This window comes from Cebidichthys violaceus, unplaced genomic scaffold, assembly GCF_023349555.1.
Source record: "Cebidichthys violaceus isolate CVI_PGR_0920_01 unplaced genomic scaffold, fCebVio1.0.p SCAF_15, whole genome shotgun sequence".
In the NCBI taxonomy this organism is placed as follows: domain Eukaryota; kingdom Metazoa; phylum Chordata; class Actinopteri; order Perciformes; family Stichaeidae; genus Cebidichthys; species Cebidichthys violaceus.
The window spans coordinates 5417276-5489364 of NW_027176318.1; the positions used below are offsets into that span (position 1 = coordinate 5417276).

A 72089-nucleotide genomic window follows, 5' to 3' on the forward strand; every position below is an offset into this window, starting at 1 on the left:
TAAATAGGATGTTCTATAATGCCTTGCTGATGATTTGTTGATTTGGTGCTATTCCCCCCAGTTGCATGTCTTCCCCTCAGGTCCAGAGTTGTGATAGCTTGATGAAAAGGCTGTGATGAAAACTCTGGGATAATATAATTTTTGGTGGGGTGCCATACAGAGCTCTCAGGTTGGTTCACGATCCAGCAAGGGGAAACCTGGCCGGGCTTATGGTTCACAGCTGTGCAGCCGGGAGCGTGTGCCAACTCATCACTGTCTGCTGTGTGAGGAACTTGGCATTTTTGAGCATCTTTACTAGACAATATCCTTTGTCTGGAGATGACTATAACTGCCTGTTGGCTATCAGTGCGCTCTCCTTTCCAGTTTGATGTAACTGCAAGAAGGAAAGGTCCAGAAAGGCTGCAGGTCATACAAATCCTTCTGTGAACACAAAGCTGAAAAGTACTATGAACATCATCACATGTGACATTACAAAGAAGGTTGCAGAGTGAGAAAGACAGTAAATCAGCATACAAAAAATAAATGCAAACAAAAAAAAGATGCAGTTACGTTTTGAGGCCAATCAGTGTGATTTTATTAAAGCTAGAGTCATACCTTCCAAATTTCATCAAATCAGCAGTGGTGTCTAACATTTCACAATTCCCTCAATTTCAAGGTCAGGTACAGAACAAAAAGCTATGATCTGTTAATGTGGTTGACAGGCATATCCTAAACCCCCCCCACCTCCACCTCACACTGACTACAACGGACGGACATCAGATCCGGTGAGTAAAGACTGTTTCATTAGAAATGCTTAGATGTTGAGTGCCGTAACAGTTCAGGATGAGCCAGGATGACTAATCTAACAGAGGTCCTGCACGGAGCCTCCTCCAATCTGCTCAGCCTCTCGCATTAATGGGTGGAAAATGTCGGAGTTTTGATAAGAAAAAAAGTTGCTTTTAGATGTTTCTGAAAATCAAGGCTCACAGTGCTTCTGGCCGTGTCAAAGCAGAAAGAGGCACAGCAAAGTTTATCCTGGCGCCTTTGCAAAATAAGTGTCTCGTAGGGCTAGCTGGCAAACTACAGTAGCTGGTGAGCTAACCGCTAATACGCTAGCCTGCCTGGCTAGTTATAGTGAGTCACAGTGACACTCCAAGCTTTTTGGTCCCTGGATTGTACACCATTTCATTAAATAAAGAGTTACTGCAGGGTGGAAAACAAATTCTCTGAGGTTGCTAACTGAATTTTGCCCTAACGACTCCTGTCTCAGTACTGTTTTGTGTCCAATGTGCTTACGCATAGCAAAAGCAAACACACAAATTAGCACAGAAGGGATTGTTGTTGGCTCAAATCAAATTATTCTTAACATCTATAATACAATTATTGCGTGTGTAACACATTGAAAACATAAAATCAGAATGGAACTCAGAAAAGTAAGTTTATTACGAGCCTAATGCTTGAAGGACCAGAAGCCATTGTTCATATTTTGAGACCTTTTTGGACTCTAGCAGCCTTGAAATCCGACCCAGACCCTGTGGTATTTGCTTGCAGATTTCTCAGTTTATTTATTGTCATAACATCCTGTTATTTACACTTAATGGAAGGGAATGTCAGCATTAATTAGTGCAGTGAAAGTGTGAAATGCACGGGGGAGCTCAGGACATCACTTTAACCTCCTGATGAGTGCAAAATTGGGAGATCTGTGAGCAACTGCTAGAAGGAAACGGATGCAGAGAGGCAGCAAACTGAGGCTCACTGCAACAGAGCCGGTGGTGTGAGCATGCTGTAATGATATTAAAGCTGATTTACAGATTGAGAACAGAAACTGTTTTCACCCCCTCGTCCGCTACCAGAGAGCGCTGCTCTGTGTTTGGATGGAGCTCTGAGAGGCCGTTGTGTACGTGCATGTTTTTAATGGCAACATCGCCAGCTAACCCTGTGCTGCCGCCGCTGTGCAGCAGTTTGATTTTATATTAAAAACGGTCCTTAGACACTGACGGGGACGGAAAGTCACTTCTAATATTTGGAAAGAACTTTTACTGTTCATTAGTTTCTTTTATGAAATATTGCTGCAGGACGCCTGAGGAGATGTGGGATCTTTAAAAAAAAAACTTCAAAAGAGCTGTTCCATTTTAAAACAATTGAGCTAGTATCACAATACACAGCTCACTCTCTGAAGGACTGCCTGACTGTAAAAAATAAGAGATGTATATACTCTGTCCACCCAAACTGTGGAGAGACAGTTTTCACGACTGTAGAAAGGACATTTACGCACATAAATCGTGTGAAATGTTTAATAAAGTCCTTGAATGTGGTTGCATCCATCAACCTGGCCTATGGGAACCCTCTGTGGACAGGGTGACGGTCAGGTCAATGGTGAGACATACCAGCTGAGATACAGGGGTGTGGCAGATGCCAGGGCTCACACTTTCCCTCAAAACAGGAGCAACAACATCAGGGATGTCCTTTCACTATTTCCATCCCTTCTGTGAAGCGATGAGAAGCGTCAGATCTTGAATGGTGACCAGAAAGGCCAGAACCGGACGTAATTGCTGCCTGTGCCGAGGCGTGGAGGCATAACCTCTAATTTCTCGTGAATAATGTCCCCGTGTCAAACTGCCAGCCAAAAAAAAGTGGCAGTTTCTGTTCCTTAGAGGGTTTGTGGCTCGGCTAATACACTCAACTGTGGCTTTATGACCAATGGGCCGGACGGCCAGGTTTCTGAAACCAACTTGAGACTTCCTTTCAGCGTCTCCCCTGTGCTCTACGAGGTTTAACATCAGGTTCAGAGGGTATTCAAGCACTGTTCCTTTACAACAACAGTTGTAAATGTTGCAAATCAAGCCAAGTTTTGGAGACGTGATAGAATGCAAATGTGCAGAGTTCTTCACAAAAGTTTCTTGTGTACATTGCGTTTGCAAAATCTGGTTCTAACTCACACAGGCTGCACCCTCTACTGTACTCTTTGGGTAATCCTTCAATCACGAGTACGAATTCAGTGACTGAACATGGACATAAGCATAGCGGGCCAATCAGGGCGGGCCAGCCCAAATAGTACCCACAGTAACACGCACTGCTGCCACACTATCCTTTTTCTCTTTAGCGATTTGACCACTGACTGCCTACCTCTGCCGCTTCAAGAACATCGCCAGTGCCCGTTGTGTCCCGGCCCCATCACCGGGACAAATCTTCACGACATGTCCTCCCCCACTGATTCCCACACAGGAAAGAGGAGGAATTGAACGCAATACTGTAATGTCTGTTGCATCTTTTTCAAGCTGGCTAAGCAGTGATGCATTCAGGGACCTTATCTCCAGTCTCCCATGGGCCAGCCTTCTGTTAAGTGTTGGTGGTCTGGTGGTGGTGAGGTCCGAGACAGGATATCAAATCTTTTTCGCCGCCGCCCCCAAGGCTGCTGGCTCGTCCTCAAATGCAGTTGTGGCGACGCAACTTCGTGTTAACAGAATCAATGGACAGGACACCGAGATTTGGTTTACAGCGCTCCTCCTCAGATAATGGGCATCATGGACGTGAATGTGTCCTCCCAAAAGTAGATGGATTACCTCTCAGCAGAGATCTAGGACCTGTTACAGTAACAGGAGATTTCAGAACCATTTCGGATCTCTGCATCTCTGCAAACAGGTGCATTGCCCGCAAGACCATATGTTAGCCATCAAGTGGTTACTGGAACTTGTTCAGCCAGAGGTGGCTCCGAAACACAGGATATTCTTGTGTCTTGCCCAGTGGATAGCCTACTACTGGTTGTATAAGGGGAGCAGTATCTGGGGGTTATGCTGGGTGCTTGCCTTTCCAAGAAACATCTCCCGGACCCACAAGCAGGTGGGAACAGACCCTCCCACTGTGGTCCAAGCACTATCTACACTCTCTAGTGTTGGCAGCCTTGTTTGGTGGGGTGAGTGTCAAGAACATACAGCAATGTCGCGGTCAACACCTTGTCCATTCATACCGTTCTATCTCTTAGTCATATCAGGCTCCTTTTCAGGGTCTGGGCTCGCTGGAACGACACAGTACTGGTTAAAAGAGTGGGCTGTGGTACATCACACATTCATCGGGATCCTACCACTGTACCAATGGAGTCCAGTAGAGGGATCTCAGTACTGCTCTAGCATCTATGGACGTGTCAGGGAAAGCATGTTAATATACGCTTGTTTCATAGTGTCTTTTCAAAATAAATGTCACGTCTTCACAGGGAGTTTAGGTTTAGGCAACAAAACCACTTCCTTGACGTCCTTCACCACTGCATGATGTTAACTTCACTGACTAACTGATTCACATGACTAGCGATCTAGCGACTCATGCGAGTCACATGACTAACAACCCTAACAACTCACATGACCAACAACTCATGTGACTAACGACTGACTTCACAAAATGTCAACGTTTTCTTATAGTTTCTCATGGGACACAAACTAGCGGTCTCTTCGACAAAAGTCTTTGTGTGTGTTTGTTTGACCCATCCATCACCCCTCCAGTCGCTCTGTGTGGACTATCTCACACTTTATAGTACATCAGTTGCTTTGAGCAGGTAATAAGGTTGTGTTTACATTGGAGTTAGTTGCAGGCCCGGTGCGTCGCATACAGACGATAAAGAGTGCCTCTGTGCGTCGTTGCTGAGGAGCACTGAACAAGGTGCGGTATTTGACGCATTGGGAGTGATAACAAGTTGAAATTGCATGGTTTGTCAAATAGTTTATTTTTATTATAATACTTTACTACCAAGAGTAAGATGGGTGTTCAGTATGGGCTTTAAGTTACGTTCTGAAATGAATTCTTGGTAGACAACAGCCAGGTGCACAGAAGTACCGGGTGGATTCCAATACGTAACTCTAAAGCCACACAATGTTTTTGGTAGCTTCAGATAGCTAGGCGGATATTTTTACTTTGTTTCCCCTTGCTTTAAGCCTTAATGCTAAGCGAGCCTAACTACATCCACTCCAGCGCTGCACTTAAGGCATAGATGAAATTAATATCAATCTTCTCGTCTCACTTTTGGAAGGAGGTCAGATAAGCTATTCCTCGAAATGTTGAACTATTATGAAATTAGCGCTAAAAGAGAAAAGAAGCTCAAATTAAGAAAAATCACGGAGCTAAAAATAAAAGCATGAAAAAACACAGCGTGAGAAATGTAAACTTTAAGCAGCCACTCAAGAAAAAAACAATGTTGTCCTCCTTGTTTGTTGAAGTGACTAAAAGCTTTTCCATTAAACAGTATCAAATTTGACACTGAGCATGTCGCAGAGGTTATAAAGCTTGCTGCATGGAATTAAAGAGCCATTCATCATTGTGAGTTTATTTGCTCTGAGTGGTTTGCAGTCAGTGGCTTCCTTCAGCTCCTAGTTTCATTTTTTTGAAGGAAGTTGCTTCTTCAGAGTAATAAGCTCCCTCATCCACCATCCTCCTTCCTCGCTCTTCCACTGACCCCCGCTAACAGCTGGTAGTGTTTAAACTTCAAAGAGTGATGAAGATTTTCAACCACATATTTTCAATGTTTTGCTAATTTTCTATTTTAGCACGTGGCTGATATTAATGATGAAAGTCCCATGAGATTTTGTGGCAGCCTCTGTGGTTGAGTGCTGAGCATCTAAGCTAACTGGGACCAGGACAGTGGGATCAGAGAGACAGAGAGGCTGACAGACATGCGACGGGGGCAACAGTGGTGGAGGCCAACGGTCTTTTACCAAAACCTGCTGCGCAAAAGGCTGTCAAGCCTGACATGGCCTGTTTATAATAAACAAGAACAGAAGACCAAAGAATCAGACGAGACCGGATCAGCTGCAATGAGGTGCACACGCACACCATTACCGTAGTGTCTAAAAATGTACAGTACAGAAAAAGAAATGGCCTATAAAAAAGATATTCAGCAACAAAAAAAAACATGAAAAATAAGTACTTTTAGGAAAGAGCCGGGCAATTTGGTGCATTTTCCCAAATATCCTTCATTAGATCTTTTATAGCTGGTGCTCACCAGGTACTTTGGTTCCAGAGATGAATCCAACTAGCAAAACATTCTAGCTTTTACTGACAAAAATAATGAGCATGTCTGAAGAATATATTTTTATTATTTATAATAAATACTCCTACAAAATTGGAAATTACTATAAATAAATTCTGAGTAATGTGGAAAATCCTGCTTAAATTCATCATATCTGTGGTGGAGACATGGCACAATATTGTATTCCTGATGGTTATCGATATTTTTTTTTGTGTTGATATGTGTGATATTTATACATCACGTTTGTATTCCACGCTGGTGCTGCATAACCAACAGCAAGTTACTTTGTTTGTACTAAATGTCTCTTTTGCAAGCGCAGAAGTGTCCAGACTGTATAAAAGGATGTTGAGCAACCCGAGCAGATGTGGATCTTGTTTAGATATTGCGGTCTCCTGTGTATTACTTAAGGAATGTTACTGCAGAGGACGCCGAGTGTTTCACGCTGAACAACGTATGGGGTATTTGGCGTGAGATCAAACGTGAAGAAGAATCGTTTATTTTTATCATCGCAGTCAGAGAGCGAGAAGAGGGCTTCCTAAAAAAACTCCCGATGAGGTAGCTGATTGAAACGGGGGATAAAAGTTTGCGGCTAAGACGGAAGCAGCAGCTCAAATAAATACAGACTCATCAATAAGGTAAAACATTTTATTGAAACACATTCAAACCACTTATATTTCAAACACTTTTCTCATACATTTTATTTGAAGCTTTTTTTTTCCCAAACACATTTAAAAAGAAACTCTGAAGCTCAATAAAAGGGTCAATAAAATAACACTGCCTTCACATTCTCCAGGGCCAGCAGTCGGATGTTGCGCACACAGCCGGCAGCAGCTTCCTGGAGCGTCTCGTCATCGGAGCCCATGATGTGGATGAGGGGCTGTCGGAGTACAAAGGACGGAGGTCACAGTTTGCAGCAGGAACACATTCCCAAATACACTTTACATCCCTCATCAAGCGCCCAAACAGGTAGCTTGCTGCACACGTTGCCATGTCAGCAGCAGCCAATGCACACTACCCGGCCTGCAGAGATATACAGTGGCTGTGAGGCGACAGTCTCAAGCAGCATGTGTCCCTGTGTGTGTGTGTGTGTGTGTGTGTGTGTGTGTGTGTGTGTGCGTGTGTGCGTGTGCGTGTGCATGTGCGTGTGTCCCACTATACCCTTCCAAACCATGCCTCGGCAGCAAAGGGGTTGCAGCTGCGAGCACACATGCTGCTGTAAGTTCGTTCAGGGCGGGCTCGACATTAAAAACCTGAGCATGAACCACACCACTTGACAGCCCCTTCCGACGCTCCAAAGGTCAGATTATATCCAACTATTAGTGGCTTGTGTAAATGGATCCCGTTAGATCTCACTGCAGAACAAGATTTTTTTTGCGTTCTCCAGAAATCTGGAAGTTTATTTTTTGGGGTTACATAAAACCGAACATTTAAAAGATTTTCGTCCGCTCTAAGAGTTGCGTATTGTGCAGAAATGAGTGAAGAAGGGAACACACAGGACATATGGAATACCACCAAGTGGCATGTGTTGTGGAGGGGTGAGGGTTTTTTTTTTCCTCTATTTTATCTGCAGCGAAATCACTACATTATGCTTGTGGGCGGCTGTGGGGCTGAATCAAAATAAAAGTAAATGCAAGCATAAATACTCTGGTGCAAAGGACAAATCTAAATGTGTTCAATGTGTGCTCCTTGGTAGAATCACAATGGAGTGCCACTGAGGTTTCCTAAGCCACACTTGCAATTATTTCGGATGGTCTTGTTTACATCCATAATGAACCAACGGCAACATTACATCCCTCAAGTAAGCACTTAAGGACTCCCCGCTCCTAAACATAATGAAGCTTTGATGAATACAGTAACTGCTGAGACGTCTGAGGCACTTCTAAGCCTCGTACATCAGGGTCTCGCTCCCCACTGAATGAAAAGGGATTTCGAAAAAGATTTCTCTTTAACGAAGATCATGCTGCTGCAGGCTTACAAGTGGTGTTTGAACACCATCGGGATTGTTTCCCCTGGTTTCAGTGCAGCAATGCTACATCCCCGTTGATCCCGAGCAACACAGAGGACAATGTCGAATGACTGTCGCTGTAAAAAAGGGAAACGATCCAAGAACTAAGCCCCTTTAAAACCTACTAAAGAGCCACTGATTTAAATTTAGTTAAAGGCAGCAGTTCTTAAAGCTTCTGGCATATCTCCATTTTCTCCATTTCTCCCCCTCTTATTCAAAACCTTCCCATCCGGTTCAGCACTGGCTCGGCATATTAACATAGGAAGTGATGTGAAATGTCAACTTGTGTAAACATTATCAGTAAAAATGTGTGTGTAGACACTGACCTAGTCTCTATCCAGCTGATCTAAAACGGTCTCACTCACAACTCGTCAGATACGGAGGCTTGGGCGGGACCCCTTGGCGTCACTTTTGAACATACTGGGTTCCCCTTTAGCGTCTTCAGTTTAACATGCAGGCTAGTCCGATAGACTTCAATGTTGTGAATTAAAAAAAAACTACTTGATCATGGTTTGGCTTTAAAAAAAGTATGTTTATAACTTAAGTACAAAGGTACAGTAAAGTTAAGTACAATACGTAAGTTATGTATGTGACGTAAGTTAAGTGCCTTACCTAACTTAAAATAAGTCCCTGTTGACTCCACAGAGGACACCAACAGAGGTCTTCTGGGTGAAAGTCCTGTGTTTTCCACCTGACTCCTTTACTCTTGTCATAATTACTACGGCCACTAAAGGCAGCCCTGCACATGCAGAACTGACGCTAGAGGGGTACGTGGAGCGCCACAGTTTTGGGCCATTGACCGAGCCTCCGTATGTGACGACTTGGGAGTGGGAACGGGCCGGCTGATCAGGGCCTATCGGGCAAACCTGAGACTTATTTTCCTCCCAGTCACTACTGTGTTCATGATGCATGTCATAGAAGAGCCGAGGTCGACCCTGACCCCTCTCCATGTCACATTCAAACTTAAAAACGTTTGTGTGGTTAGCAAACAGCCGGAGAAGCAGAGAGAAGACATTCCTAGCGCAAAGATAAACAGTAAAAAGAAAAGCAGACGAAAGCTGATGTGAGCCAGCTTGTGTGTGTGTGTGTGTGTGTGTGTGTGTGTGTGTGTGTATACGTGCACATAAAAGGGCTGTGAAACTACAATACACGTCCAGTTTCAAAACTGAGAAAATAATATCCTTCCTCCTGATTATAATCACATTTTGTGGGGATAAAGAGGCTCACGGCCGTCCAAGACGTCGGCTCCTCCTCAATGCGCCAGTGTCGAGGAGTCGATGTGAAACATTTGCCCGTGGGTTTAATATGATTTTTTTTAAATAGCATCCAAAACACCTCCAAAAGCAAACATCCACCGGCTCCATAAAACATGCAGCTCGCTAAACAAGTCTCTTTTGTGAAAAGAGAGGATGCCTGAGAAGTGCCTGAGGCGGCGTTTTTGCCAACCTCCTAGCATGTTATTCAGACGACGCCAAATAAGGTCTCCCGAAAGCACACGGCTAGGCTAAGATAAGCGCGTCTCTCTTTGCTGCTTTTCCCCCTAGCTTGCTCTTTCCCTCCCAGCTGGGATCTCTAGGAACATAATACACCACTTGTTGGATATTGCCTGACCGTGGTAACATGAACACTTGCCCCACGTTTGAAAAACTGAATCGTGAGTTTTTGAGTTGGTTTTTTTTTTTTGCACTTCAGAGAGCTCCAGAAGAGTCCTGACCTCCAAGAAGGGAGCTTGGGAACACGCTCCCTTCTTGGACCAGGGGCGGGGGGTGGGGGGTGGGGGGGGGTTGCAGTCTGAGAGAGCTGCACATATTGTTGCATTTGCACACGCGCGCACCTTATCGCACACGGAGGTGTCACGGTGTTAAGTGCGCTCTGTCGGTCCGCGTCTGCCTGCAGGAGTTTTCAGGTTTAAATTCCCCGTGCCGGGTCTGACAGCCATTACGACTCCATCAACACCCCCCCCCCCCTCTCTACTCAAGCATCCCCATGTTTTAGACTCCGCTGTGGAGGGCAAACAGCACAAACAGACAGCAGTGTTTAGCTAGGGCTGAGGGGAAGCTGGTGAGGGAAGTCAAGGTAAACAACATTCCCTGCAGCCTCCAGTGAGCCAGAGACTGTTAAGCTGCTTTCTCTGTGTCTCTAAAGAGGAAGAGGAAAAAGGAGGGGAGGGCCGCTTTCAAATCAATGACTTTGAGGGGAAAAGTTTCAGCCTGAACTCCTCTGAGCCCCTGCAACCAGGAGAACATGGCGGGGAGAGAGGCTTAAGTCGAAAGGCTCCGAAACATCACGCTCCATGGACCTCAAAAACATGGTAGTCATAACAGAGCGGGCAGCACACGGCGCCTGTGTCATCTGCTCACCACACCCACAACCTGAAGTCGTGTTAAACCAACGAGGAAACTGTAGAAGTAAACCCTGTGATGCTCGGCTTGGTTTTTATTCCTTCACCTCACTTTTGGTGTAATTTCGTCCACCTCCACGACGGACATCCTGGCCGTGTAAGAGAGAGAGAAAGGTAAAACAAAGTGTGCTCATGGCGACAAAAGTTTATTTTTTCTAATTTGAATTAGCAAAAAGCTGAAAAATACATACAAGGATCTGGCAAAAGCTTGCACTCTAGAATAGATTCACTTGAAAATTGCCAATAATTACCATCCGCATTTTGTAATTTTCATCAATTTACTTCACAGAGCTTTTCTCATGAAAGAGCCTCTTTAGTACAAATAGCTGGCTGAAGCTGTCTACAAAGATTTATTATGGTCTCAGCAAACAATCCCCAGTCCTTTTGGAAGCGATGTAAAGCTTGTTGATTTTGTACCTGACACGAAATGAAGCACATCCGTATAAAACTGCGAGATACCAAGGGTGGATGTCAAATGGAACGGCGAGGGTGATTCACCTCTCAGGCTAGAAAGTCTCTTTTCTCCTGGTATGTATCTCCTGTGAGAGCGAGCACCTGAACAAGGTCCGATCTGAGGGGCCGGCAGGAAAATATGTTGCCGAAAGATTTACACAAGAACTTGTGAATGGCTGCAGGTTGTGTCCAAAACAAGTCCAAAGCGTTACATTTAAAGATGTTTGATACCATAGAATTGAATTGATTCCGGACCATATTTCAAGGCTTTGGAAGGGGTGAAATGAAAAGACTGAGACGGGTCGCTAATGTGTTTTCCAGTGTGAAATACTTTCTCTTCTGTGCTTGATTTCCCCTGTGAAGCTTAAGAGACTGGGCCATACACCATTAAGTGTGCTAGAGAGGAAAGTTACGTCTCTCAACGAACTGTGGAGTAAGAGAGACCTTTCGCTCGTTCGAAATCGTATACGACACGTGGGTGAACATGTTTTGAGAGCTTCTCAGTGGCACAGAAAAGCTCTTTGAAATACAGTTGCAATAACAAAAGATGTAGTTCCAGATTTTGACACAGGGCTGTAAATTAGACACAAGGCGCTGTATCAATCCTCGATAAACCCTCTCCAAACCCATTCAAGAACTTTTGGGGATATTGTTTTAACACATTCTCTCTCACAGAAGCCTGTATATCACGGAGCAGAACACTGCAGCGCACACCGAATCCAGGAGATTGACAAGCTCTCACACTGTAATGTTTCCTCCGGGGTCAGGCAGGTAAGTGTGGGCCTCCCTCCCCAGACCGGCTGAGACCGAGGCCAGACTGAACAATGAGGCTGCCTGTGTTGTGTTTCCATGTCTGAGATTAAGAACAACTGCAACGCTGGTGCAGTTACGTGGCCTTCGGTAATTAAGCTCTTTAAAAGTCCAAAAATACATTATGGAGCAGTGTTGCAACTCTCAACTGGTACATTAATAAGGGTAAACACAGAGACGGATTAAAAACGGTGGCATGTCACACACACTCACGCCCAAACACACACAGAATTTCAAATATAGACACACACACACACACACACACACACACACACACACACACACACACACACACACAAAGAGGGCATGTCCAGTTTCTGTCGTGGCTCGAACTACAAAAAGCATCCAGCTTAACGACTTTTGTAAATTGGACACAACTCTTTCGGAACACCCAATGTTCAGTCCAGCTACCAATTATGGCGAGTGTTGAACCACATACACTGTAACGGCAGATCAAGCTAAAGTACACCATTTAATGAACATGGGAAAAAAACGATCTGGCTGCAATGGCACAACCACTTCATAATTTATATCGCAGTTGTTATTTAGGAGGGGGAAAAAAGATTTAAACTGGCTGCGGCCACAAAAAGATTTCTCATGTGAAAGTCCTTCTACGTGAAACATGATTGAACTGCAGAGGGAGATAGCAGTGTTTTTACCCCAAAATGCTGAAATACGGGTACATGATCATCTGTGACAAGACATCAATTACGGCCTAATCTCCACATTACTGTCAGAGACAAACATAAACAGTCTCTGGAGCTGAGCATGGAAACAGCCCGACAGGCTCAAATGTTAGACAAAACAATGCTTGTTTCTTTTTGGAGGAGCGCTACACAACTGTAACGATGAAGAGAGCTGGCGGATATAGCTTTACAGAGTCGGGGGTTTGTGTTGGGGGGGGGGCATTGTTTCTTTTAGCCTTGAACAGCTCTGACCCTCTTTGGCGTGAACCATATCGCTGCTGCATTCTGCCCTGATGTCCAGGAACAGGCCTTAGCAACAGTTACCCCCAGCTACAGCCCTTTGACTTGTGCTGTAATGGCATCTAGGGTCTACCGGAGAAATGGCACTGAGCACACACTGAGCTGTTTGCTTTTCTGAATTCCCATGACGGCTAGAAAGTGGAGTCATGTTTCCGCCGACGAATAAAAACCCACTTTGTTTCTGCTCCATCGGTCAAAGGCTCTGAAAATAGTCACAGCTTTTCAAAGTTTATTACTCTGTGTTTTTCACACATGGCTAAAACAAGGGGGATGGAGGCCAAAAGGGCATTTTCCACAACGTAATTATGCCAAATGTAGTCTCAAAAGCACCAAATAAAGCAGATAAATAACTACTTTGTAAATTAGCTGCAAGAAAAGCAAAAGTAAGGAGCCATAAATCCAGCTTCAGCAGCTTACCTTGACCACCCCTCTGTCGTGCATGGTGATGCAATTGTTGGGGTCCCTGGACAGCTGGTACAGGGCCATAGCCGTGCTCTTGTGGACCGCCTTGTCCTTTGACTTGAGGTAACGCACCAGGGGGGCCACGGCCCCGGCATCACCGAAGGACGCCCTATTGCTGCCCCACATGCAGCAGTGGCCCACGGCCTCGGCCAGGTGGTAACGGAGCCTGTCATCGGTCTGTGGAGAGGAGAACAGGATGCTATTGGTCCCCAGTGTCTTTACAGTGCAGAGAATAACAAGCTCCGCTGCAGCTCTGCAAGAGACTCTTGGCAAAACCGTTCTATGGTCTTCTCATTAGCTGGTTTATGCAGCATTGAGAAGGAAAAGGCCAACTAAAATCCATTGTAAAGATAGTAATTTGTACATGGACAGTAACCACAATGTTTTTTAATAGTAAAATTGTTGTTTGTCTCCAGCAGTGTTCGTACCGTGTTCGTCAACTTGGCCAGCAACTGGACAACCCCGTGATCAGTGAGGACCGCCAGATTCTCCTTGTCTCTGGCTATGTTGGCGATGGCGGCGCAAATGCTTGCCAGCACTTCGTTGTTTGTTGACTTCAGCAAATTAACAATCAGTTCCAACCCACCGACGAGGGAGCGCACCATTTCCCCTGCATCCTACAGTCAAAGAGTCTGTTATTAGCCGGTGCTCTGTCAAAATGAACGAGAAGGATGATGAAGAGGGGAGGTTGCGTAATGACTGAGGATAGAAGAAGATGCCCCGCAGGGGCATCTTAAGCAAGGCAGACAAAACAAAGAACACTAAATAAGTACAAACAAAGTATTTTCATCAGGCAACAATCAAAGTCCCATCAGTGGAAACCGACCAGCAGAACTATCTTCATCTGTGTAAAGCAGATGCTTTCAGAAATAACAACACCCTCTCCTACAGTAGAACTGTGTTGTGAATCTGGGGCGGACAAAGCAATGAGTTTGACATCTCTGTCGACATCTCTCCTCCTGTCAGCCTAACTTGTCATAATGAAGACGCCAACATAGAATTTAGAGCTTAGGGGTGACGTTTAAAATGTTTGCCTCGGACTGAAACACAGTGTTGAGTCAAGGCTTCACAGTTTGAGTTCATGGCACCAGCTGGCACCACAGGCCTCTCAGCCACTTGCGGGGCGATGCCTACCAAACCAACGAGCTCGTAGGGAGCGCTGAGAGAACCACAGCGGAAGAGCTGGTGGAGACGCCGGCTTGGCACATCAAGCCGCTGTATTAAAGTCACGACTCCGACGTATCGCCAGCCACGGGAGAACACATCAAGGTGGCCCAAGTCTGTAATGTTCAGCGCTTTGAAAATAGAACAGGAAATTTCTCAAAAGCATACAATTACGGATGACTAGAACATTCATCTACATGTCAAGAACGGATGTATGGCACACACGCTCTGGGGTACAGTAGTGAGAGAATTTATTACGTGCACGCTGCGTTCTTCATACCATAAATTAGGGGATTTCATCAAATTCAGCACTGACAGAAAAGCAGTAGATGATTTACAGTTTTAGCGTACAGCTACTTTGGTAGCTGTTGTGTTCTCTCTAACAGAGAAATCCCAGCTGAGATCAGGCCAGGGTGCAGTGTGTGGGCCCTGTGATGCCGTGCCAGAGGATGAGCCATGTGTGCAGTGCAGGGTAGGGGGTGGGGGTGGGGGGGGGGGGTGCCGGGGCCAGGAGCTGACCCCCCTGACACACAGGAAGCCCTTCCTCAGGAATACTGATGACGGCTGGCCCGGGAGTCCCTGCGACAGAGGAAGCTCTCTCAAGCCACCAGCTGCGATAGACTAGCCAGAATCTCTTTCATGGCCTGGACGGGCCCCCAGATCTGAAAACCGCAACATTATGAGGCTGCACACGGAAAGGCCTTCCTCGCTATCCTCTCCCTCTCCCCTCCTCTTACCCGGGATGAAATTAAATAGAAAACACATTATCTGCTGTGCGTGATCTCAAGCTGAGGGGAGGCAAGCCAACGTTAGGAACTGACCCTGACCTCCTTCTCCGGAGCAATCAGACTTCTATAACATACATGGCTGTAAATGTAAAAGGAAAAATCAATCAAGCATCCAAATGTGCCTCCGTGCCCAGGCAAATTAATGATACACCCCATTACGTGCGACTGGGAAGGTTGTACTTCCCTGATTGGAGAAAAGAGATAATTGAATGATTCACTGGTAAGTCTGTACGGTACTTGTATGGTACTAAATGAGTTTAAGTTGTGGACCTGTGGGCACAGAGCAGCAGCAGCACTGTATGGAGCATCCAGCAGATGCATTGATACCGCGTCTCTCTCATAAATCCACTATGGAACTGCTAACACGAACCACATGTTTTTTTTATCTAAATAACGACTGTGCCGAAGCAGCTGTATCAGGTTCCTCAACTCCACGGGCCGAGTGCACTATTTAGCTCTTGTCATTGCCCCTGTCCCAGGAAAATCACCCGAAAAGCATGTTCATGAATTTCCCTCAAAATTGGCACACTGACGTCCAGACAAACATTGTCAAACTTTGTTAGCGCTCAACGGTGGGTCCGCAGTCCCCCCCCCCCCCCCGCCCTTCTCCCTCCATATGGTTGCCATGCATCATTTTCGCTACACTTCTGGGCCAGAGAAATTCCAGCCAGATAAAAAAAAAAGAAGAGAGCTTCACCCCAAAGACACCTGTCTGGGCCCAATATGTCTGTTTAAACTTAACCAGATTGTTCCACTGACAAGCTGTTTACCTTAATCACAGCGATAATCTAATAGAACAACATTACGTTTGTCGTTGGAAATGATACAAGCGCACAGCGGATCAAAGACCTGTTAATGTGTAACTGAAATGAGAGTTGACTGACAACACTGCCGAGTAAGACTATGCTGATACTATGCACGATATTTGCTGCAGTGCTAGGAACTGTTCGCAACGTTACAATCACTGAGAGCAGCCTCTCTACACATTTGGGTAAATCATTAAAGAAAACACTGATAGGTCAATACAATACATAACTACTCGTGAAACGTCCACGCAGGTCTCTAATTCAGAGAAAATAATTCATTCAGGAGGGTGGTGGGTGGATGATTTACATGTACACGCAGATTCAGATGACGTTAGAGCCGATCTGTACGTCATCAATATATATATTGTTTTTGTTCTTAACGCACTGGTATCGGATCGGTAATTGGTAACGGCCGATACGCAAGTTCAGGTATCCGAATCCGTATCGGAACATCTCTAGTCTGGGTGTGTCAGATAGATGAGGAGTGGACCACAGAGGCCTGGTAAGCTCACTTCTTTCTACCTTTAGAAAGATTGTTTTCATTTTCAAATGATCAGACTTCACACACAGCTCCCACTGGAGATACAAAAGACTTATATGATTTTACATTATGAAATAGTACTCACTAAGACTTACAAACAGGCACTGGTGTGTAAAAACAGTGAGGTTTTCTTTAAAGAAAATGCTTTGTGTTGATGTGTTGTATTCTACGCATGGTTATATCTAAAACTCTGTAAGTGGTATTCATGACCATGTTGTACGTCCAAAGCATTGGAGCAGTGTTTTCATGAGGGAAGTGGGTTCACAGAAACTATCTGGTACCCTGTGCTCTGTAACTAGTAGCATGTTGAGGGAAGATTTTCGGCGGGGAAATCAGAAGCCACGGCACAGGATATTACTCAAGTCTTTCTCCCTGCCCTGCTTCCCGATTGGCCAATGTGTGCCAAGGCGGCTTCTCTGCTTCGTATTAGCCCGGGGTTCATGTAAGCCCCCTCTGACACAGCCCTGCCCCTGCTAACCTCCCAGCAGCAGCAGGTTGGAGGGAGAGCTTAGGAGACAAGCATGGCGATATAAGCAGGCTTCTGTTTTGCGAGTGGGAGAACCCTTCATCCTGAAACGACACGAACCCAGCATACCTCTTTGATTTAGGGGCATTCTATGTGCCTTTGGTGTGCTTCGCTCGCACAGGACACAGGACGGAGGCAGAAGACAAATGTACCTTTGCATTCTTGATGCATGGACAAAGGGCCCATGCAGCACTGGACTGAACATCTGCACTGGGGTTTTTTAATAAGGACCACACCAGACGGACTCCATCAAGCTGGTCGATGATCCTGTAGTGAGAGAGGGACAGAAAGTAGTATGAGGTCAAATAGAGGAAAGAATAAACAGAAGTAGAAAAAAAGTTTTACACCATGATTTCATTCAGATAAAGCATAATTATCTGCTTGAAAGATTTAAGAGGAACTCATTTGATCATGTTTGTTTCCCAGAGCTCTGGCTGTATCCGTCTGGTCCAACGGCAGGATAAAAAGCGTTGATGGATTTCAGCATTTGTTTTTCATCACAACTTGCCTTCAGTCCTTCTCAGTTCCTCTCCAGACCTGAAACTCACCCACTGTCTGCTCACTCAAATCACTCTCCGTGGAAAAGCTCAGCAGTGCCAGGGCCAGAGGTTAACGCACATACATCTGCGTATAGTGCTTCATATACAGACTTATAAATAGAAACTGAGACAAACTTACACTTTATGTCGGTGGCTTGTTTTTCAACCATAGCCAAAAAGAGGACCTCTTTCCAAATCAAACAGAGCCAGAGACAGGTCGCTCTATATTTCATTGGGCTCTGTGAGTGAAGTTTACTTAGGCATGAACTGTATTTCATGTCGCATACATGACTGTAGTCAAAAGTGCAGTCAGGGTCTGGGAACCCAAAGAATTACGCCACAGTGCACCCGTTGTCTGGTATAAATAACATGTAACGTGTTCCCCATGTGTGCTTCCACCAACAAGGCCGACATTGAATGCTGTCATAATTACTTAAACACTCCCTAATCACAGTATCTCCGTGACTGGCAACGAGCGAACACTCATCAGGGACGTCCCCTGCGCCATCTGTCTTCCCTTTGCACATAAATCAGTCTACAGGGATCATAACATCAGATTCCAGTCCACAGGGCCTCCTAAATCCGGACCCGAAAACAAAAGTGAAGCGTCACATCATCCGCCAAAACAGCTCCGTCTTCCCGTGAAGCAGGTATGAAACAGATTAGCAATGAAGTTGCAGCTGACAGTGATGGATTAGAGGAGGAGGCCGCAAACCCGGGAGGCATTAAACAACGTGTGTTCACTCTTGTAGCTACACAGGATTCTTTGGGGGAAGCGCTATGTCATTAACCGCACACTGCCTACTGGTTAAGAATGAAAACAAACACGTGAGTATTTCATGGAAAACTTGAAAGCGATCAGCGTTTCTTTTCTTTTTTGTGGGACTTTCAGCAGTTATGGATGAGCTGCATCACAACGACGACGAGGGAATGATTGTGTCGATCAACAGAAGGCGGTATAAGAGGAAAAAAAGGTTTCTGTTTGTGAAATGAAGTCATGTTAACTGACAAGAATGCTGTAGCTGACTGTGTGGTGTACATCATCATCATATTTGTTGGCTCGCCAAATACCATCTAATTGCTGGGGTTCTGGAAAAACAGGGTTGGGTTGGAGCCGGAAACAGAGTTATGTTAATTGCGCAGCAAACTACTGTACACATACATGTCTCAAAATAAGCCATCGCCACAAAACGTACACAAGCGGCCGTTGAAACGAGAGCTTTCTGTTTACAACTAAGTGTGAAGGCTGAAAAATGACACGGTCTGGCCGTCATATACATAACGTGAGAAAACACGGGGAAAGCAATGAGCCGGCGTGAAACACTTCGCCTCTTGTGTGAAGTTTAGTGGCTTTATTTTGACATGCTTCGCTTTTTTTATTGAACCCCTTGGGTGTTTCCTCCAAACAAATGTAATAGGCTCGCACGGCAGCATTAACAGCTAAGTAACAATGCAAACTCAGACATTAAGTTGTGTTTGTGTCCAGTGCTAATTAAGAAGGATCTCGTAGTCCATAACAGCCTTGTAAAAGCAATGAGACACAGATGGAAGCTCCACAATGTTCTGCAATATCGAGGGTGAGGTTAAATGAACACAGAACAAAGACTGCTCTGGACTGTGGTTCACTGTGTTGTGTTGTTTTATTCCCAGCCGTGTAGTCTTGGACAGGGTAGGGCTCTAGGTATGCCTGTCTGTCCAGCTCAAGTCCTGACAGCGACCACAAAGCTATAGTAAAGCACTGGGAATTACACCACAACCATATTTAACACAGCAGGTACAATAAACAAAGCTTTTAAAATCTGTCATTAAGCCGGGGATGAAAGGGAAAAGTACCTGGATAATTACAATTTAAAAGAACGTAGATTTCTTTAAGCATCAGGCCATGACAGGTTAATGATACTGTGTTTAGATCCTGGAATTGGTGTCATTCCCTTGACAAAACATATGACACAAGAACATGTGTTTTTTGAGGTAATTCAGTAATGGCGGTGAGCAAGCCACTAATGACGTTTTAAGAGACACCTCACATGTTTGCCTTGTGTAAACTGTACTCTAAATGTCAAAGGCCGCGTTAGCTGGTTGGAGACTTACGCCATGTTGTCCATATCAGTAGCACAGGCACCCACCGCCTTGGTGACATTCACAAGCAGCGCCTGGTAAAATGACACAAATAAAAAGCACATGCATTCGATCAATATTTCCTATAGATGCGTGGTTTGAAGATGAGATGACCCTTTATGTAAAAATCAACATGCCTGGTTTGTTCCAGTCAGCAGGTTAACTAGCGACCTGATGCCTCCACACTTTCGGATGGTGGCCTTGTTGGCAGGTATCTGGGCAAATTCTCCCACGGCTCCCACTACATTTACCAGAACTTCTTCAGGCTGATCAGTCAGGAGGCCAACCAGGGTCTCCAGGGCTTTGTACTCCTGAAACCTGTGGAGGGTGGAGAAGAGGGTCAGGCGTCATATTGACTAATCGCTTCACGTTGTTTGGTTTTATTTATTACGTCAACTGATAGAACAAGAAAGAAGACTCTACAGCTGTGCTATAGGCCCAGCAGTGCTTTGAGCTAAATGCTAACATCAGCATGCTAACAGTGACAATGCTAACATGCTGCTGTGAAGCAGGTATAATGGTGATTATGTTCACCAACTTAGTTCAGCGTGTTAGCATGCTAGCATTTGCACAAAGTACAGCTGAGGCTGATGTCTTTCCTGGTGTTTGGTCACAAATTGAAGATTTGACCTCATGATGGAGCTACAGAGAAAAAGCTAAAGGTTAACGCAATTCATCCTGAGAGGGGAAATGAGTGCATGTACCAAATTTCATGTGAATCCAACCGGCAAGTTGTGGGGACATTATACTCAACACAACAAATGTCAACCTCATGGTGACGCTACGCGAGTGAAAAGTCAGAGGATCACGCAATTTTTGCCAAATTTAGTGAAACTTAGAACGCGGTGCCAGATGAAAAGTCAGGGCATCATCAAAGTCATTACGATTCATCCTCTGGCTACCACGGATGTCAGTAAAACTTCTATGGCAATCCATCCAATAATTGTTGAGATATTTCAGTCTAGACTCAAAGTGGTGGACAGACCAACAGACCGCCAATATAGCCGTCCTTAGAGCCACTAAAGATGCTATTAGCTGTAGCAGCTTCAGTGCCCTCAGCCACATGGGCATAGAGCTCTCACTGTGACCCAGCAGTACAGGCACTTTTCCCACGGCTGCTCACAGTTGTCCCCTGTACGGACTTTGCATAACCAAAGCTTTGCTGCGGCTTGGAAACTCTCCCTCCCTCTTTTATTGTGATTTTTCCTTGTTTGCCAGTGCTATAGAGTGGTAAACTACAGTAAACATTTAAAAGGGATATAATGCGGTTCCAAAAAACCTCAACAAACCTCTGATGTACAGTTAAGTTCTACGACTGTTTTTATTCACAGTTACGGTTGCTGGCAGCACGGTCCGTGAGCTATTGTAGATGGCCAAGGTCATTTGGTTTTTTGGTCAGTGTCCACCAACACGCAGCCTATTCTAGCGAGTGAAAACACTGCTAATGAAAAGAGGAGCTGCCAAAGATAACTTCAGTGATATTTCACCATAAAGGAAAACAATGGGTTTCTGATGCCATCACCGAAGTGTCATCCGCAGTCGACTACAGTAGAATTATCTTGTTATCGCAGTCGTAACTTTTGATAGATGAACGGTAAGTAGTGAGGATTTTTTTTATGTGAAAACCAATCCCAGCCGGAGTAATTACGTGATGGCAAGAGTAACATCACACAAGGCTGCCTGAAGCGGCTTCTACTGCAAACACTGAGCTCCACACAGCTTACTAAGGCCTGTCGGAGGACGAGGCAACCACAGCGGGGCTTCTGTGCCGCAGATTTGATGATTGATTGTCTGCCTTTTCCTTCTCCCATTCTTCAACGCTAGTCACACTCGACTAAGTGCAGAAAGCCAAAATGCTGCCTTTTGTACTAACTAGCGCTTTAAGGAAGGCCCAAGTGAAAGTAACACATTTTAGGGAGCCAGAGGTGCTAAGCAATGACAATGAAGAGAGAGATAGCTGCTCGTTCAACCTGAAATTGAACAGACAGATTGATCTCGTTCATTTGAAAGGAAACAGCGGAGCAGTGGATAACTTGGGATGAGCACAGAACTTTTGTGATGTAGGGAGAAGTATCATTTGGAGGGGCAATTATGGCGTACTCATCATAGGTCTGGAGCAGAGGTAAGATGGAGGGGTAGTCAGTAATTGGAAGCGAACCTCGCTATCTTGACCCCAAACATTACTGCGCTGGCAAATTCAGCTTCAGACTTGGCAGTCGTGACTTTCCATTGCGAAGTTATTCCCTCACTCTTTTGTTAATGTTTTTTTTTTTTTTTTTTTTTTTTTTTTTACAGCACCTTTGTCTGTCCATAGCACCTCGGTATACAGGCCCGAGGGACCGCATATCGATATGTCCATAAATCTGCACAAAATAATGTTTCAGCGTTTCCAAGCAGGACTTTTACAAAGACATTTTCATGGCCCACATAAGCTTGGCCCAGGTAAAAACCTCTCTGTTATATTCTATAAAAAATAAAAAAGCACCCGCTTATGTGGTCTTTAAACAAACACACTTTAGTTATAAATGTAATTATATTTCGGGGCATCAATCAGCTCTCATTTTGATGCATCATTAATCTGGAAAATGGCTAACACATGCTGCTACTTGTCTCGAGTGGAGGTCCCCGGACCTCTATACTGTCCAGACGGCGCAAATCATCAGTCACATGAAAGAAAAAATTATGTTGTTTGCAACTGGCCACGGGGCCTGTTTCATTTGACTGTGTACTTAATGAAAGAAAAAAAAAAAATCCACCCTCTCCTTCTCACTGTTGCAAAATATATTCCAAAATGATTTTCATTTCAGCGCAGCGCTCAGCTTATGATTGATTCTGAAATGAGCGCATGGCCCCCGAAACCCTGTTACCATTAGCCGCCTTTCCTTTTTGACAGTAATGACTCGGTCACTTCATTCCAAGCTTTTGCCTGACCTCGACATTTTAAGTGATTTAAATAAGCCTGAGAGAGCACGAAAAAAACAGATCCACTTACACATTCAAGTGTGCATTAAAAACATTTGCCGTGCATCATGCTGGTTTCCTCCCGAGGAGGTGGCCACCTTCACTCACACTCGGCTGCCCACATCGTCCCAAAAAAACTAAATGAAACATAACACACACACACACACACACACACACACACACGGGAAAGAAACCACAAAATGAGAACTCTGTTCACATTATGGCGCTCTCTTTGTGACATGTTAAATTTAGAGTGAGGGCAACCAAAAGTGTTTTGTAGTGTTTGTAAATGAAGTGTCACTAAATGTGGTTTACATGTGCCTAATGGCATCATTATAATTATTTCTATTATTATTATCATCAGTAGTAATAGAAGTATTTTACATAGCAACAGTGTGACAAGTCATTACGTATGGCAGAGAGCCTGTACTGGCAGCAAGTGTTTTAAACTGCCACATTAATCATGACAGTGGAGTTAACTTTTATCGCCACGCCAAGCTGCAGTCAATAGGGTTCCCTATCTGTGCCAATGCTGTTGTTTTTTTAAGAACATTTGATGTTAAATAATTATTACAAAGCTTGATTTTTGTACCGTCTTTAGAGTAAAAGACATGCCATTGGCTATACTCATTTAATGATAATAATTTAAACGCACAATATGTCTTTGGGGTAGCGAGGGATCATGGGAGTTGTTGTCTTCACCGCCATTGTCAGCGTCTCCCGGTCAGGATTTTTTACCGGGAGACAAGTTATCCACATGGGGTACTCCTTCTCTCCCAAACAACGGAGCCGGTGATTAAAACCTGATAAAAAAAAACACTGAATAAAACAGTTTCACCTTAAAATTCAGCATTTTTTAGACGCTGTTTGACAGACAAAGGACGCCCCGGAGGGGCTGCAAGCCGAGCCGCCGCCAACGTTTGCTCAGCTTGTTTCCCTGATAACTTAAGATCCAGATGTTTGATGACTAAAATCCTTCATCCGGTTAATATAAATCGTTGAAAACAAGCAAGATCAAAAAAGTAAACGGTCAAAATGTTAGTTAAAACTGGATACAAAATCAATTAATGACAGCTTCTGGAGGACAACCACGCATTTCTCTGGGTTTGAAAATTGTTGGACACATTCGGGATAATGTGAGCACACAACTCGGTGAAATACATACAACTGGTCTAGTCGTTTTCAGATATTCTAATGCTGAAAATATACCTTTAAATAAATTAAATTCCCCTAATGATTTTCTCTGATGACGTGAGTTAAATAGACAGTGATCTGATCGGATCCATCTTGCCTTAAAGGAATGTTATTATCATGCTTCTGCTCCTGTAAAGGAATCCTCTCTTAACTCGATGTGGCAGCAGACTCTCAGTTCCAGTTGGGAGGACTTAACTTTAAATGTGGGATATCATTCTGTCAGTTAAGATATATGAAGTGAAGACAGATCCTCGTGAGTGCTACTGCTCCTTCTTCTTGTTATTTTTAGGATTCCATCACATTTTGAACTAAGCGGCATTTGTGAGTCAGAAGAAAATCATTTTCACATAATCTCACCTCAGCGAAAATACTCAAAAATGATTCAAAGACAATGTATTATCAGTTTCTTGGCTACAACGGGGAGAATAGGTTTTGAATTGATTAATATGTTACCAAGGTATTACATTACTGCATGTGGGTTATATATTATGTCCCCCGGCCTCACACTAAATAAGAAAATAAATACACCTAAATCATTCCTTCAAGGAGCACTAGTGGAAATGTGCGGGGCTGCCAGGGCACGGTCCCCCAGCATTATTTATTTTAGAGGGAAAATTACTGACTTAAAAATCATCTGACACTAAAGTACTAGTCAAAAAACATTCCAGAAGTGTCACTGCTGAATGAACCAAGCCAAATGACACTTAAATAAACCTCTGCCTTACATGACAAATGATTAAAGGCTCCGTCAGCGTCTGACATTAGAAAATCACCATCTCAGGGCTGATTATTTCGGCATGCCTTTGTTTGGTTCGATGCTAACAGGCCCCCGACTAACGCGTCACTGAAGTCTGTAAAATCAGCGCGTTGACTTGAGCCTTCGCTAACGGGGGAAAAGACTGAATTCGAGCAGAAAACGCTCACATAAAAGATCAAAGCAAAAAGAATCCGTACAAAAACTTTACATTTCACGCAAGTAATCACTCTGACCAGAAACAATGGTAAAGAAAAGGGAGATATGACAGCAGCATACAGTGCGAGTGGAAAAAGCGACAGAGCCAGTCGTGAAGGAATAAGAGCCCCCCATAAAAGTAACATATGTGCTGATGGCATGACGACCATAATGCACGCAAGTCGGTGGAATCCTTTATTGGTGTTCTGTTTTCACATACTGTAAGACTGCTGTTAACCACATCATCTCAGGAAACATATTTTCCACAAGTTCAATTGGTAGCATCCCCGAGCTTCTATGACCAAGGGAAGGGGTTTATGACTATTTCCAAATGGATTATGGTTAGATAACTTTTCTTTGGAAGGTCGTAGGCACTTGGCCCTTTCAGGATAAATAAATGGGAGCCTCACACGTTCCCACACCTAATTTCAGACACATTAGAAATTCGTAACATTTTCTGGGACGGTCGTACCTTTCAGAACATTTGGAGCAAGCAGCGCGGAGTTATTGACAGTTATTGACTAAAATCGAGGTAATTAATATTCACAAAACCCATGAGTGAAAGGAGTATGAGAAGTGATGACATCAGTGCAAAATCTCCGCCTCTCCAGCCTACGTCATTTGGTTTCTGGAGAGAGAATTATCAGCTTGTGATCCTTGAATTGTTTTCCACTTTCGTGTAATGTGAGTTTGTGCTTGCGAGAATGCCCTCTTTTATGGAAGTCGCGGAGGAGAATGCAGATATTTTGGCAGAAAACTTAGCTTCCCATCCAAACGTGGAGAGGATGTGCACGTTCTCGTGCACGCAACAACAGTGTCAGAGTCTGACAAGCTGCTTAATTTTACCTTTAGAATGAGGGTGCACTATCTGCCCGTCTTCCAGCAGAAGCACCTCCACCTTGCAATATAATAATTTGAAAAAGCATGTTCCGCTAACGGGGCTTAGCGCACGGTCCATGAGCATCCCTCGTGCCATCGTAGACGGAGGCTACTTCCTAGACCTTACAGCATTTCCAAAGAACCTGAAAGACCCTGACTCCCGCCTAGGCATTCATGGCTTTGTGCGGGATCTGACTTTGGACACTTTGAATGGAATGGTGGAATCTTTCGTGGCCAGAATAAAGGCTCTCCCCATCAAAGACAAACAGAGGCCAACAATTCAGAAAACCAGCATGTCCAGCCTGGCAAATATGAATGTCTTGGAGCAGGACCAGCACTCCATACTGTCTCCGTTTGGATCGCTGCATTTATGAGACATCTGACAACCACCACATTAAGATCGTCAGGACTCTCCAAAAGTTCAGGATGAAAAGTGAGAATGACCTGAAGCTGCCCCTGAGATTGCAGATCCTGTGTGTATTAGATCCACAAGCCTGCACCTTGGCTGCAACATAGAGGCAAAGGACCCCAATGTCCTGATGATGTGGTCGAGATCAGGATTGGAGGACCTGGTGGGGTTACAAGGGGAAGCCTGTATCCAGCCCTGGTTGTCCATGAGGAAGTCAATTTTCAGACTATTTTGGACACTCAGCGAATGGATCTCTCAATTTCCTGCAAATGTATGTTGACTCCCCCCACATCCATCCATTGTTACTGCTGGCCTCTCGCACCCGCAGTTCACTAAGGCAATGGATAATCGGGCAGAGACTTACCTGCAACTCATGGAGGATCTGGTGGGATATGGTTCCGTCACAAACGAGAGCTTTTTGCACAGGACTTGGCCTAAAACGCCTAAATGCTATTAACCCCCTTTTACACTGAGGCTCATTCGATTGCTGTGGTTAATGATTGATTTATCTTGGCACACTAATCTGTTCTAACTAATTACAAACACATCCCAAAAAATATGGCAACAAGATGTTTTCTGCATCTCTGGCATGTTAAGTGTGTGCGTTAATGTGTGTGTGTGTGTGTGTGCGTGGGTTGATGAGACGTAATAAGGTGAGACCCTGAGTCTCGGCATACTTAGCCACGTTCTCCATACTGATGGAACACTTCCAGATGGCTCCGGTGGCGGACGCCAGGAGCTGCTTGTTGTCTGCCTTGCTCAACAGCGAAACCAGCGGCTGCAGACCTGTGTACGTGCGCACCAGGTCACGAGTTTGTTTGTCCTCAGCACACTGCAAGGCAAAAGAGAGGGTCAGGACCTACATTAAGTCCTCTAGAGACATAGTGTATGAAAAATCATTTTCCCACGGAAGCCCTTCAGAGGAAAGTGAGAAAACAAAATTTGTGGTGATCCATTTTCTAAGTGTGATCTAAATTGCTTTCTCTCCTGCGTTTATGACTTAGGAACAGGCGAAAAAATGGTTTTGCCAGGATAATCATTACTTTTTTTTTTTTCTCCATGAAACAGTTGGGAAAAAGAGGCTGAAGTGCAACACTACCCCATGTTCTAAAAGCATTAACCGATTATTATCATTAGAAAAATGATCATCGCGACAGCTTTCTTTAGCTCCTGTTTCACAGAGATGAAATTTCTTTTAAGAAACTTAGAAAGATTGTCCAGGCAAAACCTTTTCACATGTTCTTAAGGATCACCAGAAAACAGATCACCCAAATTAGTTTTTCAGGGTTTCCATACTTTTCTCTAATTTCTGTTATAGACTTTAGGTCTAGGAAAAAAATGTCTACAAGCACAGAAGTGTGGAAAACAGTTACCTTGAAGATTGCGCTGGCACAATGCATTTGTAACTCATCGTTGTCACTCCTTAGGTTTTGGACCAAGTCCTTGATCATGCCCTCAGTCTGAATGGCAATCCTGTAGCTTTCCTATGGTGACACAACAATTAGCAGACCGCATGAACAACATGGACTTCTTGTATAGACTGAGTATAGACTTCATCTATACTCATGTCACATATATACTGGCGCTGTTTTTTATGATTCCAATGTTTTCCTAATTAGATTCATAGGGTAAATATCATACTTTTCCCACCCTTAAATATTTCATAATTTCATATATTATCTTTAATAATAAACATATTTTTACATCTCTTTTTATATGCACCATTGTTGGGATTCTGCACACCCGGCTGCAATCACACTATGATAGTTTAAAGGATAAGGCTGGCACTATAGTATGTGCCCGCTCTCACCTCAGACGCACACTCCTGCAGGGTGCCCACCACAGGAATAAGCATGTTCTCATGTCGGGACTTGAGCAGGCGTCCCAGCAGAAAGATGCCCCCGGCCTTACGGATGGCCTCCTTGTTCTTGGTGCTCTTGCTGCAGCTCCACAGCGCCAGAGCCCCACAGCGAGCCACTTCCACGTCCTTCTCTTGGTTTGCAGTCAGGGTGGCTAAGTTGGGGACACAGTCCAGCAGCTTTACCTGAGCAGAGAGAGACAAGGGACCTGGACTAACATGTGTGCAAAGAAGCAGACAGACCGCACATGTTTTAGCAAAGAAAAACACGTCCATACAAGCAGCTACACAAACTCAGTGAACTTGAAATAAATTCAAGGACTCTGAAAAGTCGATTGGAGTAATAATGGAGGGCTCCAGATGAGAATCGCAAGTTGTTGGCTGTGATTAAGGGCGTAATTAAAATTCTATTACCACCGAGTCTGCGAGGATGAAACAGCCAGGGATGCTAGGAGTGGAAAACTGTCAGGATAGATGTTGATGTTAAGCCTGAAAAGCCCAGTGTGATGGTTTATGGCCATCATTCAGAGTTCTAATCCATAGTTCCTGGCCAGTGAGACAGAGCAGGCAAAGCTATTACACACTACAGCGCAGTTCAAAGGTGGTCTCATAGCGTGAAATTAATCTGCCTCCGTGAGTGACTTGCACATGAGAACATCCGATTTGGGGCCGGGGAAAATATACAAGGCATGGAGGCTTTAATCACAGGTCCCTCTGTCAACAAACATGGATGCAGGTCAGAGGATGTAGGGGACATTCTATCTGTTTTACCGCGGCACCCACTCTGCTCTGTTCAAAGACCGGGCGAAAAAGGATGGATGGGCCACTGTCTGGAAAGTTGCGAGTGAGAAAAGGGAATGAATTTAAATTGCTGTGCACCAAAATGTAGTTCAGCAATCTGGATATGTGTTTTACACTTTAAATAAATAAGCAATGGTAATATGTGGATCAAATCGTAATAAGGCTGCATCCTGTTTTCCCAAAGGTTCCAACGTGTTTGTGGTTTAGCACAAAACGTTTTCAGAAGTGTTGTAACGGAAAATCTGCAACCGTAGGACATAACGTTTTTATAACATCAATACAGAAAGATCAGGTTCTGGTCTGCAGTTTTCTCTCCTGCAGCTCTTCATATTAGGATTACAGAGACTTTTGAGTACATTTTTTTAGAATAACCGTAGTTTATGGTGGCGTTTGCTTATGCTCACCAGTTTTTTGATACCGCCATAGCGCCTGACGGTTCTCCTTGCTCTGTGGAACCTGGCCACGTTAGCAATGGTCTCAGCAGCTAAAGCCTTGAGGTCCTTGACTGGCGAGTCCAGGATCTTCATAATGCTCTGCAGGCCTCCCATGTCTACAATGGCTCGACGGATTTGCACGTTGTGACTTATCTTCCTCAGGATTTTCAATGATCCAATCTAAAAAAAACACACACTCACACACACACACACACACACACAATAAACTTTAACACTCAGTAAGATATTTGAAAAAATGATTTATGGTGAAGAAACTGTTGTGTCTATGCCAACATGAGGCCTCCATCTGTGCGAAGGGTACATACAGTGATATCTAGTAGCCAAACATTCACCCACATTACTACTAAAAATAGACAAAAAACGCAATAAAAGCAGGTTTAAAAGCACCCACAAATAGGCGCACTGGAGAATAATTGCTACCCTGTGTCTTTAAAGGCATCCTCTCAACACAGCACTAGTGTTTCTGTAACTAAAACACAGGCTGGCACACACGGCCGGCTCTGTTCATGCCCGCAGGCCATCCAGGTCCAGCTTTGGCACAGCTACTTACTTTGCATTTGACTTCATCTGTATCCAGCAAGTTAATGAGGACTTCAAGGCCACCTACGTCCCGGATGGCCAGTTGGCACGTCTCCTGCATCAAATTAAAGTCCATCACGGCGCACAGAGTGAGCCCAGTGGCCGTCTGGTCGCCTACCTGAAATAGTAATTGCCAAACATGAATGAATGAAAAAGGGAGACAAAGGGGAAGAGAGGAGGACAACATTAAACAGTAAGCATTTAGAAAAGGGAGGAGGATCCCAAGCCTCCCTGTCCCTCTGTTGTTTCCCCCCCGTAATACCACTCCTGCTGGGGTTCTTTTGTTTATACCACATCCTGGTAAGTGTTTCGGTAAACACTGATGGAAAGAAACAACTTGCTAACAGAGCACCGAGCTCTGACAACAGCGCCGAGACATTCCCCCGAAGATGAAAACGGTATTAACACTATTAGCGCTGGAACCCTGTAACTAAGGATGAATTAGCATTTCAAAAAGCAGAATTATGTTTTGACAGTAGCTATATACACACATATCATGTTAGGCCGGCACCCCAGCAATTAGAAACTTAGTAGCTACAACACTACTAAGTCAACAAGTTCTTTGAGGGGGGGAAATCTGATCGTTGATTTAAAGTCAAGCCCCTCAACACACACGGAGCAGAAAACGGATTCCTTTTTCTTATTTTTACTGCCACTTAATTACAATATGTTCACTAAAAAAAGATAAACCCAAAGATTTAAAATTGCACATGTGGGCAAATCCTGAATCTGACTTTATCTCAGTGTTTTCTCCTAAATTTAGTGTTCAAATACATGTTATCCTTTTTCAGACTCCCTTCACAATTCATAAATCCACATAATGTCCCAGCTGTGGATGGATGTTGACAGCATTACGGCACTTAAAATACCAGTTTTAGGGTTGGTGCTTTGAGATGGTTCAAATACCTTCCAGGGAGGCAGCAATGGTGTTTTTATATCACCATATTTAGTCTGTATCATGCGCAGTTGCATAACAAACTTTGCTGACATTCAATGGTTTTGATCATGAGAAGGGGAGAAAAAATAATAATCGGTAGTCAGATAAAACAGAAGCTTGTGGCACGCAAATGTAACAGTTAGCTGCTGTAACTCTAGGCCTGCTTACATGGCTTTGATATGTGACACTGAAACGTCCAGTCCAAAATCTCCTGGCAAGTAAACAATCAAATATTTTCCCTTTCCTGCAGTGGTTTGAATGTGCCACAGTTAGAGTACTCATCCAGTGGATTCAAGGCCGCCTATACCGTTCCCAGCTTCAGAAGCCTTTATTAGTTGCACACTTTTGCAAACAATTTGAGACGTCAGGACCGCCCTAAATGGATTATTTCAAGCGAACATAAGAATGCAACACGTCCTGCTATCAGCTACCCATATGAGTAGAAAATAGCCCGTCACTATGTAGAAGGCTGGGGCAGTAATCTGTTTCATGCAGCTGTTGGAGGGGCCAGATCATCAGTGTAGACCTATACCAGAGTCTCAAGTGGTGTTTGATCATATCTCCCTCACAAAGCAACGCTCTGACACAGCAGGATAACGGCCACATGTGTTCTCCATATCACAACGCTCTTGCCTAAATGTGAACCATTTGCCTATTAACAGCAGTGGATCTACGGCTTCCTTTGTCTCCTCCATTCTCACTCTTCAAAGGACTCGGCAGGCGAGGTTCGTACCTTGTAAAAACAACCGAGAAAAAAAAAATAAATCTATGTTTCGGAGTGATTGCTGGGAGAACAGAAAACAGATCATGTGCTTTCATTTTTGTTAGCTTTGGTCTTGAAGTATTGTCGACATTCTTTAAAACATTGACAACATCTGACAATGTTTTATGGTGAAAGATCTTTCACTCTCTGAGCATGATGGGGCAGACAGATCGTCAAAGTGGAACCAATTCAACCACTATTCGACCTCTGAAAAGAGAAATTCAAAAAGTAGTTCAATATCTGTTCGAGGTCATCGACACTGTATGTTATGACCTACTGGCTTGGCATTTCAATAATCGATATGTTATAGCAATACTAAGTTCATATTCTTTTAATGTGCGGGATATTAGGAAACACAACCTGTGATGTGATTCATTTGGTCCTTTTAAAACAAATTAAATCTTTACAGGTTTGCTTCAAAAGCACATGTTAGCTTTCACCGTTTAGGACACTTGGCTACGGCTAACAGCGGTGATGAATGTCTTGGTAAGTTCTACACAATGGAAAACAAGACTAAGAGTCTACAGCTATGCTAACGCTCTGCGAGGCTATACTGTACGATGCTAACCTGTGGATGCTTAGCAGGTAACATTAACTCGGTTCACCACTGTGCATTCCATTACCCATACTACCATACTATTTAGTATGCCGGTCGCATTTTGCAGTATGTAAGCCAGCATGTTTTTCTGGCTATTCTGACCCACAATCCTTAGCGCAGCAGAAACATGAGCAAGAGGGTCAAAGTTCAAGTTACTATGCTATGAGAAATGTCTCAATTGAATGCATACTGCATGCAACAGTACATACTTTAAAACTAAAAGTAAAAAGAAAAAGTATGTGATTTGCAGCTTTAGCTTAACCTGTTGGCATGCTAACATTTGCTAATCAGCACTGAGTACATCAGCTGAGGGTTGCACAAATGTCCACATTTGTAACAAATTTTAGAGCAAATTATCCAAGAGTTGTCGAGACATTTCACTCTGAGCCAAAAACACCAACCTCATATGGTGATTCTAAAGTAAAAGACAGGGGATCACAAAAGTGTGAAGGGCTCATCCTCTGGAAATCATGAATCACTGTACAAATTGTGTGCAAATCCATCAAGAAGATGTCAAGCTATTTCCATAAAAAAGTGAAAATGTTGACTTGCTAGTGGCACAAGAGGAAAGGTCAGAATATGATCAAAGTCATTAGAATTTATCCTCTGGGGACCTTGACTATGCGTAGCAAATTTTGAAGCAATGCATCAATAGTTGTCAAGATATTTCACTTTGAACCACAGCCTCATAGTGGTGCAAAAAGTAAAACCAGGGGATCACCTAAATCTATACTCTGGGGACTATGAATGTCTGCACAAAATGTCATGGAAATCTATCCAATAGTTATTGAGATAAGAAAGTCTGGACTAAAGTCCGACATACCCACCAATTGACATTTGCTTCCACAGAGGCAAGCAGAACGTGTGGATAAATGCAATAATACCAAAGTAGAAGAAGTGACAGAAAATGAATAGCTAATGACAGGGAATATTGCAAAAAATATCACTAAATAGCAATAATTATGCTACTACAGTCATCTCTACAATAACACATCCCATTAAGACAATTCATTGGAATACCACTATGGAATTTGCAGCATGCTATTAATGAATAAAATACTCATTAATCACAAGTTCAATGGCAGCTCATCTAGTAATGATTAAAGATAGTTGTCTGGTTGAATTACACAATGAAAAATGGATTTAGAAGAATTGAACTAGTGCGAGGGATCAAATTCCATTCAAGAGATGAACTCAACATCAGCCACTTAAAGATGCTTTACGCATTTAGTTTCTTCCTTTACTGCAGGTGTCTCGGTCTGACCTACTAAATAGCCGATGCATTTCCCACTACTGAATGGAGGTCTTATTCTTGTCTGGTTCCTCTGGAGCTGCAGGCTGGATTGTGCAGACACAGACTGCCCTGCATGAGCCTCTCCAGGCCTATAAATCACAGCACTAAGCACATGGGAGAGGGGATGGGGTTAAAAGGGCTGTCAATGGTACCCGGTTGACCTCAGGCCCTTTTTCTGAATACAGGTTTTTGTTTTTTTTGGTCTATATTTTGTGCGTGAGTGTGTGTTTTGGCTTGGACTACATGCCAGCGGGGCTAAACGTGCATATTGAGGATAAGTGCTCAGATATATAAGAGCGTATGTCTGCGATGCTGGACTGGTGACAGGTGGACTCGGGCCACTGCCAGCGCTTCATAGAGCTTAGTGTAAGAGGGAAGTAGTGGCGTCTTGGCGGAGGTCGAGCCAGAGAGGATGCATGAGGTTTCATACTTCTCTGCAGTCTGCAGCAGACTTAGAGGGAAGGCTACTAATGACGAGAACAAACCCAATCTCCTGCTCTATAATGGAAAGGTACTGTAGGGATATAATGAATGATTACTGGTTGCTCCTAGCTTCATATTTGACATAGGATCTCCTATAACATAAAACTTGATCACTTAATAGGCCTCTCTGTCATAAAATGAGTGCAGTGAGCGCTGAGCAAACGTCTAGTCGGGTCTTTGGATTGAAAAGTGGCTTAACTCATGAGAATGCAATGATGCAATTATTGCAATAAATTCTCCAGATTAGACATGTTGTAAATGCATCACAGGCACTAAAAATCTAATGTTTTAATTGAGTGCTGTAGTTGTTAAAACAAGCATAAAAAAAAAAGGCCGTTGTACATAATTAGCTACAAATTCACTTCTGTTGAGCCAGTACCGGCTCTTGCACACTGGAGACAGAATTAGTTTTAGTGTCGCAATTAGTAGAAGAGTTCTCATGAGGGGGGAGCAGGGCAGTAGTACTGTGACTGCCCAGCAGAGGGGGAGCAACCTTAATGAGGGTTGAACTCAATACCATGTGTGTCAAGGGCCCAGCTCAGCTTGTTTGGCTGCAGTACTTTTTACATTTGAGGTAAATGTATAGCAATAGAAACACAATCTTAAAGCAATGGAGAAAGGCTACGTTCATAGTGACACTCTTTAAAAGCAGTCTGGTGAATTATTTCATTGTGACTGTTCAGAAAAAGATGATTACAAAGTCATCCGTTCAGTGAAAAGGAAAAAAAAAAAATCAAACTATGAACACTCTGTATTGGAATGTTCAACAGGTAAGTAGTAACATATTGTGTATCAGACACAATATTTACATCTGCGAGAATATGAAAATTGTTTTGTGTTTAGAGAGCCACAGGCCGACCTAACTGATAGCAGCTGGAGAATTTTGCTTTTATTTGAAATGACACAAAATACTCAAATAACATTTGTGGCTTCGTTGCTCAACTTACCGCTTGAAGTTATTCAGTCCTGACCAGTAAAACAGCTCTTTATTCTTTTTTAGCAAAGCTGTACTGCAACTTAGCTTTCCAGTCTGGTTTATTGAAGGCCGGTGTGCTGTACACGTAACTATATATTTACAGAACACAGCCTTTCAAATGTATATAGGTTCAAATATAAAGTATGACCAAATGTTTGCTTGTACTATGGCACTGATGCATTACAGACTGGAATTAGTAGGATGAATTATGTTATGTCGGTGTGTTACAGACATGCACATGTAAATGCACGCTTCCTAGACACAGGCTGAAATCTGCATGCTGGAATTTTTGTGTGCGACCATGTAAACCATTTTACAAGCACAGATCTCCAGTCATACGAGTATAAAAACAAACACATCGGAACCCTAGGCAAACATTCCTCCATAAATATCATTAAAACACAAAACAGAACATCCATGTGTCGCTTTATGAAAGTGTTCGACTTCCTAGAGTACAGACGGCTGTCTATAGTACGAGGGGAAAGGGGGGGGGGGGGAGATCTCCTCCTAAAATAAAACAGATATTTAACTTGGCTCATGGTAAGTTTCAGAGTCTGATGGTAATGATATTATAAAATGACTACTGGACAAACCCCATAAATAACTCTGCTGTGTGGTTTCCAGACAGATAGAACGCTGGGACATGTTGGTTACTGCAGGGCTGCATCTCATTGAAGCAGGAACACACACACACACACACACACACACACACACACACACACACACACACACCAGCCTAAAGCTCACACCACAATCCCGCTGAAAAGCACAAAATATACAAACCAGTGAGGTTTTTTTTTTTTTTTTTATCTGAATTTGCCCCTTTCATATCATTTACATCTTCTATTTTTCCTCTCTGGAAAGCAGTAGCTGCGTGCTTTCAGAGTGGGAATTTCCTCCCATTATATTCTATTTTGCTAAGCTAAAAATATCTATCTGGAGATCTTAAACTTTACAGCGGTGTAAGATTTACTCTGAACGATCCTATTTGAGCCACAGAACACAAATCTGCTAGTGATATCAAGAAATCTCGTACTGTGCAAAAATATGCAATGCAGACTACTATTACACGCTGAAATAACATCAAGCAATTCAATTTGAAGCCGCATTTAAGGTATTTTTTGCTGTTAAATAGAAGGGGACAACTTTGCAACGTGCGGAAAAGCAGATTCCTGTCAAAATAAAGTTAACGCAGTCTGTTGTAATAAAATCTGTCTGAACGACACTGTCCAGATAAACAGATAATAGGGATCTTTGAGTGAGTAAGGACGGACGATCTCTAAGTCAAGTGGTCGGAGGCGCTCCCAGCCAGTCTGGGTCAGTGGCGTTTTTTTTATCCTCTTTTCTTTTCCTTCCATGTTTTGACACATTAATATTCACCATATGCCCTGTCAGACCTATCACGGGCGCGCTTCATTTTCATGCTTCTTGCGGTGTGGGCAAACAGTGCGTACAGCTGCTCCGGTGCCGTCAGACAGCTCTTTCCCCTGCGCCTTGGCTCACATTTGCAACCAAACAGGCCTGTGTCAAAAAACCAGGAATCCACGAGCCGAGCCAACCACTTCAATAAGCATCTCCCTACGAAGCGCCGCTTAATAGAATATATGTACTTATATCTGATCTGACATCATTTTTTTTTGTATTGAGTGGCACCTTGATATGACTGAGGTTTTGATTGGAAAACTGTCATGATACCAGCTATTCAAAGTTTTGCTGCACCTCCATGCATTGCAGCTCTGAAGATGTTTTTTGAAATTTGAATACTGACTCGGGACAGCATCAAAACTGTTGAACAGACGGCTGGAAAAGAGCATGGACGTTACTGCTTCCTGTCAGTTGTGGCCTGCCCTAGCCCTCGGCTAGCGGTACGGCTCTCTGTACGAATCACTATTTTTGGGGGTTAGAATTCTTCAAGAGGAAGGAAACAGTGGTGTGCCAGGTAACGTGCCCCCACCTTGAGGTACTTGACCAGTTTCTGGATCTGCCAGTATTCAGGAGGCAGGTCTGTGTTACTCTCTGGACGGCGCTCTGGCTGCTCCTCCTCCTCCTCACTCTCAGCTGAACTCTCGCTGAAAGGGTCCACTGGCACAGATCCTGCCGGGGTCTTACTGCACCAAAAAAAATTAAAAGAGCAGATAATAGTGCACTTTTGACCGCAGATAACAATCCACAAAGGTGTGGGATAGTGTAACGAGTAACACAATACATAGCCGGACAAAAGGAGGGAGTTTAATATTGTGAAATCTCTTTTCCGGTGTTTTAAATGGGAAAAACATCATGGTCATCCCACACAAGGAGACCCATTAACGATTTTGAGATTCAAGTGTCAAGTTTGAACTTCCTCAGAATCTAAGCAGCAGGGAAATAAAGAGTGGAATAATGTCATGGGAGGACTGGAGCCGTCATCATCACATACAGAGGGCCATTGATGCAAACAGAAGTGCAGATGGCTTTTCCAAGCTGCTCGGGCCACTTGGATAACAGTATCCTGAAAGTCGGGAGCTGTGGAGCAATGAAATTTGGTATACATATTCAGATGAGGCCGCTGAGAGACAGTTCCCATGTACGCACAAATAGCATTTCCAGGGGAGCGTAGTATCAGAAGGAACCCGCCGATATGAGGGAGTGTTTTCAAGGGAGAAACATGATAAACGCCGGACCGAACGAGGCCTACACACTGTCCCGGGTGGTGTGCAATTCACATTGAGTGAATGTGAATTGCACACCAGTGAATGAGCCCCGGGGTCTTTACTGCGAGTACGCTAACCGGTGAGCACCAAAGAATGCTATCGGTGAACAGTGGCTATGAGTGGATTTATGATGCTAGGAGTCTGTATGCATTGGCAGACGCAAGTGTGGAGACAGCTGAGGAGGTGTAGCTGCCAAGAGCCGGAGGAAGAAAAGGCCGTTACACGGGTTCTTCGTCAGTACAGTGGTTAGTGTGAATGCAGGTTACACTTTCCACAACAAAACTTGTAAAACGACACTTCCTATCAGTTCCTAAACCGTGTATAGGTTAACCCCCCCCCTGTAGAAAATATTCCTTACAGATTCTGATAAAAGGGGAACTGCTTTGGGACACTTACATTTTCTGGGAGGACTGGCGTCCAGGTAAGGAGGACACAGAGAAGTCTGCTTTCATCTTGCCCTTGGCTCCCGCTCCCAGCTTTTTCTTCTGTATTTCACCAGACGTCTCCTCTCCGGAGCTCTTACTCAGTTTCTTTTCCTCTGCTTCACTATAATGATGTAAAATAAGAGTCATTACGCCTGCTTCTATTTTGAAAATGGTTATTTTTCTAACATAATCATTATTTAACAATTCGTGACAAGGGTTCAGCGGGCATTTTCTTTTTTTAAGCAATTGAGACTTTTATCGTGAGCCAGTTTCTCTTCAAATGGGTATAGTTATCACAAGGTACAGCTGCAACAGCTCAGCCCTTGCTAGATCTATTTATCAATCAAAGACCATATGTGACAGATCTTTTTGGGATTGTTTCTAAGACTTTTTCCCAACATTTCTGTCTGTAATAGGGCAGAAAGGGTTTCCACACTGTGAACGTAACCATTAACGTAATCAGGAACACTTTCACTTGCCCTTAAAATGTGAAAAACCATATAACGGTCTCAATATAATGTGCGACTGCTGGCAGACATGCCGAGCACATGTGCCGGAAGCTTGGCATCGCCGTCGTCTGAGGCTCATCTCCTCAACAAGAGGGATCCCCCCCCCCTCCTCGCACGGCGCGCGGTAGCCTGAAGATATTTCAGGACACATCTTAACGGGAGGAATCATCACATACCCGCACGGAGACACGAGACCCAGATTCTTCCACCTCGGACATGGTTCATATTTCTTCTCGCCGCCCGCCTTGTTCAGCGCTTGCTGTTGCCTCCCCTTCTCATGCACATTCTTTTCCTGTTGCTCGTGAGACCTCTGGGGTTGGCCCTGTTCCTCCGCATCAACCGATTCCACATGCTGGATCTTTTGCGTTGATGGAAGTTCTTGAACTGCAAAATCCTGTTGGTAAGTGGAAAAAGACAACGACCGGAGAGTAGGGGGGGGACCTCTTTCAATTTGCACCAAAATTCTAGCTGTGAGATGTACAATACATGATAGTTAGTAAAAAGAAAAACTGCATGCGCTCGGGTTGTGCATCTCTCTGAATGATGCTTATTACAACAAAAATTCTGAATGTATTTTCCTCCATCCCCCCATTTGATATGATGCCTCTCTCTTCATTATGTGAGACACATTACATATTATTTGTCTGGCAAAGTGTTGGACCTTTCACTCCCAGAACAGGCATATAAAAAAAAAAAACAGGGCAGTATCAGTGACACATGAAAAACATAAAATTCCCATAAAAGCCCTTTCTGAACAATATGCAGACCCGCATAACAATTTCCGTCTTTATTGAGGCTTTGGAATAGAGTAACACTTTCCCATTGCTTTACACAGAAGAGGTCCCCCTCTGTTAATTGGCCGAACAATATCAAAAAGTTTATTGTTTCTGTGCATTCCTCCACCTAAAACCTCGCAGCTTGGCACAGACAAAGCAGTGGCTTTGTGTCACTGTTATTCACTTCTGATTTAATTTTTTTCTGAAGTCTTGAAGGTCTTTATACCAAACTTTACAACCTACATACGAATGCCAACAAGACACATATGAATGGTTTGCAGGCGGGAGAATTTTTTAATCACAGACACCTGCTCAGCAGAAATAGCTTGTCATTTGTTATTAGGGGGCTCAACCGTTTTTTAAGGGCAGGGAAAAAGAATTAGGAGTTAAGTATTTCTATGGCTCGTGTTGCCAAGCATGCCCGATCCCTTTTCCAAAGACTTGTTTTTCATAAAACACACAGCGACCTGCCATTGGAAACATACAAGTCAATTCACCGCAGAGCCACAGTCTGACTTTATTAGTCAAAGCGACCTTCTTTACTTCTACTGTATGTGACTCCATGCGCTCACACAGAGGGGAACACTCCACACTCCACACATGCCACGGTAAAAAGTCCTAATACAGGTGCCTCTCTGCTTCTGAGAACACTACAGGCCTGGACAGAAATGCTTTTGTGAGCAAGACTGACGCCTGCATTTGTAAACTCCAAAAAACTATTTTAATAGCAGGTGACATTCAATCCCTGGCACTTTTCTTATTTCTTCATTTGACTGCTAAAACATAAACTCCAACTATTTACATGTGCTTGTGGTAGACTAGATCTAATTACTTGATCCGCACTGATGGAAAATCAGCAGGGCAGCAAATCTGAAGCCACTGGCCATAAAACATCTGTCAGTGGCGAGATTCAAGCGGCCTCTGCTGACTGATTATGACAGTGAGGCGGTCTATATTAATTTCAGGATGTGAATAACAAAAACAAATCTCCAAACGCGGGGAGTTTTTTTGCTCTTCAGTGAGCGTCTTGTGCATGCAAATACGCCGCATGTCCAATTCCTAATCACGCCGTGATGTCAAAACAAATCCACGACACAGAACAGAGAGGGCGAGTCTGCTTCCTCCCCGGGTTGCAGGCCTCGGCTCCTTTTGGCTGCCTCTGCTCGTTTGATTGAGGCTGTCTAATCTAATCGAACCGTTTAAAAAAAAGACCTGCTTCCTCACTTTGGAGTCGAGCAGATACGTTTGGAGATTAGGTGTTGTTATCTTTGGCTATCACCTTCTACGTTTGGGCTCTCTGCGTTGCAATCAGGGAACCGAGCCGGAGTCGTGCGAGATTGTGTTTCTGACGGACACCGCCCGCCGTCCCTCTCCCTCCAATTAAAACTGGAATGGATCACGTCCACGAGAGCGACCGCAATTACTTAATATCTCAGACGCGGGATGCACGTTGCGCCGTCTGATTGCTGTCGTCAGCAATCAATCAAACGAGTTTCAAAGCGCTGCGTTTTCCCCGTTGACCCCCATCATGTGAAGGTGATTAGCTCGAGTGGAGGCAGGGAGAAACTATTCGGCGGCGAGAGTGAAACAACATTTACGGGACAGTGCGAGCCACATATCAAAGGAGTTGAAGAATCCAGAAGAAAAAGATCTTGACAATGATTTGTGCCCCCACAAACTGGTTCGCAGCAATTTTTACTGCGGCTGTCCGTCATTTTTAGATCGTTCAGACTCGAGGCATCACTCTTCACACAGAGCTCGTAAAACATAAAAGCCTCAATGTCTTTTTTTACACGCTTCAGCCTGGCACTACTCATTGGTTTATTAAAGTCTTTACTAACCCCATTCCAGCTTACTATACCACGGAGCAATGACAACTTCACACATACAATGGAGGCGCTATTCCACCGTGTATGCTGTACGGTATAATCTTTGTAAAACTCAACTTGGTTCACTCGGTCACTGTTCCCTTATGCTAGACACTCAATAGGTTAAGGGTTATTTTCTCATCCATAAAATAAAGAGCGTTGCAATGTGGAATTGTCAGCTAAAAGTAGTAGTGCATGCTAAATGGACTTGTACTTGTATAAAGCTTTTCAAGTCTTCCGACCACTTAAAGCACTTTAACACTACATCTGAGCCACGGTCGCTCTAAACCAACGCTCAACATAACACTAAAGCAACAGACTAAATTAAAGCTGCACAGCTTTCCTCATTTGATATGATCAACCTGCCACATACATGCCACGCACACTACTTTTCTTCTTTCCCTATGGTGCGTACATGGTGGAGGGTACATGCAGTGCACCATACAGTGAAGAGGAAGTGATTTCGAAGCCTAAGAGTCTACAGCCACGCGAGCAGTGCTTTAAGCTAAATTCTAATGTTCAGCAGACACAATGTGTTCACCATTGTAGTTTAGCATGTTAGCCCGCAAACGTTCTCCGATTATCACTTAACACAACATACAGCTGAGGCTGATGGGAATGTCTTTGGAGGTATTTGATCATAAATCTACGAAGTGTTGAGAGGAAAGTGAGATAAAAGAGTCTGATCGAAATTGTTTTCTCTCCTGTGTTTATGACTTAAAAACAGGTGCAAAAATGCTTCCGCCAAGATATGTTTCAAAATAAGTTCCTCAACAAAAGGAATCATCTGTGAAACAGGTGAAAAAAATGTTTTTAGTGTTTGTTGTTGCAATACCCATGGTGGCCACAAGAGGCTGAAGTGCATCACAACCTCGTGTAAAAATAAATCATGTTTGCTTTCACTTTTAATTTACATAACTTGGTAACACACAATATTGTATTGTAATATTTGTTAATACCTTGTGCTTAGAGTGCATGGAGAAATAAAAATACTCACCTGGAAGAAAACATTTTCAAACAATGTTTTTCATCTGTCAAAATGTTGTTTTTTTAAACTGCTTTCACAGATGAAAAAAAAGCAACTCATGAAAATGATCCTAGCAAAACTTTTTTTTCAGTTGCCTCTCAGGGTTCCCGTATAAATCAAAGTACAGGACAAATTAAAATGTTATGATAACATGAATATGGCACTACATGAAAAGTCAGTTTGGGCAACAAAGTCATAATAACTTGACATGTTGTCAAATCCACCTGGTAAATGATGAGATATATACGGTATCACTGGAAGAGTGAAAACTTGCAGGTGGTGTTAGAGGGGAAAAAAGAGTCATTAGGATTTAATCCTCTGGGGACCATGAACGTGTGTTAAAACAAATGTCAATCCATCCAATAGTTGATTTAAGTCTGGACCAAAGTAGTGGACCAACTGACTGACATTTCCATCCATAATGTTTGCAAACGAATGGCTGTTAAAGACAACTTACATCAAATGTACAGCAGTGATCGTATAAATGAATCCTTGTGTGGAAAAACCCCATGGGGCAACTCAAAAAGCAGTTTTGTTTTGTAAAAAGCATTTCTGTTGTCTTTTGTACTGAAGGCATTTCTATTTGAGTAGTTCTGCGAAATCATCCGGCCCTTTGTTTAAAAAAATAATAAATGCATCTCTGTGTCAATCCTGTTGACATCTGTAAATCCTATTAATCGGACAGTTGTAAATCTCTCTTTAAGAGCCAGGTTTTCCCACATTTACATATTCTGAATCATATTTACTCTATATTTTATTGAGAATGACATGATAACAAATGGAAAATCCAAAATCGATGCTACGATTCTTTAAAGACACGAGATCGACACAAAGCAGGCAGTGAGCGGAAGGTGATCCGTAGATGTTTCGATGATGCCACATTTTCCAACAAACATCAGCGAGAGACAGATCAGATTTTCAAATGATTAACAGATTTTTGGAGCGCAGCTGGAATCTATTATTGAGGCGATTTGTTATGTCGTCAAATTACTACAGCAGGAAGTAGCACTACTGAATAAATCACGCGTATTGCAATGTCTGGAAATGAACGCAAGTGTCTGTCTGTCTTTGCATGTGAGTGTATGCCGGGGGGGGGGGGGGGGGGGGCTGTTTTGATGTTGGAACAAGGACGAGGTCGGTTTCAGAAATTTTTCAGCACAGTGACAACCAGACACTAGCTCACTTGCGTGGAGCAGCACAGACACTGATTACACAATCCTCACTCTGTTTACGCATGTGAGTCACACGGCATCAGCGATCAAATCAGAGGCTTGGAGAGAAGGACCTTGTTCGTGGGACAAAGAGGCATTTCAAACACCCACGCGTTGCGGCTATGAGAGCTAAAACCCAAGGCTACGAAAAAAAAAAGAGGCCTTAATGCGTTGATGATAATTGCATCTGCCCCGCGTTCCACTGTACCTGCTCGCTTGTGTTCTCTGCAAAATGTGGAGATGTGCTCTTCAGAAGAGTTCCCAGGTCCTCGAACGTATCACTCGCTCGCTCGTAGCCGCTCTCCTCCCCCTCCTGTTTTATGCCCTGTGAAAACACAGTGAAAAACAGCTTCATTAATTCTAAAAACCACAATTATAATTTGACCCACATGTCGGCTGGAGTAGCTGAGGTTAGAAAGCTCGGAGTATCTCCAGGCAGCCTTTAGCGAGGAAGTGTAAAAACCATGTAAACCGCTGAATTAGGTTTAAGACACTGCTGCTCTTTGAGGTTTCATTTGCATCAATGTCACCCGTTTCGGGTTTGAGGTTGTAGTTTTTTTCACCTTGGCCGAACCATTTCCAGGTGAAGAAACAAGAGGAAGGAGGCCTATGGCTTGTCAGCAATGTCAGGGGAAAGAGTGAAAGGTGCTGCAGCACGCAAAATCCTCTCTTAGAAATGATTGCAAACACATTCAGAGAGATTCCTGGATTTTGGCAAGTATTTGGAAGCTCCGTATGCAATAGCACACTTAGGGACTTTTGAGGGTGGGTGGGGGGGGGGGGGGGGGCACTTAAATGCCAGATAGATTTTCTTTTTACCTTACAAATTTAAGGTATATTTATGAACATAATAGTTTGAGTTTGTCACCTGATCATGAGTAAAAACACAAGCCTTACACAGAGATTATATTAAGAGACTTTTAACAGCATCAGAACACAGAAGTAACTTACACTTTGTTGTTGTCTAGTGATAGCCGATTTTGTATTTTCAAACTTTTCTTCAACTTTTATAACGTTATTGGTGATCTGCTCTTAATGACTGCACAGGCCCAGTGGCTGAAGACGTTGGACGCAGAATGCCACTGTGCGCTACATGCAGGGACGTACGGTCCGGGGAGGCAGGTGAGGCAGAGCAACAAATAATGCTAAAATAAAATAAATATTAATATTTCTGTACTGATCTGTGATATAAATGTAATTTCTGTATGATTCCAATCATTTTCATAATCAAAATTGCTGAATTTGCGCATGTCCTGTTCAAACAGAGGAGACAGTGAGGCGAGGCAGACGAGCTGAGCCTCACCTCAGACTGTGAATCCTCACTAACTGGGTTGAGATTGTGTCTTTTTCTTTCTCATTGTTTGTCACCACTGTAATATCAAAGACACTTTTATTATATGTCCTTTCTTTACATAGAACAGGTAATGTATTTCACGTCTGTTTAGAACATATTTAGTGTTGCTGATCTGACAGAAACTGCAGTGAAAAAGCACAGAGAGGCAAACACTACTCTGCCTCAAAGAAGAGGGCGAGCGAGAGCCCACGGGTCGGGTTCATGCTTGTTCTGTCGTTGCTCTTCTTCTACACTTCTCTTCTTCTTCTACACTTCTCTTCTTCTTCTTATATTTTGCTTTGACGACAAGAATGTAAGATTCTATAGCCAAGCTTAAAAATGTCTCAAAAAACAAGGAAATATGAACAAATCAACAGCAATTCAACGTCGGACAGGTAAAGTAACCTTTTATGTGTTTGTTGTTCTCTTTATACATCCTGGTTGTTACACAGATTATCGTGGAATCTCACGATGTTCGCGGGTGGCGGCCGCGAGCGCTCCGCTTCTGAAACGCTCCCGGTGGAATCAAACATGTACCTTAATGTGTGTGTAAAGAATGCTGATATGAAAAACAACCAGTAGTCAATGTACAGGCTGCCAATTGAATGGTGATTTAAGCTTCTCTATTGGGTTCATATATTTGTAAATCTGACTCCTGTAGTGTCAGAGCCTCACCAGTCATGAACCTCACCGCACGTCACTGTAGCTACATGATATTACTGGGTGTGGTTGTCTTGCAGACCACTGCACTTTGTTTAAACACCGCATACAGCTGGAACAATGTAAAAGGAGACTTACAAATGTCATCAGTGATTACTCTTCGTGAACTCAAGTCAGTTTTTAAGGATGTGGAAAATAAAACTCCTTGGGAATGCCTTTGCGACTAAATGTATTTTATTTCTTCTTTTTTTTTAATTTTGCTACTTTTGGAAACTCGTGTAATATAGCTTATAAACTTAAACTAATATAGATTTTTTTTTAGTTGGCTAAAATACGTTTTTTCACCGCCCCCATCCACAGCAGTACATCCCTTAGCTTCTCCAGACTGGGGGCGTGCCGACCGCCATCTACTGCAGGTTATGACACCGACTATGGATAAGTACCTCATATAACCCCACTTTAAAACAGCCAAACTATGACGTTAACTGACTGTACAGTGATGGATTGGCCTACAAGAAATAATTTTTTTATGAACATCTCCTCACACAGAAATAGGACACAATATTGGGTTGACTGTTGCAGCTGATCCACAGTCCACAGTGCTTCATCTTCCTCGTCTTACCCCGTTGAGAAAGACTCCAGCTGTGCTGCAGGTGATGTAGAGGGTCTCAGTGTCGCAAGGCTCGATCACAAGGTAACAAATCTCATTAAGGGCCTGTCTCCACGGAGGGGCGCGGCAGCCGTTTGAAAATACATAATCTAAAAGAAAAGCAATAAAGAAGATGGCAGTTAGAATAATCTCGCAGAAACCTTTAATGCAGCCTGACAGCAACAACACGCTTGTCTCCAAAGGAAGAAGGAAGCAGTGGAGCAAAAACAGAGAAATCATCACAAGTGCCTGGACTGCTAAAGAGGATGACGAGGCACACCGATGAGCACAGGTCTGAGAGGTAGTTTCACTTGCAATGTAAATCATCAGCTAAAAACAGAGTCATTTTCTAGTGACACTATCATATTTTACGTTTGGTTGTGAGAGTATTTTCATAGACCGCGTCAATTCAACATGAGAAATAGGGACTTGCTTCCACCACTTGGTGTGCACATGCTTTGTGAGGCCTCAATGACTACGTGCGCTGACTAACGACTTGGTAAACTGGAATCTGACAAGACATAATGACTTCCACACAGACTCCTTTTTTTTTTTTACGCTTTGGAATATCCAGCATTAGCGTTAAATAGCAACTGCTTTCGTTGCGACGCAGTGAAATGTGGAGAGATAATTCAAACCTGATGTGTATCGAACCGACTTCAACACCCTCTTTTCCCCCCCGCTGCAGAGCCGTTTCAACAGCTCCACTTCATTCTTCACCGCGCCGGGGTCCAGCCCGACTCGTCTGGGATGAAAGTGTAGAAAAACAAAACAAAACAAACGTCCAATTCATTCACGGTTTCCTTTATTTCTAAAACCCGCTGCTTCTTCCAATCAAAAACAACCACATGTTGCATGTTGGAAACTGGTTAGGTCTGAGTGGAGGACAGCCGTGGAGGATGGATAGATGATGGAGAAGGAAGAAGCACCTACCCGTCTATCTCTTTGAGGCACTTGTTGAGGAGCTGGTTATCCATATTTTGGAGCAAGAGGAAAAGCTTGACCGTGTCTTGATCCTCCTCTTTCACTTTGTCTTCCAGACTTCGCACATCTGTGTGGGCATCGTGCTTCTCCAGGATGCTGGCAAAGCTGGGACCAAGAATCTTCACCACGGGGTCTCTATTTTCTGAGCAATGAAGGAGGTTAGCCTTAGCGAATCTTCAGATTACCCCAAAAATGAGTTATTTTGAACTAACAATTCATTTTTCCTCAACAACAGTTTTCCTCTTTCTTTTTTTTTTTTTTACTACATCAATCATGCATTCCGTCATTAACTTATCTTTTTTTTGGCAGCAGCACTAAGCTAAATGCATATATGTAAAGTCACCAATGGCAGTATAATTGTGTGGTTGTAGAGAATAACTTGGGAGGACAAATAAATGAAGTCTGTGGGTTATGGAGGTATGTCAGTGGCTGGACTACTTAGTATGCAAATTAGATGCAAATCTCCTGTGGTCATCGTGCTTACCTTGGAGACATGCTTGAACCTCCTCCAGCTTCTTATCATCTGCCAGATGAACTAGTTTAGAGAGCTGGCTGAAGCTGCGCACATAAACAGTAGGAGGGGAGAGCTGCAACAATGGACGCCCTTCGCTGTCTTTCTCGTGGGACTGTACATCCGAGTCACTGAGGAGAAAACAAACAAAACTTCACTTTTATCCGTATTATTACTTTTTCATACTAGATAAATGCCAACGCACTCAAGGAAGAGCAGAGTCTGTATTTTTGTTTTTGTACTTCCAAGCTACGGGATGCAAAGCACACGCTGAAAGTCGACCAGAACTTCTGATGAAATAAAATGGAATGTACTCAGTCTAACTGAAGCTGAAAAACAAATTAATTATAGCCTACTGCTTTGAGTAAAGCCAAGGTAAAATACATTTGGACACCATGGTGACAGCATATCCTGCACAGGCACGTAATACCGAAAGCACCGGCCAACCAGCTGCCGGCCTCATGATTAGACCAACCTGATGTCATAGTCTGTTTTGAAATCAGATGCCACTAAAGTGGTACTCCACCGGAGAGGCTCATCGAACACATGCTCGGCCTCCTGTGGGTGTCGGGAGCTGAAGCGCTCCACAAAGCGCAGGACCTCTTTCAACAAGGACTCATTCATTGGCGTGAGCTCAAGTTTGCCAGAGCTGGTCCACTGGGCCGCCCTCGTCAGTGATGACCCCATGGCACCGGCTGGGATATTCTGAAAGTAAATATTAAAAAACAGCAACATCTTAAACAGTGTGTGGCTGATGCTTCTTAACTTTACACTTTTGATCAACTTTGGGCTCGGGGCCCCATGTGGAAATACTAAGAAAAAAGGCATTTAATTGACCGCCATAAAATGAATCTACTTTGATAATGCTTCTCAAGCGTGAGGATTTGCTATTTTTCTTTTCTCTTATGAGGTAGTGATTTGAATCATTTTTGGGGTTTGGACTTTGGGTGAAGGGAATCGTTAGGAGCTGAAATGATGAATTGAGAAAATAATTGTCAGATTAATTCATAATAAAAAAGAATCACTTGTGAAAGAACTATTAAATTTTCTGTCAAAAATGAAACAAGCTATGTTTAACGTGTGTAATGTATGCTTATATACCATTAAGGAGTCAAAGCCTTTTAAGGAATGGCCTTCAATAGCATGTCATACTAATATTTATGTGACAACTTAAACGCTGGTACGGTTTAAGATCTTCAAAATGGGTCAAAGGGCCATGAAAAGGTTTAGAAACTCGAAAATATATTATCCTAAATCCTTAGGGCTTTAACCTGACTGTCATGTCACTCAAGCACATTTTAATAAAACTATCTGTCACCCTATTTCACCCGTTTTTATTACCTTTAAGTAGCTTTTCTCAGACACTACAGGGTATTTTCTCACAGCACACCTGTATGTTGAGAGCTGGGTAACGTTATATAGAACGGCAATATGAAATATATAAATAAAAACTAACGTTAGCTATGAGGACGTTATGTTCATGGTGAACAAGTTAATGTTGGGAGTTGACAGTAATGTATTTACTTCAAATGAACTTAACATTGTTCTAGTTATACCGTTTGAATATGTGCGCACATGGCGTCACTTGCTGTGCAATTTGTCAAGTCCCTCGTCTTTACGTTAACGTCGACGTTTAGCGTTAATGCTGGTAGTTTACGCTTTAGCCCCGTTAGCAGAGCTGATAAAACAGCCTTTTGCTAACGTTACGACAACCCGTTACAACTTCCCCTCGTCAAAAACACACGCGTCACATGTATCTAGCATGATTTGTTACGTTTACACGTGTACATTAGAGCAAACTTACTGAGTATTTCGAGCTTCTTTTCTATTACAAAACTTTTGATGACAGTTCGCTCTCATAGGTATCCATGGAAACCACACATCCACACAGCTTCATCCACCGCGGTTGGTTGTTGCTACGATACAACCAAATAAAACGGAAAGCGAGTTGGGTCAAAAACGACCAAAGCCAAACTTTGAACTATCTAAATGTAATCCGTATAACTAACACGAGTTATTTAATAACCCACTAGGGATAACTTAACATGACAACAGTGCAATGTGGTGCAATGCAACACAGCAACTCTGCCTTTACTGTATTGTACTGTGTTTCTAGACTGTTAGGAAAGTAGCATATTGATTCGTGGAATGATTTGTTGCTCATACAATGTGTGCAGTGAAATGGTGGGTGGAAAATATATATTAGGAATACAAATACAAATATATAAAAATTATAAATATATGTGCACTAATCTAAGTGTGAAGTCTAACTTTGGACGTGCAGGTGTTGGGACTTGCACGGCCAGAAATTCTAAAATGTCAAGTTAAATGTTGTCATAATAATAAAAATCTCTGTTTGCTTTCCTTTTAGAGTGTCCACATGACCGCGTATTTGAGAGCCTATTTCCTCTCTCACTACTGGTTTGGCAGTGTCCTGCAGACAAACATTGGCTGATGAACACAGTCTATTTGTGTGGATACTCTCTGTTTAGACACAGAATATGAGTTCACTCAGTTCAACGTTAATAAGCCTTATTCTTCACATGGAAAGGCAAAGGTAGATAAAAGCCACCGATACAGACATCTGAATGTTCAAATAGGCAATACCTCTAATCTCTCTTCCACATGTAAAATGAGCACAACATTTTCCCAAATCTCCATTTAAAGTGGATGAGGACAGCAACTTTACATGGTAGCATACAATGAGAATAATTTGCAAGTACGATAAAAGGCAATGCTCAATGGAAGGCAGCTTGTATGATATCAAGCATTCTTCCAGATACATGACATGTCTTTTCAGTCAATGACTAAACCCCTTCCCTCTTAAAGAACATATTTGTGTCTTTATTGTTCCGGCAGATGCCCACCTACGATGTCCTGAGGCTGACCGGAGAGAAAAGGTGTCCCATGGCTCGATGAAAACCACTGATTTCCTCTGGTACTTGCCTCGTCTGGTACACTGTCCTTCAGGAGCGCCAGTGGCGCGGAGACCTATCCATTTCAGCCTGGCGTGCCTGGCTGCACAGCAGGTGGAACTACTTTGTCTCCTAAACCGTTGGGTTAAGTTGGACTGAGCCTGCGTGTAAATCAATCACCAAGGATCCCCCAGGGAGTGAGGAGAGGTAGTAGCTCATCTCTAGCATCAAGAGAGATCCCTCTGGATGTTGTTGTTGTTAGAGGAGCGGATTTATGACTTTGCCTCCCCCCCATTTCAGGTATTTTATTTGGAACAAGGGGGAGCGCTGTCTCCTCTAAATTAAGAAGCATTGAGAATCTGCCTGGTGCTGGAGGCAAGTGGAGCTCAGACACAGACAGAGCTGAGGTAAAGTATATGTGCATCTGCGTGTGTCCCAGTTTGCCCGACTGTGAAGCAGTGAAGAAGAAAGCAAAGGGGAGGAAAAAGAAAAGGGAAGGAAAGCAGGATAAACAAGAGTCTTAATACATCTAACCCGGGGCCTCATTAGGGAGCCTAATTGCTGTTCGTTAACAGGGAGTAAATGAAACGCTCTCCCCAGCCTGGGCCTTTCACAAAGTAAAACAAATAAGCCCCCAGTTCAAGAAGCACCTGCTCGCTCTTTAGATGTCCTCTGACTCAAACTTAATACGGCATAATAAACACAACTGCTTGCCGTGCTTTTTCTCCAATGCTTGAGTTCAGTCGCTGATTGAACTGCACGGAAACCCCGCTGATGACACACTCAGAAAAGGTACCGACCCGGCCTCTTTTTACACATGGACATCGTGATTGCATCCGTTCACAAGTGTGCCCAAATCTCCACAACACTCCATTAACACTCAGAGTAAACACACACAAAAGCTGTGCGTGAGTAGCAAGTAGTGATGATGGGGGGGGGAGGCGTGCAGACTACTGTTCCTGTTCCTGGTTTGAAAGGAGCTGGAGAGCGTATCTCCTGTATTTTTCTTTAACCCCTGCTTTCATGCATGGCTTCACATCCTCCAAAGAGGTCTGATGTTTTTACAGGCTTCGCGTCAAATCTGGTTCAGTGCGCCTCGTGGCCGTGCGGTCGAAGCCAGAGAAAAGGAAACGGGCGACACCGGTTCGCCATAATGAGCACCTGTGAGATGTGTCGCACCAATCCATACGGGGTTCCAAAATAGAGAACACTAAAAGGGACGCTAACAAGAGGCCGTAACCACATCCCCATCGGTTGTAAAAAAGCTCCAGGATCCTGCCTGTGATCTCCCATAATCCTCTGTGTTTTTAGGCACGGAAAAGAGCGGGCGAAGTGCTTTTAAATGGGATTCAGCTTTGTGATGGACAAGAAGCTTCAAGACCTGTTTTTAGGCTTTTTTTAATCTGATGGACAACGATGAGGTCATTCTGCCGTTACAAGTAATTGCCTGGTTTATTGATTGTTTAAATGGGCACTAGCTAGAGAGGCCAATGGAAACTCAAACTGTGAAGAGCGATAACGGAAGCAAAGTCAGTAGTGCCAAAGAAAACTGAACCTAGTTATTCCTAATGCACACACAGCATGAGAAATAGCTCCACATTAACCAATCACTGTGTTATGTTTTGGTGTTATTTTAAAGATTTGGTTTTTTTGGCATTACTGCTTTATTTGTGAGACAGACGGACAGGAAAGGCATGGGAGAGAGATCATCATTGTGTTACCCATCAAAATAAGGCAATCTTGTTTTTATAAAACAGATAAAGAAATGTGTCAAATTGTCCTAAAAGCTGGGTGCAAAATGTTCACAACAAGAAAGTTAATCAAAATCTGTTCTAAATGAGTCTCGGCAAACAAAACCTGATACTGCTGGGAATATTTTTTTTTTATACAACGATATCATTGCTTGAGCTTCTTATGGACATAAACCTGCAATTGTGGTTTTCAAATACTGTGTACAGTACGTATTTCAAGTGGCGATCGCTTAGTGCCAGTGCTTTCTTTGGAAGTGGACGGACGGTCGCCAAATATAGAAGTAACTCAAGATTTATAGCCATGGCGCTTCTGGGGCAAACCAATGACAACGTCTACATCTACATGACTTAAAACACATTTTGTTTGTTTTGGTTGCAGTTCTGCAAAGCGACACATGGCTCCTGTTGGAGAATCATTGAGGCACTCAACAGGAGCTTTTATGTGTTTCCAGAAAAGCTGAGTAAGCCCATGTGACCACAAAAGATATCTTAGAGAGAAAAAAAATCATATTACCATGAACTGGAATATCTCCAGCTCCTCTTGACCGGCTGATACAGTGTATGAAACTGAAGGTTGTCATTTAACGTTTGAAATAGATAAAATAGGAAGCCATGTTAAAAACATGGATGTCACGAGCAGATTTAACGCAGGGGGGGATACGGCTGTGTGCTGCTTCAATACAGAACAGATCATAAGCATGCTTTCAAATTTCAAGACTAGTGAGCTGAGTTGATTAGTGCTGTGCTTAAAGTTTTATGGCTGTTGATGCGACCACTGTATTGACCAATTGGAAGCCTTTTGTTTTCTAGAGCTTTTCCACCAACTGGAAACACATACAGAACACGTAATTCAGAGTAGCTGATTAAAGCTCCACATCTGCAGCGCAGTACAAAGGAAACAACGTGGGGTTTCATAGAAGGTATGATTGCATCATACCGGGCCTGAGTACTACTGCCCCCCCCCCCCCCCCCCCCCCTCTCAGCTTTCACATCATTGATGTTGTTCCGTCAGTTGCATTACGCTTACTAATGATTTTCATTTGGAGAGTATGCCAAGAACGCTTTATCCCACATGGCCGTGCAGTTCAGAGGATGAGATCAGTGCGTGACAGGCGGCGTTGAGAAATGCCCCTCGCAACTCTACTTGCCGACTGAACGAGACAAATCAAACATCTCAGATCATTTGTTCCCTCAGCTGTTGGGTTTTTAAACAAGCTGAAGGCCTCGTTGCTCCTGCACACACACTTCAACAAAGGACTGACGGACTCTTGGAGCTTTTATAGCTCATTTCAATATTACCGTACGTTGCGTGCATTTATGTCTTGCGTTTATCTATTGTATGAATATGTATTGGTCATGTTGACCACTGTTTGCAAACTTTATTGCCCTCCCAGAGCTTTTAAAGACTATCCAAAGCCCTCTCTGCAAGACAGGGCCACAACATTAGGAGCCACTTTAGTTGATATCTCATTGATGTTGTGCAAATTCACTAAGAAAATAGCAATTACATCACCAAAAATCAATGGAGATTCTCATGTCTGGGGCCCCACTTTGCCTGGTTAGTAATGTGGCCTTGGGGTGTTGGACGCTGACCATGTACAGTAATAACAACATTGCGGGTTCAAGTTCGGTCAGGGACAATAGGGCGTGTCATTCCGCCTCTTTCTTCCCTCATGTCACCTCTCTGTCCGCAATCAAAATAAAAGCAATGACGCCCAAACAATTACTTGAAAAAGCAAACGTCAAAGCCGTCTTTCGCCTGGTTCAGGTGAGGATAGGTTGGCCCCACCTTGACCTGTTTACTAGATAAAGGCCTCTAAATACCCTTGAGCTGGCAAAATCCGTTCTGCCAGACCGATCGCGTGGCCTCCGCTCCCCCTTCCACTCGCTCCAGAGATAGCAGCTGGTTCTACTCTTTCAAGACGTTCAGCGTGCTGAAAAAAACAAAAAAAACACAGATCTACCCTTTCTTTTCTTCCTCCCTTCACCTCCTTGCTCCTCTGTCTCCCTCGCTTCATCTCTAACAGCATAATTATTATTTTGAAAGCGCGGTCTGAGAGGCCGTCCAGGTTTTTGGCGCTGCCTCACTCACTAATGCTCGGGGAGCCGTAATACAGTTTGACTTTCGGCGTATAACCTCTCCAGGAAGACATCAGGGGCCCTTTGTTCTTTGCCTCCCCTGTCTCAGGGTGACGGGAGAGCTGAGGTAGCAGCTAAAAAACAGGGAAGCGGGCAAGGCGAGGGGTATTGAAGAGCCAGGAGAGAGAGGAGAGGAGGGAGTGGTGAGACGTTCTTTTTTCTTCTTCTTTTTTTTTGGGAAAGGGAGCGAAGACGAACACGTGGGTGAAAAGAGTGGACCGAGATGAAGATAGATCTTGAGTGGAAGATGGAAATGGAAAAGCTGGGGGACGTGGGCGGGGGAGAGAGAGGGTGAGAACAGACGAAGAGGGCGACTTGTTAAATGTGGTGAGAGGTGAACGAGAGAAGAGGCCGGTCCCCCCTGTCCTCCCGTCCTCCCGTCATTAGAGACGAGGTGCTGCTGGAGACCTTTGTGTTGGTGCAGCTCCAGTGTTGGCGCCAGCAGGCCAATCAGGACAAGAAAGAAAGACAGAGAGAGGAATATCGCTCCTTGGAAATAATGAGACATCCACCGTGAAAGTAGACTTCCTTTTGAACAGACAAATGCAATTTAGAGAGGACTTTGCCTGGAGACAACTCTGTTGTTCATCACATCATTTATTTTGAGCACAGACCAGTACACCTCTGTCACTGCTCTGTGTAGTCTTTGTTATCCTTTTATTCATTTTATATCCAATTAAAGTCATTTTAAAATCTAATTTCTTCCCTTTCTTTGTGTGGTATTTATATGTAGTTAATTATTGTTCCGTAATAAACATATGATCTAAATCTTGTGACCACCCCAATAAAAGCAATATTTACTTAAGACCTGCCCTTTTTGACATTGCTCCACTGCTTTCATATTTAGAGGCCTGGGGAGATACAATTAAACAGGAGAAAAAAATAGAATATGGCCTACTTGAAGTAATCTTCAAGGACTATGCTTATTTGCTTTTTTTGTCGAGGGTTAAGATAAGATAATTATTAGTCCCACAGCGGGGACCCAATACAACTTTCATGTCTGTGCCTAAAATGTGTATTTAATGCACAGATGGTATCAACCTTCGATAAGAGAGTTCATTAATACACTTCTCAAAAGTAATTGTTCAATTGTTAAAAACACTGATTCTGCATTCATATGTAGAATCTGTAGGCAACGGGACAAGATTTTGGCATCGGAAACGTTCTGGGTTCCGTTTGCAGTATGATACGAGTAGTATTGACCAATCACCTTCCAGCTTTGGTTGAATGCAGGTTAACGGTGTGGAGAGCAAGATTACCGATATCTTTTGATGATGATTTAGCTTTTTATTGGTCTAAAATGAGCTTGTCAACTGGTTACTTTTGAAACACTCCGGTCGCACATGTTGTCTCCGAGCTCCAACCCTAGTCTCGCATCTAAAGTTGCTGGAAGTGACTGCAAACAATGAGCAGCACACGACAAAGGAAGCTTTGGACCTGGACATCTGCTGGCTTCACTGGAACGCCAGTAATATAGCCCCTTGCACACAATTATACTTCTTTTTGCAACCAGAGGAGTCGCCCCTTGATGGCCATTAGAGAGAATGCAATTTTTTAGGCCCTTACGCATTGGCTTCACTTTTCAGGACCGGAGGTTGCCGCCTGGTAAAAGAGATTGTATTGTATGTAACAGAAGGAATCCCGATCAAGAGGTTTGAGAACGCCGATTTTGAACATGTTTTACCCGCTGGAGAAAGTCAGCGCAGAGCAGACGGGTGGGTGGTGTGGAGTGTATCACTTTTACAAGGTGGAAGAAAATGTTGAGGCCAATTTGTGTCCAATGTGAATGTTAAAAGTTTGGGAGCCACCATGCCGAATTCCAAGACACGCTTGGCCGTCACTTGGCCTTTCTCTCGTGCGCATCAGCCAACCTCATGCTGTGATTAACAGGCAGCCACAGCAGGAGCATACACAGCCCAGTGAGTCCATCAGCTGGCTGACAGGGTGGCCTGCAGTGTCATTGGACATGACTGACGACTGTCTTCAGTCGACCCCATGAGCCATCTGTGGAGGGACGACTTGGACGTTGACCGCAGATGTAAAATATCGTGTTTGGTTTATTTCTGTGTAGCTGACCGTGTTACTGCATGGGAAGAGCGTTTTACAGGGAACAGATTTTTTTTTTACTGGCAAACGGTAAAACGCACTGAACTCTAAAGTAGCCGAGGCGCTCTAATGTAATTAATCAGCGTCAAATATGGACCAATGCAAGAGACGTTTGTTTCGTTTGAGCTTGTGCCAAAGAGTTGCAGATTTCACGATCATAATATTTAGCTCATTCACTAAAGTTGTTGCCAGTAGCATCAGTAGATAAAGTATTATTGGAGTACATTTAATACGTGACACGATATTTTCAGGACCATTAAATGCCTTGTATAACTCAACATTTTGGCACATCCTCTTTCCGGTCTTTAGCAACAGTCTGGGGGAGTTATTGCAGGAGCTGGAATGTATATGATCCAACAGGCATAGCTTGAGCATCAGGTAATCGCTATCACTTGCCTATTGTTCTCAAACAGTAGCCTTGTGGAGCGCTCAAAGAGTAGGACAGCTGCACTTAGGGAGTGTGCCGGCTAGCCACTTTGAAGCTTAGAAACTCTGGAAATACAATATGTTTCTGTAAGTTTTCAACAAGCCACGAAAAGAGGCAGTCAAAGTCGGTGCTGTTCCAATGTTAACAATGTAGTCTAATCACAAAGCTCTGAGGACTAATCAGTCTGTCTTTGGCCTGCGTGTGAGCTCTGCTATTGCTCCGCTGCACAGGCTGGGATTGTGGGGTTGTCTTGCGGCGGGAGCCTCTCTTGAAGGCTGCGGAGCGGTCAGCGTGCCAGGCGGCCAGACTCTGTACTGTGGGCACTTCCTCCTTTCAGATGGCTCCAGTTAAAGGACCGCTCCGTTCTCTCAACCTCCTGGCTGGCTGCACACCAGCCCCTGTGGAGCATCACTCATTAGGGCCCGTTGTCCGCAGCCAAAACCTCAACTGCTCCCTAAGCCGCTGCAGCACTACTCCCCGTCATCAACACCTGCGAGCACATCACACACTGAGTGGCTGGGATGAACTCCCGTTTGCTCTCCTGCCTCCAGACTACGACTAACTAGGCCCTAAGCATCTCTTTCCATTCCTGACGCTATTCCCGCTTCGACCTCACGCTGCATTTCCTCAAAAACGCCTCGCAGTTCCGAAAGCCGTCGCACTTGAGTGTAAAACTAACTGTTTATAGTTGGCAAAAGGGGACCCGTTTTATGGGTTGTTTGCGTTAGGGCCCCGTTTCTTTCATGTGAGAGCACAGTGGCTTTGACAGTTTAACATGTTGCGTGGAGCAGGTCTGTCCTCCGTCCACCAGGTCTGGTCTAGACAGCGCCTGGTAACCCATGTCTCCTGTCTGCTCAACACATAATATATTGGAAATGCCACAGGCCCGGTTCCTCGCAGGACCTAAGGCTCTTTATTGGAAATTACGTCACCTCGTAAAGGGACATGACCCATTACAAAATCACGCTGCTTCTTGTTATGCCTCCTCTGCAAAAAAAAAAAAAAAAAAGAGTCTCTCTCCCTGCTTTCATTTGGTCTCTGTTTTTATCCTCCCAGCCTTGATTTTGTTTGTTTTTTTTATCCTTCCCTTGGATCACGTGAGATCTCATCATACCGCTGAGGTGGGCAGGCAAGCCATCAAGGCCAACTTGATTAGAAACGGCACACAGTGAGTTGCCAGCCCCACTGTGCTCTTCCACCTACTTTGCCAATCAAAAAGAGGATGACAACATGTCAAAACACGACGTGTGGAGTGTGGAGGTTCAGGGGCCAGGTCTTGGTCTTTTAGGCTCTGGGAACAAGCTGAGCGGTACATCTGCGATTGTCATGATCAGGGTTGAGGCCCTGTCAGCGCAGCGCGCTGTTGATACAGAGGTGCCAAGAGCTCCTAACATGTCGCTGTGTTTCCCAGAACATGGCGATAACAACGTGGTGTCTGCTTGTCTGTTACAAGGTCTTCGTGTGCAGCGTGAAGCCGCATCAGCAAAAAGATATACATTCACTCAACCTCTGGGGCTTCATGGTAGCGCTTGTTGCATTCACGAACTCGGCTCGTTAAGTGTCCCTCTGTTTTCTTAAATGTGGAGATTCATAACGTGGTGACGTGTAGCCTTGTGGAGCTAATCAAACCCTATGTCCTCACATTTCTGTGGGGAATCCAACATTTCATTCTTATTAGCTCACATATGTTGTCAAGACCACACATGTACTTCATGTTATATTTGGCAATCAAGGCTATTGCGCAAAAGCCATAAAGGCTGCACACCTGCACAAAGGACCAAATATTAGATTTAGAATAAATCCCAACGCCTACGCCATTTGAGTTGGATAAAGAAGAGCCGTACCTCACTGTAGGTTGAGGGTAAAAGCGTCAATACATCACAATAAGTTAACCAATTGTTACTCTGTCTTCGTGACATTGTCACAACTGCATGTGAATGTAGTTTGGTTTCATTTGTCTAGTTTTTGAGCTCTCTCTCTCTCTCTCTCTCTCTGAGGTACCTGCTACACCATGTTCTGTCCATTATCCAAATAGTAGTATATTAATAGTAAGAGTAAAGGCCCGGTCACACCAGAACGTTGACATTATTGTGTAATAAGCAATGCTAGAAGCTTATTAATGTATACAGACTAGCTCATCGTGCTGGTTGGTGAACTTTTGTAGCTCAGGAGCTAACACGCTAGGCAGCCGGCAACCGGCTAGCGTTAGCCAGACAGGAGCGTGCTCACAAAGGCACTGAGCGCTCGGTTGCGTTGTCTGTTAGCGTGTCGCTAACGGTACAGTAAGTTCACACAGGTGTATTTGTACATTCCTGCCTCACAACTGTCAAAAAAAAACATGACTCTGTTGTGGTTTTGACTCCGACAAAGATAGGTTAAATAAAAGTGAATGGTGCAACACTGCTTATAAGCTACAACACAACAGCCTTTTTTGCTCCATTTTTGCCATATAATTAAGCCATTCTAAATGTTGGCGTGACCGAGGCTGCACGGGCCACCGTATTCGTCGTTAATATTTTTTTCATCAATTTTAAGAGCTCTACATACAAAATTCCATTCACCTCTCAGACTCGGAAATGCTAAACATCCTATGAACAATGTTAAGCTGACAGTGGTGAGGTCAGCACAGGTAGGGTTGTACTATACTCAATAATCAACTATTAACCCAAAAACAGAAATGGTCCACATTGATCTCTCTGCCGTCCTTTTTAGTTTCAGGGGCCTGTCAGTCACATCTGAGGTCCTGCACAGAGCAATGAGCTTCTCAGGTATCTTGGAGGTCCTGTGCTTTAGTCCCTGTGGTGTAGCTGCCGTCACATGGAGGTAACTCTAGCGGACTCAATATTAATGACCAATGACCAGGGCCTCCTTGTAATCCACTTACCGTCATTACACAGGGTCAGCATGGCTACTGCTGCTGGGCTCTCATACCCCAGCTGGACGCACTGCTGCATTCCATTTGAGTGGAGTATATTTGGAAGATGGAGAAACACTGTTTTGCTACTTACATTTGCATGTATTGGATTTTACAAAGTTGCGCAAAGTCGTTCCAATGGCAGCGCTGCTGGAAACCTGCGAGGATAACGCAGACTATTAAAAGAATGCGTCATTGCAATGTAAAACAGACACATTTGGAGAGCAGGTACATTCTTTTTTATTTTTTGCCTTTCTCACTCACCCTAACAAGGGGAAATCATGGCAGTGTTGGGACTAATTTGTAGCACACCGAGGAAGGTCCTGACCTCCAGAGTGCTCCAACTTTAAAGATGACAGTTCAGAGTCTGTGTAATTAAAACTGCTTCGATAGAGGCCAACAAGGCTCGGGGGAAGGCCGTGGAGAAAGTTTAAGAAAATACAGGTGGACAGCTCCGAACTCCTCTAACATAGTCAACGCCTTTGTGCAACCTCGGCCCCCGTACGCTGCTTTAGCTCCACATGTGTCAGAGGAATTTTTTTTAGAGCAATGGACCCTCCAGATGAACTCTTACCCCTTGGCCTTGCTCTCAAAACGCGGACGCGGAGACGAGTTAACCTGCACGGCCCCAGCGGGCAGCGTGTAAACACGTCACCCCCGCAGTAATGACCAACTGCGCCACGGCTATTAGACCGAGCGTGTTGTTATGATTGCCACACTCTCATCAGGGTGAAAAGGCGTTCTCTGGCCCGCGGAGGAATGAAGGGCATCCCCTGTTCACTCCCTCGCCCCTCCTCTACCCTACAGTTCTTAAAGTCCCGTAATTGAGAAATACAGCTCAAGGTAATGTGCCCCGAAGACCTTTGCCTACAGACATGAGGTAATGGTGGAGGCTAATTAGGCTGAGGAGACAGGGTGGGCGGAAGCTCCTGGCCTGAAGCCCCATTAGTCTACAGAAGTCTCCCCATGGTCAAGGGCATTTACCCGGGGATGAGGAAAACAGAGCGGCATCGCTGGCTCGATCCTACGGTAAAGCCGCGGTGATGGACTGAGTCACCACATGAAAGGCTGGGCAAGGGCAGGATTGCAGAACGCCGAGAGAAAGTGAAGCGAGAGCTCCGAAAGAAAGGCCCATTCAGGACGAGCGCTTATGAAAATGATGAGAGCTCTCAGCGGGGGCGTGGGTCCCCCCACCCCCCTTCTGACCTCGCCTACCCTCTTCTGATGCTCAAGACAATTTGTCTTGCTACACAAGCCGGACTTATCACATTGAGTCCCGTTTCAGGATATTGGCCCTGACGCTGTAATTTGAATGCAGTAAATCGAAATGATTGCAGCGTACATCGTAAGGCGAGACTTGGTACGTTTCGCTGTAATGGTTTCCAAAATGTGTCAAGTGGACATAGCGGGAACCACTCTGACATGTCGGTGGGCTCGGTACAGGATGGGATTTCGGACTTTTCCACGACTTAATCCCACCTTGTTCGTCTACTGGGCCCACTACTCCTCCTGCCTCGGCCCCCGCTCGTCTGGCTCCGGGCCCTCAGCTCCCAAACAATGGGTTCAGTTAATGCAAGGATTTATGGACGTAAAAATAAATACATCAAAAGGGCAAGAAAGACACCGATTCATGAGACATTACTGCAACGCTAATCCACGGGATCTGAGATAAAAGCCAAACTTCGCTCGCTATAAATCCTCAGATTCCCAAACGATTATATTTGTCGGACTGGAAGGGGGGGGGGGGGTTAGACAGGAGGGCAGGTCTTTGATTCGGTGAGCGGCAGTGTTCATGTCTGAGCTGTAGAAGCCAACGCTTGGCCTTAACTCACACGGCAGCTCACTCTTCAAGAGATGACGGAGGAAGATGAATAGAGAGGACCGGGGATTTGTTATCTTAAATCAGTTAGGCAGACTTTTATAACTATACGAAAATTTATGAGAGCGTCTTGTTTTCTTTTTTTGCTGCTACTTACTGTAGGGCAGTGGCATTTACCGTTCCGTTTTATCCATCATGTATGCACAGGCACAAATGTACACACGTAGTATATTTCAGTATTACATCATAACTCAGCTAAAGTACCTTGGCATATGTGGCCGATTCCTCTCGTTATCCGTGTCGGGAGAAACCTAATCTGCGAACACGTGTTTCTGTCGTCCCCATTTTTAAGGGGAATAAAGCACAGCGTCCGGGCTCCCGTCGCTCTTGACAACGGCGTGGGCTACTTGAGGCGCAGGCTGAAGACACGTTAAGGAACCAGGAAGCAAAGCAGCACGTCCGTCACCAACTGCGATGGCAGTGAATCAGGCCCTCATCGTTCGTTAACAGGAACAGGTCTCGGGAGTCCCCTTCTAGGGCGACTGGAGAGCTATCAAAACATAGCTCGACACAACTAGAGTGAAATAAGCGCATTGGGAAAGCATACAGTGTGTGAGGTACTAGGTGAAGACAAACTTGAGTGTAACGGGTTGAAGCGAGGACTGAAGGATACTCAAATTACCGGAGCGGGAACCTACATCGGCTCCTTCGAGTCTGAGACTGGGACACCTTTACTCTAGAGATCCCTGGCAAAAAAAAAGAAAGGTCGTGAACCCTGGTCCGCCCTTTGGCGTGACGACGTGAGAGGAAACGGGGTCCATTTACACTCACTTAGAAGCTTCAGAATGTCCCTGTCCACGCATTCCCTCGACCGCCGAACTACCCAGGACAAGGCAGGTGTGGCGTTCGCCTTGTGCTAAACATGCTTGAAGGGGAAAACCTTTCTCACTCACTCAACTTGCCTGAGATCAGAGGGCATGATGAGACACATACGTACAGCTGGCAGCCTTCCAGCCCCCCCCCCTCCATCACTCTGTTATTCTAATTACGAAGAAAGAGAGTAAGAGAAAGACCTGAAGAGAGAGCAAGACGTGGAATAATAACGGGTTCCTCTCTTTCGGACTGAGACTGAGTGAGTGCTGTTACCTTCTCCTGACCTTCCCGTGCCACCGCCTGCTCCTCAACCTCACTGCGTCCTTATCCGCCCCCCTCTCTCCCCCCCCCCCCCCCTCCTCCCTCGACGCAGCCATCAAAGTTAACACAGTGGAAAAGCGGAAATGTGAAGGTTAGACGACCTGATTTGGACCGGTGGGGGATTTTTGCTGGAACCTCATCAAGCGGAGGCCCGTTGAATCCTCCAGTGGGTCGCTGGTTTGGAGGCCGGACTTCTCAGGAGCCCCCCTTTTACCACCCCCGCCGACTCATTCCCAGAGCCACTGTTTTCAAAGGTCCAGTGACATCTGAGTTAGTAATTTGGCACACAGCTGCAGCAGGACACTGAGGTTTAATTGGGCCGCGCCGCTCTGGTGGTTTCAGCAGTAACTGGATTCGGGCCCTTTGCTTCAATCTCGATCCAACAAATCTTCAGCGACTCTTTTAGGAGTTCATGCTCCATCTGGGTGTGACAACTTAAAAGTGTCTTTTTATGCGCATTTTCAATATGTGTGCAGAGGGTGGTAACACCGGAAAATGAAAAAAAAAAAAACTCAAAATATTTAGCTTGGCGGAGGTGAAAGGTTGGTGCATCCATAAAAGCAAAATGCAGTTCAATAAAACAACCATGATGTTGGTGAGGTTTCCAATCCATTTTTCCCAAATGAATACATAAATGTCATACTACCATCACGTTTTCCGCATCCTCATTCCTTTGAGCAATGACTCACGCATTTTTAATGACGTCATCTCTGGAGCAATAGCATCCGACTGGAGAACTAACGCCGCCAAACTGTTTATCTCAGTGCAGCCAACTGCTAATATTCATATGACAGTGGACGTGCATTTTCTTTTGCTGATTTTAAGAAAATGAGTGTTAAATGTGACGTTGAATGGAAACCTGGCTTAAGACAAGCGCACTTGTGGTGATGACAAAAAGTTTCTGAATACATTTTACAGGAATGTACGAGCTGGATGAAAATCTGCAATGACAGATGAATAGTTCTTTTTTCAAGAATTTCATTTTTAAGGTTATTTTTTTCGTCTTGATATGACAGGTCAGACTTTAAACGACACCAGCCAACTGAGCCACCAGGAAGCCAAATCACCATTTAAAATGAATTAAAGGTGATTGCAGTGTGAGGAAAAATACTGCAATATTCTGTAAACCGAATTCAGCCGTAACGGCCAAATTTACTCACTGACAAGATGAAAGGTGTCAGCTCTGTTTACACAACTGTGCACTCCAGAGCGAACTTCTGTGGCAGCAGCCGAAAGACGTGGCTGGAATATTCTTCTTCTTCTTTTTAAAAAAAAAGTCACTCAAGGGCACAAATCCCAGAAACACTGGAACACGCATCACTGCTCTCAACAGACGCCTCGAACAAGTTTAGTTGGATTTTCTTTAATATAAAATGTAGCAGTTATCAAGAATAATGTCAATTCATACAACAGCATTTCATTTACAGCAGGAAATTAAAAATATTTTCTGGAGACTGTACAAATCTGATTCTGATCGATAAAGTAGATGGCAGAGGGGTGAAACATGAACAAGTGACATATTATATAAAAAGGGGATTTAATGTGACACTAAAATGAATAAACGACTCGGGGGGGAAAAGTGAAGGGTGTTAAAGTCCCTTTAAAATGTGCTATTACTGAATTACCCTTTTTTTAAATGGACATAAATCAAATATATTATAAATATTACAGAGGGTGGAAAAGGTAGAATAAACGAACATAAAGACATTATAACCTGAGCTGGACATAAAGCTAGTGTATGAGAGGAAATTCATTCACACAGTATAAAAACCAAATGGTCAAAATACATTGTTTGGGGAATAGTTTGTGAAAATATGCTTCTTCGATACCACTCTCATGGCTGTACTCTATGTATGGAGCAGGAGCCAGGAGAAAATTAGCCTAGCTTAGCATAAACACGACGCATGGGGAGACAACCACTCTGGCTCTCGCCACAGTTACAAAAATATATGTGCACCAGCTTAAAGCTTACAAATGAATAAATATCTTGTTCACAGAGTGAAACCACAAGTTCATAAAACTACAACTTTAGAGCCGCTGCATATTTCTGATCTTTGGACGGAGCCAGGCTAGCAGTTGACCCCTGTTTCCAGTCTTTATGCTAAGCTAAACTAGGCTAAGCTAATCGCCTCTTGGCTCAAGGTTCATCAATAATATATATATATGCATGGAAGTGGTATCGACCTTCTCGTCTCACTATAAGTGAGGCGCCAATCTATTCCTTTAAAGTGTCAAATATTGCTCTTCATCATTCATCAGCAAAGAAACAAGAAGCTACCAGGGCATCATTGTTAGTGATAATAATAATAATACAGTCAGGATTAATAACTGATCAGTTAGAAATAATAAAAAAAGACCGGGAATAGGAGACTCAAATTATCAATAAACGTCTAGTGCTCATAAAGTCCAGGGCAGCTACTTAGCATTTCTCTGAGTGAGAACCCTGGACGTGTGCTGCAGACCTTCTATTAGCAGCCTCGCTGAAGCCATTTTTTTTTATGTGAATAAAAATAAAGACTCCACCCTAATAAAACACAATTGTGAACATTTTCTTCTAGCAGACAGCCAAAAAGTCTCCAGTTAAATGGCAAAGCTGTTATGTTGGGCACCTTTGTTTGAAGGGGTGGCTTTTTTTTTTCTTTCATAATGCTCCTAAATGGAATATATAACACCTAAATAAAAATGTCTCTCTGTGTGCTTTGTAGGGGGAAAACTAGACTTGACTGAAAGACGAGACGCCTCGGGTGCGAGGAGCTGTCAGAAGGGTGGCTTCAGTTGAGATCAGGAGTCAGGATATGTGTAGAAAAGGCGGATATTAGAAAATATATTAATTTCTCTTAAATAAAATTACACTTACTGCCCTTTCTCGGGAGTGTACCGGACGGTGCTTTGTTTGGACTAACAGTCATGGAAGCATTATAGAAGCACAGAAATACAGTAAGACAGAAGGCAAATATGTTTTCTTCTCTCCCCCCTTAAGTGTTCTTTTACAGACATATGCATGTATGTTGTCCAACAAGAAAGAAATATGTCAATCCCTTTGGTTGCTAATGGCCTAATGTTATAAACACACTGAAGACGGAGTCCTGGTTGGCTGATGTGCCGGCAGGACTCGCTGGTGAGGCAACGGTCCAGGCTCGTTCCCCGTTGCCATGGCTGTGCGGCCCAGACTGAGACCCAGATTGATGTCCAAGGCCCGCGTTCAGGACGGACGCCCCTCAGCCTCGGCCCCTGTCGGATCTGCTCGGACCTGGAGGTCCGCATCCAGACTACGGCGGAGGTCTAAATCCAGCCCGATCTTACGCAAAAGCTTCTTTATTCAGCTCAGGTATGGCGACGCAGCAGTTTTATTCCCGTTCTCTAACCCCCCCCCCCCCCCCCCCCCCCCCCACAAACACTAGCAGACATAGAAAGATTTTTAAAAAACCTGCATATTTCCGTCAAAGCCCTTCCCTTTTCTCCTCGTACAGTCCGTGTGGATCTCAGGAGTGAGTCCAGCTGACCGGAATCCAGTGGGTCTCCGTCTCCACTTTCTTCAGCGCCAACCGCAGCTCGCCGAAGGCCGCCGAGAGGTCATCGTTGACTATGACCTTCTCGAACAGGTGGCCGTGTTGGGCCTCCAGCGTCTGGGCGGCGGTCACCATCTCCTGGAAGTCCTCCTCCTGCAGCGTGCGTGAGAACAGAGAGACGGAAGACAGAAGGTGAGAGACACAAAATGCACGAGATGGCGGCAAACCGAAGGGGGGGGGGGGGGGGGGAAACCACCTCGTTCGAGGGTAGCCTCGGTAAACAGGAGGGGAGATAAATTCACATACTGTGAACACAAAATAGACGGCCTTCAACACGCAAATAAACACAAAGTGGCCCGTGTGAAGCCCTTTATAACCTCCCGGAGACACGGTACCCACACATGAACCCTGGCACAGACCACGCACTAAAAGCTCCCCGTGCAGCAACCCGACCTCAAGGAATTTTTATCATTTCCTCACACGGTCGTCCAATTCACAAAGAAAATACGAAAAAAAAATAAAAAATAGTCTTCAAAATAAGCAGGGGACAAAAAAATAACCGTCATTTCCAAAAGACAGAAATGTAAAACATACATTATAGCCGGTCTGGATTTTATATGCGCGATGGGGAAATGACAGCTTGCGGCGACGCTGCTCCGCCGTCTGGACTGGGAGGACTCGGACCGCGTGAACCCGGCCGAAACATTTCTCCCAAGGCAGAGGTGCGTGAGTGGAATAGGTCTCAAAAATGTGCACGTATATGTACTGCTATGATCTACAAAAGAAAATTAAGACGAATGTGTACAACGAGTTGTGCGTCGTTTTGGGTTTTTCCACAGACGCATGTTCCAATCTACTCCCGAACATAAGGCAATAAGAACACACGTTCACAGATGCGGTCGCGGTCGATCTTCCAAAAGCTTCCCGTGTTTACAGAAGATGACTCTAGACTCCATTTGATGGAATCAAAACACGATTCAACTCATGACTTTGTTTGAAAGTTCAGCGTTTACAACTTGTCCTCCTTAAAAGCATCACGTACAAAAGGCACACCTCCTCAGCTAGATGCTCTAAAGTAAGAAATACAATAAAGTAAATACACATCTTGGGAATCATAATTATGTAGAATGACATGTGTAGGTTCAGGATTTGACTCTACTAACACTTTGCATTACACACACTGACTTACTCAACTTTCATATTGACTTTAAGTCATGAATTCACTTACATTAGGCGAGGCGTTGTAATATAGACGTGATGATTTAAAGGGGATGTCTACGCTTATTTTCTGGTTCATAATTGTATTTAGTTTTTTTTTTACTGTAACATGCTTACACGCTTCGGTGTTAAAAAAAAACCTCATTATTTTTCACAAATTTCCGTCTGAAACGCTCCGTTTTGGCACCTGTGTCTTTAAGACCACGTGCTGAAAAAAAAGCCCGTTCAGCTCTGATTGGCTTGCGAGAGAAATATGGAAATAAGGTAGTTCTTAATCTAATGAGCCTTCCATAATAACATGCCAATTTTCTGAATTGTGTGCAAAGTTACATTTTTTGTGTGTATTTAATGGAGGAAAGCTAATACAGCATTTTTTCCGGGGAATGTCGCAGCCAGTTCATAATACCGCAATTACAAAAATATTGCAACGCTCTCGTTAGCGGCTCATTGTCTCACCTTGACTTAACAGACTTCTATATAAATGAAAATCTTTGAGATTGACACTTTAAATTAAGTAATGACACACATCCGTTTAAAAAGGTGCCTCGTCAGCACAACACGAGGGAGCTGCATGAAATCCCTGCATGCTGCTGCATGCATGGGGGGGGGGGTGAAGAGTTTTTCCAGGTCCATATGTTTTTCCAGGTCCATATGTTTTTCCAGGTCCATATGTTTTTCCAGGTCCATATGCAAATCAGCCGTCCAGTGTACAGAACAAAACCACGTGCTAACTGTGAGGGGCAGCCAAACATATTTTGATCAGGGTGGGAGCAAACACGCCGCCTATCTGCGGCTCCTGTCCTCATAGACGGAGCATTCTGAGACAGCCCAGGTATCTCTCCCTGGTGGTCTCCTCTGAGGCTTCCAGCCCTGTGGGTCCTGGCTGGTCCGGCCTTTGGGTGTAACAGCGGGGCTAAAGTGGCTGCACTGATTTAGCCTCGTGTTTTTCCTGGAAGCGCTCAGCTGTAGATTTTCTGGACAGTTATGGTTTTTATAGTGAGCCCCTTTTGCCAACACACAATTATAAATACGCACAGATGCACATTCATGCGCATGAACTTAAAGCGCGCCCTCACGCACACGCACACACACACACACACACACACACACACACACACACACACACGTGTGGGCAGGACGGAGCTGCTCGTAATGTGTACGCACATAAACACAGCCTCGCTAAAGCTTCAAACTCCCAAGCCAAGGAGTCGCTTCAGAATGTTTCTGGTGGGTTTTCCCGCTTCGTAATGGATTTGTTGCGCGGCTAAATATAAACACTCGCTGCTACACTGGGCAAAAAGGCCCGTCTTCTGTTGTTTGTTCAAAATAATCTCTCTCACAGACAGAAGGTTTTGTTGGGCCACAGGAGAGAAGTCTTCCACGGCGGGACTGTTAGTCCTCGTCATCTGGAACCGAAATCCGGTCTCTGACTGTTGGGACTCACAGATGACCGCCGCGTCCGACGCACACAAACGCCTCGGACCGGGCCTGCAACTAAACGAACCCGGGGAGCTGTTTTGTGTGTGTGTGTGTGTGTGAGTGATGATTCTATGTCGGCCAGTGCGGCTGCCTCTCGTTAGGCCGTTCCAGGTAAAAGAACGTTAATCACAGCGGGACGCCACTTAAGGGACAGCGAGCGGGGTGGACAGACGGAAAAGAGAACGAGAACTCGTGGGGAGAATATAGTGGGAGGGATGCAGGGTGAAGGAAAAGAGACGGATGTAAAGGGAGAAAACGGAAAGCTGGGCGAGTGAGTGGATATTCTTTTTGGCGTCCGCTGATCCGCGCTGGAATCGCTCTCCTCCGAGGGCAGTTTGAGCCGATGCCACTTTAGGAGGGCCAAACTGTGTTCCTCCCCGCCGCCATTAGATCCTTTCATTTTCCACATGAAACCAGGGAGCGTCTCGTGCCTGTTTGAGCACTCTGTTCTGGATAAATGGCCGTTTTCATTGCACAAAAGGAGGCCGCTGACTCCCACTTTGGTTTGACCCGCTGATGTTTGTCCAGGCTGCAGATTTTTAAAATCAATGTCATGCTTTTATGGCTTGTATTGTTTTGATCATTTTCCTGAATTGTAATTATTTGCGATTTTACTGTGTCCGTTTTCCCGTGTTAAGAGGACTATTTCATCGGTTCATCTCCAGCTCCAAAAAAAAGTCAGACTGCTCTGACCCCCCCCCTCCCCCCCCCCCCCCCCCGCCCTTCATCATTAAAGCAGACGTGTCTCTTTTAGAGGGAGAAATACAGCTGGCGGGGGACAGAAAGCGTCTGAGGACGACCTCGCCCGACAGCCCTTCAACAGCAAACACCGAGGAACATGTACACAGAACCCGGTTTGTTACCCGGCTGAGTTTTATGGAGGCGCATTTGTATGTCTTGAGAGAATAGCAGAGGCTAATAAAGGGACAGCGAGTAATAACAGCTCCGGCGCGAGTGAGGAGCAGACGGAGGCCGAAACGATGTTTCAGCGCGCGACTAACGCGAGCTGCCTTTGTGTCTGCAGCGAGGTTTTCAAAAGTCCGACGGTGAAGTCAAATATCGACGGGACGTTGTGTTCGACTGTGACCGAGCTGCACGCCCCCGCTGCATGTGTGGCGGCAGCAGCTGAGGGTGTGTGACGCGCTGAGGGGGGAGGGACGAGTCTGGGGGAATTAAAAACAAGAAGCCTCTCAGTGTAATAATAAGATGCTACCTCAGCTCCCATTAATACAGATGCATCTTGGGAGCTGCATGAACTTGAACTGTGCCCAGGCTTTCCCATCATGCCCTTTTGCTGCTTCCCAGAGAACACGAAGGGGAGCCGAGTTCAGTGGTGTTTCTGCCCTTATGCAGTGAAGAGCGGCTTGATTCGATGGAATGAGAAGACGGTGAGGAATGGTCAAACATTGTGTTGAACTGTTTTGGGTTTTTTTTGTGTTGCAACATGACGTCAGCACTGAAGAGGTCTATTTTTTTTGGAGGTGACGTTCAAGTCCCGATTTCATTCGGTCTCTTTAAGATGCGTCAATGAAAAGTAAAACTTCAAGTGATTAAGTGATTTGTTAATCTAGGGGTGGGGGCTAAAGAGTGATGGGGAAAGTAAGCAGGAGGTGGTGGGGAATATTAAAATTGATGGTTCATGTTATTTGCATATGTTTCCAATAAAGAAACGTATAAAATCTGGAAGCTGGAAGAGGTCTCACACTTCTCCCCGCCATGTTGGATTTACACCTGCGGCTCACACCCCATCCGCACCTCCACCGATCCCCCTTCTTCACTCATCCTCGCGTTGCCAATTCGTCTCCGTCTCTGAGAGGCTTGCACCCCCCCCCCCTTCTCCCCCCCCCCCCCCCCCCCCCTCGCGGTGTCCCGTCAGGCCCTCCGCGGTGTGTCGCTGACCGAAATCTTGGCCTTCGCGCTGCCTGCGGTGAGGCGAGACACGCGCTCGCCCGCCCGCACGCGGCGTGGGGCTGGGAAAACCATCATCCACCCTCAGGCTAATTGGTTTCATCTGCGTCGGGGGCCGGGATGGAGGTGTGTGAGGGATGACCTCACCACTCACACACACACATAATGTACACACAGGGTCCAGATAGTATTGCTGTTATTTCTTCTTGCTGCTAATCTGTTGTGTGTTTCTTCAGTATTTACACTATGGCATCATTGGATAGAACTTCATAAATAAATAACTATAATTTATGGTTGCATTGTGGATGAACATCATTTGTATCTGCTGCAAATTTGCTCCCCGGGCGGGGATATACATTAAGTTCATCCCAACTTAATGTATATCCTATTATCTGTAGGCTGTTATTTTCTGTTGTAGCTGTCCACTTTCCTCACAGGGGTCATTCAACTTTCACCTGAGCGGCATTTACAAATCTCATCCAGCGCTCACTGAGAAGCATATCAAACACATTTCCTTTCATTGTCTTAATGGAGGCAAAGCTGACCCATCTGGTGCTTCGAGCAGTTTGAATAACTCCAGACGACATGTCATGCTGATCGGATGTCGGACTCGGTGTGAGAGATAAATGTTCCCCTCTGCGTCCTCTTTACCGTGAAAGCTCTGGCGGATCCCTTGTCGTCCTTGCCCGATATGATTTTGCCGTTCTGTCTGGTCTCCCTCAGTCTCTCGAGCGCTGGAGGCTTCACCAGCACGACAAAGGGCTTGAACTCCGCCGTCCGCAGGAGCTTTAAGGTCTGGAAATAAATAAACAATAATAATGTCAACAATGTATATCACAAATATATATCGCTGTGAGACTTTCCCCAGTTGATTACTGAGGCTACATTAAGATAATAAATCATTATTAATTACATTTTTTCTGAAAATGTATGTTTTAAATATACCGTTTAGGAATTATCTTATCAGACAGAACAGAATGTGAACATTAGAAAAAGCCAGGTTCCAAATTCTTGTTTCATTTTGTGACATATTAGAGTCTTTTTAGTTTTTTACTGAGGAATTTTGATATCTCTTTGATCACTCCGTAAATCAGAAAATACTGTCAACAGCCATGTCACCATGTTATAAAATGTTGTATAAATCAGGCTATGATTGATAAATGAACAAACTCCTCTGTAAAAACCGCCAGAATATAGAGAGGAATGAAACTTTTTTATTTATTTATTTTTTTACAGGTAAATAGAGCAAATTAACTATTAACCAATATAAATAAGCATGAAACGTCCCCATTTTGATTACTTACATCAACACAATTATTTTTTGTGTAGCAACTTTT

General features: G+C 44.2%; 2 protein-coding genes across 3 annotated transcripts in view; both read right to left on the reverse strand.

Annotated features, from left to right (window-relative positions):
* Nucleotides 1-6670: 6670 nt before the first annotated feature.
* On the reverse strand, nt 6671-49236 carry odad2 (outer dynein arm docking complex subunit 2). 2 transcript variants are annotated; one of them, XM_068709474.1, is made up of 21 exons: nt 49178-49236; nt 47849-48078; nt 47347-47504; nt 46812-47004; nt 46517-46623; nt 45852-45988; nt 43445-43561; nt 38531-38748; nt 37817-37966; nt 36685-36838; nt 29651-29797; nt 29050-29259; nt 27797-28030; nt 27360-27470; nt 26664-26818; nt 19729-19909; nt 19565-19626; nt 17087-17201; nt 13538-13726; nt 13065-13286; nt 6671-6869 (listed from the first exon to the last, which is right to left on the reverse strand). In XM_068709474.1, the coding sequence occupies exons 2-21, from the start codon at nt 48058-48060 to the stop codon at nt 6753-6755; spliced, it is 3189 nt and encodes a 1062-aa protein (XP_068565575.1). In that variant the 5' UTR covers nt 48061-48078; nt 49178-49236; the 3' UTR covers nt 6671-6752. The 2 variants fall into 2 exon arrangements, with proteins under 2 accessions (XP_068565575.1, XP_068565576.1); XM_068709475.1 differs by lacking the exons at nt 13065-13286; nt 13538-13726.
* A 16794-nt stretch (nt 49237-66030) lies between these two features.
* The window catches only part of mpp7a (MAGUK p55 scaffold protein 7a), a 104090-nt gene continuing 98031 nt past the window's right edge, over nt 66031-72089 (reverse strand). The window contains 2 exon segments of the mRNA XM_068709666.1: nt 66031-66300; nt 71404-71633. Of these exon segments, the coding sequence (XP_068565767.1) occupies nt 66121-66300; nt 71404-71633 (410 nt within the window). The 3' untranslated portion in view covers nt 66031-66120.

Bases quoted from the DNA above. Each gene is read 5' to 3' on its own strand.
- odad2 (XM_068709474.1), bottom strand. From the start codon at position 48,060: ATGGGGTCATCACTGACGAGGGCGGCCCAGTGGACCAGCTCTGGCAAA. The intron at 43,562-45,851 runs GTAAGACGAGGA...GTGTTTTCACAG, and splicing joins CTGGAGTCTTTCTCAACGGG to GGCATAAAACAGGAGGGGGA. The intron at 38,749-43,444 runs GTACAGTGGAAC...ACTTACCAACAG, and splicing joins CAGAGAACACAAGCGAGCAG to GATTTTGCAGTTCAAGAACT.